The sequence below is a fragment of the Nicotiana tabacum genome, chromosome 9 (genome assembly GCF_000715075.1).
Source record: "Nicotiana tabacum cultivar K326 chromosome 9, ASM71507v2, whole genome shotgun sequence".
Taxonomy (NCBI): Eukaryota; Viridiplantae; Streptophyta; class Magnoliopsida; order Solanales; family Solanaceae; genus Nicotiana; species Nicotiana tabacum.
The window spans coordinates 117791982-117864070 of NC_134088.1; the positions used below are offsets into that span (position 1 = coordinate 117791982).

The following is a 72089-nucleotide window of genomic DNA, read 5'->3' on the forward strand; positions in this document are numbered from 1 at the left end:
CTTAAAACCTTCTTTTATTTGCATCCACTGTTTTTGCTAGGTTTTATTTATAATCTCTTTAGTTATTTTTTCTGGACACTCTTAGCCTTTACTAGCATCTTCATTTTCGTCATATATAAAGATTGGGTCGTAAATTTGGGTGATGTTTGCAGGATAAGGCTGCGTACAATAGACCCTTGTAATCCGGCCCTTTCCGAACTCCGCGCATAGCGGGAGCTTAGTGCATCATACTGCCCTTTATAAGCTAGCATGGATTTAGGAGGAGAAGTTTCTGTAAAAATTGCACAAATGTCTACTTTAGCAATGGCATACCTATAATTTTGTGCTATATAGCATGCGGTGTCGGGTTATTGTCACAATTCATCTTGTAAATGGGGGTTTAGGTTTGAGATTATGATGCTTCTAAAATTTTATTTCCTATCTCAAATTGATATTACGTTATATTATTCAGTATTTTAAAAGGCATTTTCGGGGCGAGGCGCACCAAAAACGCCCCCGGGCGATGGTGTAGGGCGAAAATCTCAAGAGGTGTACGCCCAACAATTCGTACGCCCCGAATTGGGGCGAGTTTTTTTAGTGAGACGTAAGCCCCAGAGATTTTTTCAAACTAAAACAAAATTTGTTGAGTAAGTCCTTCATATAATAGCTAAATTTTCAAAATTCAGCTTGGTAATTATTCAAAAGTTTTAAAAATGAACTGAAATGTATTAAATTTAAAATTCAAGACCTTTTTTATTGATTGAAACCCCAATTCATGGTCTTTCTCAATTCTTTATCTTGTCCGCTAGCCTGCTAATATCTCCCAAAAGAAACGAATATTCAAATTTGTTTTTACAAATACAAAGAGAACTCAATTCTCCTTCATGGGAGCAAGTTCAAAGTTCAAATTGAAGATTAGTCATCCTTTTTATTCCTCCATGTAGAAAAATTTATTCTTTTCGACTCAAGTTGCTTGAGCTTTTAAGTAGCATATAATAGATTGTTTTGACTAGTTTTTTGTGGGGATGAAGCACATTTATATATATATTTTCACATATTTATAGTTTTCTTTATTTTTATGCAATTTTACTTGTTTATAAATATTTACTGTAATTATATTATTTTATAAAATATTAAAAATTAAATACCTATGGGGCTTACGCCCCGTGCCTTGAGGCTTACGCCTCGCTGAGCCATATGTAAAACGCCTCGTCTTACGCCCACGCCTTTTAAAACACTGATATTATTTACCATCAATGTCAATCTATCGTACATATACATATTATTTTTTAGAAAAATATATTTTTACACATAGGAGAATTTTTGCGGAAAAATATCAACCCTCAATAAATTAAAATGTGTCTCCGCCATTTTGCAGTTTAGGTGCTCATCTATATAGTTATTTTCTTCCTTTTTCTTAATTTGTTAGTAGTTTTTTTAATTTCAAGATGCATGGATAATTCGAGTGTCTGAATCAAAGTGTATTGCATTATAATGGAGCATCATCTCAGGCTTTATTTCTCACTTATCAGTTTACCAATCAATTACAATTACAGCATTCAAACTCAACAAAATCATGACATAGGATCAAATTTAGAATTGCTTTTGATGAGCTAAAATGGCAAAGTTGTTCTTTTGTGCATGACTGGTATAAGATCTGCAAAAGGGACAATCATTGCCCTCCAAAATAAAAGATGAGATGATAAAAGGAAAAAATTAAGATGAAGGAGACAATAAGTGGACTAAAGCTTTAACTTTGGATATGTAAATTTACAAACGCCTTTTAAGAATTTATGATTGCAAACAGAATATATCAAGGAGGGATGGTACTCATTAATTTGAATAGCCCTTTCTTTTTAACTTATTTTTATGACAATGCTTGTGGGTAGGGGAAACTGCCACTAATACGTACATTATGATAGACTATCTACATTATAACCCTTAGGATGCGGTTCTTCCTCGAATCTTACGGGATGCTTTGTGCATCAGATTGTCCTTTAATGTTGTTCGGGTTAGTTTACACACAATTTAATTATTTCATCTGTTTTACCAATATAGATATCGAATAACTTTGTCCATTAAAGCTTTGGCAGATGAAAAAAATTACCTAGTATTTTTTATTTTTGTTAGAATTTGAACCTGAAATTATATGATTCTCATTCTATTTTATTAACCGAGAACACACCCTAGACATTCTACTTTTTGATTGATGTCCCTCTCTTATCTTTTCTTTCCACGTTATTGTGGACCCTAGATTTGTTGGACATATCCACTTCTTTTGTTGGTTTCTCATAGTTTTACTAAGTTCGTTAAAGATAGAATATTTTCGAAGTTTGATTTAGAATATCAGATTAATTGCAAGAAAGAATATCCTTCAAGTATATATAATAAGTTTACTGATATCATCCAACCAAGACGAATAACAAGCACTGAACTTATTACATTGCATTCACGATATAACATATATATTATTTAATAACTATAACTATTTATATTACAATTGTGCTTGATTAATGTGATTGGCTTCTTAAAAATAAAATAAAAAAACTAATTGTAACACTCTAGGCAAATTTCACATCTAAAAAACACATGACAGATGTTGTCAATTTAAGGAAATAAACCTAAGAAAATTATTTCATGACTTGTTTAAAACCGTGTGAATCTTTAGGTCCAAAAATGGATAGTATTACCTGTAGACTAAGTCGTTACATACTTACGTATGGCATATCAAAGTCATTTTCATGCAATATTGGGCAATAGGGCGCAAACCCAAACTAAACATAAAATCCTTAGGGTAATGTATGTGACACCCTAAGCAAATCATACTTAATACGATACGATAGATGATGTTATACTATTATGCAGAAGCATGCCGTAAGACTCTAGTGACGCGTTTTGAGATTGAGGTACTCACTAAAATCTATCATTCAAAATGCTCGTTTTAATTGTTCTAAGATATTGCTTCCGCAATGATAAAATGAATAAATTCTCGCTTATTGACCGGGGAATTTGATCTTACGATTCAGTAACTTTGAACACTCATTTTAACCTATTATTTATACCAAAAAAAAAGAGAGAAAGAGAAAGAAAGAAAGAAAAGTATAGCAAAAACCACATAAAGAAAAAAGGCAACCCGTTGTATAAAGTATCTTGCGTTCACTCAGGATTGATCCGCCGAACAAAGTGTGGTTCCAACTAGGGGTACTTATCGGGCGGATCGAGCAAATAATTACGCTTAACGGTTCGGCTTAACGGTTATCGGATTATAAATATAGTAATCCGCTAGCCATCCAATAAGACAACGGGCGGATTACGGATTAACAATTATCGGACGGTTATCGGGCGGCTTATTGGCTAAACCAAATAGAAATTTTTTGAACAATCATTCAATCAATACCAAACAGTTTCAAATTAATATCAAAACTTTAATACCATCTAAGATCTAACCAAACAGTATTTTTGAATTAAAGAGTTTTCAAGACTACTCATACTGTCATACACGTATTAACCAAATTTTTAATACCATCAAGACTACTCATACAAACATGCACGTATTAATGTAAACATTGCATGTGGCGCCCTCTTTTGTCGCCCCCTTTTAACTTATACCCGTTTTGTTTTTTCGTTTGCATCCGTACCTATTTTTTTGTTAAAAGCATTTTAAAAAGACGATTTTCCCCTTCAGGACTATTGAAAAAACTGTAGACTGCAGGACAACACTTCAGCATATTTTGGTATGAAGTTTTAGCAAATGAACTAAATAACTTAAGCATGTTTAGTCTGAAGTTTTAGCAAATGAACTAAATAACTTAAGCATGATAAGTCTGAAGTTTTAGCAAATGAACTAAATAACTTAAGCATGTTTAGTCTGAAGTTTTAGCAAATGAAATAAATAACTTCAGCATGCATTAGCAAAAACTCATTAGAAAATTATATATTGCAATACAAAAACTTAAGCATGTTTAGTCTGAAATTTTCGCAAATGAACTAAATAACTTCAGCATGTTTAGTCTGATGTTTTAGCAAATGAACTAAATAACTTAAGCATGTTTAGTCTGAAGTTTTAGCAAATGAACTAAATAACTTAAGCATATTTAGTCTGAAGTTTTAGCAAATAAACTAAATAACTTAAGCATGTTTAGTCTGAAGTTTTAGCAAATGAACTAAATAACTTCAGCATACATTAGCAAAAACTCATTAGAAAATTACATATTGCAAGACAAAAACTTAAGCATGTTTAGTCTGAAATTTTCGCAAATGAACTAAATAACTTCAGCATGTTTAAACTGAAATTTTAGTAAATGAACTAAATAACTTCAGCATATTTAGTCTGAAGTTTTAGCAAATGAACTAAATAACTTCAGCATGTTTAGACTGAAGTTTTGGATAAAACTCATGACAAAACTGTTGACTGCGGGATAAATAACTTCAGCATGCATTAGCATGAAGTTTTAGTTTCAATGTAAAACAACTTCAGCTGCTATTGTAATTGGCTGAAGTTTTACACCATCTCGCATGCTAATGAATAACCTCTGGTACTGTAAAACAACGTCATCTCCAAACGTTAGCATGCTGCTACATTTATCAGGGCTTGTTTTACAGTATGCTAATGCGAATGAGGTCATCTCCAAAGTAGCATGCTAATGCTAATACTATCAGGGGTGTAATTGTCATATTATTACGGATTTTTTGTCAACTGGCTACCAAATCAATAATTTTTAAAAATAGGGTACATGTTAAAAGGTGGCATAAATATAGGGTACGACTGCAAATCCCCCCGTATTAATCATTCAGATTTTGATTTTTCGACTTCTCAATTCTCAGTTCAAGAGAGAGACGAGACTGACGACTTCTCTACCTCTGGTGGGTGTAGATAATTGAGAATTAGAAAATAGAGATTAGGGATTTAGCTATTTAGGGTTTCAATGGTACTTTATATACATAGGGGTAAAAGTGTAAATATAAAAATTCTTAACAGGTTAACGGTTTATCCGATAAGAAAATTGAGTAATCCGTCCCCAAACCGTTAAGCCGTTAATTATAAAATCTCAATCCGTTCACCATCCATTACCCCGATAATCCGATACCAATAAGCCATCGGTTCGGTTCGGTTAACGATTTCGGTTCGATTTTGAACAACCCTAATTCCAACGAAACGGACCGGGAGAGAGAAAGAATTCACGGTGACCCTACCCTATAAAGTGAAACAACAGAAAAGCAGTAATTAGACTCTTCGCCTTTCGGTGAAGAGCGTACCCTAAGAGGTGTGATGTACACAGTCTACCCTAATGCAAGCATTAATAGTTACTTTCACGGCTCGAAACCGTTAACATATATATTACACGTAGATAACTTTTCCGTTGCTCCAAGGTACCCCTCCCGGAAATACCGCCAAGAAGGACAAAACAAAAGGTAAAAGCAAGAAGCTAAGAAACCAAAATATCTGAGTCAAAAAACTATACGCGTTTGTGATTGTTAAAATTTCTTGATTACATGAAGTTCAATAATTGATCGAGAAAAGTTGAATGATGGTAAGCAACTTGATCACTGTTTTTGATTGCCTAATTGCATATTACTAATATCTTTACTTTCGAATTTCCCAAGGTAAAGAAACTCACCCACCCCACCAAACCCCAAAACAAATATTGTGCTTTTGTTGGTTCTTCTCTTTTACCTTGTTGATTTAACAAAATTAATAACGGTATGAAATTTTTTATTTTTTCTTTCATAGTTGACAAGAAGTGAGAAATTAAATTCATAAAATAAAGGAATTAAGTTCATAAAATAAAAAATAAAAAAGGTGAATAATTCAAAAGAACATTTTCGGAATGTTGTTCAAGTGGCTAGGCGTTTCAACATCTTAATTCATTTTTAAAAAAAAATAGATAAAGAGTCGTTCTTGTATTACAAGTATAAAGCATTCATCAAGAACTTCTTTCTCTTTTTCGATTTTTTAATATGTAATTAAGGATATTTTTGCAGTAAATAGCTATAAGTTTTTGTTTTTCTTTAGCCATCTGCACTAGAAATTTATTGATAATATTAATATAAATTTTATGTCAAGGTGGGTTGCTCTGATGGTAAGCACCCTCCACTTCCAACCAAGAGGTTGTGAGTTCGAGTCACCCCAAGAGCAAGGTGGGGAGTTCTTGAAGGGAAGGATGCCGAGGGTCTATTGGAAATAGCCTCTCTATCCCAGGGTAGGGTAAGGTCTGTTGTTGTGGATAAGCCTACGAAGAAAGTAAAAGTGCTTCTTGTCAAGTAAAGTCCTAAATTACCACAACTCAAACTCGAGGCTTATATTACACTAACTTTATCTTTTATTTTTTCTTTTCTTAGGAGAGTTAGAAAGCAAAAAATGAAATAAGAATAGAGAAAGTCTTTCGCTTGCGCATAATCACCTAAATACGACATCACATGTATCCTGAGTGCGATTAAGGAATACATATTAAGGTGATCTTTTATAATTTTCTAATAATTTCTATAGGTAATTATTCCCAAATTTATAGAGTGTTTGGAATTAGAAGGGAAGGTTTAGAATTTTTTAAATATTACAGAGAAGGTTAATGTATTCAAGAACAAAACTGAAGGGGTACAATTGAAATTATCTTGTATACTAAATATAATTTAGAGTTTTCAGTTGGGAAGCGGGGAATTCTTGGAATGAGGTTTGGTGCAGTGAAATGAATGGTTTCTTTTGTCTATAAAGAGGCTGCATATGGATTGATGTCTTTTTCCTAAAGTTCTCACTCATTTTCCAATTCTAATTATGTCAAGAGGAATATTTCTATCCGGTATGGATTTAAGTTATATATTCACAATGTAAATTTTATTACACTGTTAATGTTGTTTTAACTTATAATAGTTGATTAGTTATTACACGAATTAGTAATCACGTAATTACTTTATACGTTTTCTAATACGTATCAGTTATCGTTTCTTTTGTTTTTGTTATCTTATTTTTCTAGTTGTGGCTACTGCTTCTCTTTACATAATTTTTTCTTTTTATATTTTTTTTTTGACCCGAGAATTTATCAGAAATAGCCCATATATTCATAAAGTAGGAGTAAGGTTTACGTACATATAGTCCTTCCTAGAGTCTACTTGCGATATGTACTGCAATAGATATGTTGTTCTTGTTATTGTTGTTGTATTTTATACGTTATTTTATTCTGTAAATATTTGTACATTATCGACATATAGAAATTAAGCTCATTCACATGATCTGATTGAATTTGGTTTTGGAAAAAAGGAAGACGAAAGAAAAATAAGTATTTTTTTTTTTTTTGGTTAAAAGAAATATTTTTCATTAAGCCAACAAGACACTTTTCTAGAATCCGAGGTTGCCTCTTCTTTCACAAAGCTTAAACTGTTTAATTACTTTAGCTTTTAGGTCAAACCATGAGACAACATCTTTATAGGTGCTTAATGAGTTCTTTTTATGTATTTATTTATAAAACTATAAGTAAGAAACTAAGTTTATTTAATAATTATTTTACCATCTCGATCATTTATTTGACATATTTAGTGGTTTTAGCAAGATTTTAGTAGACTTCTCGGGTATTTGTTACCCTTCTTTTAAAATCAGATCTCTGTAATAAATAACTTTTAGACTCAATTTGTTTATACTTTACTTACATTCAGGTAATTTATTTCACCTTATTTTTAACTTCCTTAATTAATAAGAGAAATTCATAATAATATTTTTCTTCTTACTTCCTCTTTTCACATAACCAAACATATTTCACTGTTTAATTTTTACCTGAACCAAATATAAGACTAAAAGTTGATCAAAAAGAAATTATTGTACACCTTTGGGGGCCATATTGAGATGTAAAAGTAAATGCATTAAAAGCATAATATTCGTTTGTTTGGTGTATTTTCGTAATTAAGAGATTTATCATCGAAAGTACAATATATTATGATCAGTCTTTTGAATAAAAATAATGTCTGGTTGTGTTCTTAGTGTCACAATTTAGCAATTAGCATGCAGTTTAGCATAATTAATCAGAAGAAAGGTTAACTGTTTGCTGTAGTCTTTTCCTCCTTTCTTTTCAACTTCATTTACGGTATCTTTTTCCTTTATTTCTAACAAAAAATTATTTGCACTCTTTCTTTTGTTTCTAAAACCTTATTTACTTCCTCCCCTTCTTTTGTGGGGGGAGAGGAGAGGGGGTGTGGACTCGCATTTAGATCAATCGCACGCAACTTACTGTAGAGGCTAAAATATGCTTGAGGAGTGGTTAAATTAGATATGTTGATAACTCTCATCTTGCAACAACAACAACGATCCCGTAAAATTTCACAAGTAAGGTCTGGGAGGGTAGTGTGTATGCAGACCTTACCCTTACCCGATGGAGTAGAGAAACTATTTCCAATAGACTCTCGGCTCAAGAAGACGGATAACTCCGATCTTAGCTGTTAAAAATTTTGAGTTAAATCCCATTAGCCCTAAGCTAACATGTTTAGGTTTTACATAGCGGTAGTGTAAAACAATTTAGACTATTCAGTAATTAAAAACTATTGATGAACCAGCTATCTCTTGTAAGTGTGAATTGGTAACCCGAAATTAGGTAAGAAACTTGCTAAATTAGTTAAATTACATCATTTGTGTAACAAATTGTATTCTATCTCAGTAGAATTACATAAGTGAAGTCTGGGGAGGCAAATATCTAGGAAAATCTTACCCCTATCCTGAGAAAGGTAGAGAGATTGTTTCCGATAGACTCTCGACTCAAGAAAGATGAAAAGAAACAATAAAAATAAGCAATATCAACAAAGAGGGCCAGAAAGATAGTAAGAATAATCACAGAGCCAAAAAATTGATGGAAGAAAACGGTAACAATAAGCAGTAATAACAACAAAACACTAAGAAATCAAAGCGAAAGATATAAATCTTTATATATCAGTGCATGTAATTTATATAAATCTGTATGAATAGGAAATATCCATTTGGTGGCGGAGGCGGAGCCAGGATTTGAAACTTATGGGTTCGGGATTCTAAATCTTTTAAGTTACTGGGTTCTAAATTAATAATTTATACATGTTTAATGAATTTCTTAAGACAAATACATAGTTTGAACGAAAGCTACTGGATTCGTCCGAACCCGTAAGTTATACTCTCCCTCCGACCCTGTTTGGTGGAAGTTACTCCAAGAAATACTTTGCCAATTCTTGGGGTGTAAAATTTTGGTCACATTTTTACAATTTAACTTGACCGGTCAATGTTTTGGGCTAAAATCAAATAGTACATAAGTTGATTCTCAATCCATTTGAAGCCTTAACCGAGGTACTCCATCTTCTATCAATTAATTTTTAAAAAAATATTTTTAAATAGAAAATAAGTTATAATTCTCTATTTAAAAAATTTTAAAATTTTAAATTAATGGATAGAAGAAAATTTGACATAATTGTAACAAGAAATTGTTATGCCATGGTTATAACAATTCAATTCTTTTGCATTTTCATTTTCCTATTGTGCTTCTTCGAGAGAATGTATTTTGATGAGCCCAATGCTAACTTGATATATGCCTAAATGAGTTTTTGGGCTTCTTACTTAATTGGGGCTAACAATTACTTCATCCAAGAATAATGAATGCGACAAGTTACACTTTTGGCCTATCCGTAGAAAATAATTAAACTTATTAAATTTCAGGAGCATTTCTCCATTCTTTTTTCTTTCTCTTGAATTATTCTAATTCATCATCTTTATTATAAAATAAAGACAGTAAAGTAAAGACAAGTATAGAGAGAAACTGATATATTATTCAAACTTTAAACTTATGTACATAATGAACTGATAACTCCTCTATTTATAGAAGAAAGGAAGCAGCTGCGGGGCTTTTCATGAAACAGCTGCAAGGCTTTTCTTTAGCTGCTTGTAAGTTGTCTGCATGAACTGCTTGCAACCTGCCTGTTTAATAGGAAGCTGCTGCAAATCATTTCATTGAGTTGCTTGCAACCTGCATGCATCAGCTGCTTGTAGATAAACTTCAACGGAGTACTAAATGGATAATCTTCTTTAGGAAGATTATCTATAGCGGAGTAATAAATGGACATCCACAATATAATTATTTTCATAACACTCCCCCTTGAATGTTCATTAAAAGGTATTGTGCCTCGTTAAAACCTTACTAGGATAAATCCAGTAGAAAAAATTCTAGTGAAGGAAAAAGAGTACACATATTTAGTAATACGCATTTCTAGCTGCCTCATTAAAAACCTTATAAGGAAAACCCTGTGGGAAAAAACCTTAGTAAGAAAAAAGAGTACATCGCGTATTTTACTCCCCCTAGTGAAAACCTTATTTCAAATATTTGAGTCTCCGCATTCCAATCTTATATTTTCTCAAAAGTTTAAGTTGGCAAAGGATTAGTGAATAAATCGGTCGGATTGTCACTTGAACGGATTTGCTACACATCAATGTTACCATTTTTTCAAAAATCGTGTGTGTAGAATAATTTTGGTGAAATGTGCTTCGTTCTATCTCCTTTTATAAATCCTCCCTTCAATTGGGCTATGCATGCAGCATTGTCTTCGTATAAAATTGTGGATCTTTTATCACACTCCAAACCATATTTTTCTTGAATAAAATGAATCACTGATCTCAACCATATGCATTACCTACCTGCTTCATGAATAGCTATTATCTCAGCATGATTTAAAGAAGTAGCAACAATTGACTGCTTTGTGGAGCGCCATGATATGTAAATACCTCCACATGTAAATACGTACCCGGTTTGAGATCGAGCTTTATGGGGATCAGATAAATAACCTGCATCTGCATAACCAACAAGATCTGCACTACCTTTGTTAGCATAAAACAAACTCATATCAAGAGTTCCCTTTAAATATCGCAAAATATGCTTAATCCCATTCCAATATCTCTGTGTAGGAGAAGAGCTATATCTTGCTAGTAAATTAACAGAAAATTCTATGTCATGCCTTATAGCATTAGCAAGATACATAAGTGCACCAATTGCATTGAGATAGGGTATTTTAGGACCAAGAAGTTCCTCATCCTCTTCTGGAGGTCGGAACAACTCCTTATTCACTTCAAGTGATCGAACAACCATTTGTGTACTCAATGGATGCGCTTTGTCCTTGTAGAATTATTTTAAGACCCTTTCTGTATAGGCAGATTGATGTATAAAGATCACATCTACTAAATGTTCAATTTGTAAACCAAGACAAAGTTTTGTCTTTCCAAGATCTTTCATCTCAAATTCTTTCTTAAGATATTCAATTGCCTTTTGGAGCTCTTCTGGAGTTCCAACAAGATTTATGTCATCAACATAAACAACAAGTATAACAAATTATGATGTCATTTTCTTTGTAAAAACGCATGCACAAATGTCATCATTTATATAACCTTCATTCATCAATTTAGTGAGACGATTATACCACATGCGCCCTGATTGTTTTAAATCATACAAAGATTTTTGTAATCCGATTGAGTACATTTATCGAGACTTTGAATTATATGCTTCAAGCATTTTAAATCCTTCAGGGATATTTATATAAATTTGATCAAATGAGTCATATAGGTTATGACTTGCATCTAAATAGCATGACTTCTTCAAGGTGTCTGGACTATAGGTCTGATCCTCATAATATTGTGCACTATATTGTGTCAAATATATCGTCGATAATCATTTTGTATCGGTTCCTACACGACATAACTTGTTGAGATCTCATCACTTTTTTTATTTTCAGGTACCTGAACTTCTTCTGGAGTTTCATGAAATATTATGTCGTAGGATCTTCTAGAGCTCATTTCCTCCTCATTATGATCATTTGCTCCTATCATTTTTCAAGGATTGTTACCTTTGGAACCGACCGGTTTACTACGCTTCATGCGTACAGTAAACTTTATCCTTCATGGACTTTAATTTTAATAGGAGCATTTACAGTTGAAATATGATATTGAATTTTGGATCAACAAATGCTTCTGGCATTTGACTTGAATTATCTTCTAAGTGAGGATCATATTAATGATAATTCGATTCATATAGCATATTTTTTACCTGTTTATTTCATCCTCCAAATGTTAGAAAAACTAACTCATATCCCCAATCTTCTTTGGAAAGCCTATCTTTGTGCATTGTGGTAGAGAAATTAATCATATACCATACATCAAAAGTTATTAGGTAGTAAAAATATTTGCTTTCTGATCCTAAACTAATTGTGAGGGGATGACTTATCATATTTTGTTGGTTTGATGCATACAAGTGTTGTTGTATGCAATTTAGAAAATCTTACACTAACACATGAGGCTTTGTTCTCATAAGCAATAGTTTAGCTATTAATAGGAGGTATTCAATGCTAAACAAGTTTGGATATAAACCAGCATTATCAAGATGAACTATCTTGATTTCATAATCTGAAAATTATGCTCTTACTTGAGAAAAGCAATGCCAAATTGCAGGTTGATAATAAACACACATGTAACCGTCTCATATATGCATCTATAGGTGAATGGGCCCATATTCACCTTTTATATATTCCATAATTCAGGGGTTTTAGTCCTAACTTTAGCTAGCATAATCAATTCATTATGAGAACAAGCAACACGAGAGAATTCTTGAAGAATCTTCTAGTTCTTCAGTATATGCTTATCTGAATTCTCAAATAGCTCATTTAAAAATGGCAAATGAAAACTTCAAGTTTATCATGACATGTGCTATCTCTAAGTAAACTTCTAGTTTACTATGGCATAAACTTTTGTATTAGTAAATTTTTGATTTACTGTAGCTACTTTTGTATCAGTAAATTTCTGGTTTACAGTAGCTACTTTTGTCTCAGTAAAACTTCTGGTTTACTGTGATACATGATATAGTACAAATTGAAGAATAAGGCGGGTCACTTCTCACACACATATTATTTTACCCCCTTTGATTGTGGAAACATGAAGATTTTCAATCTTCCACTCATTTGTAGTCTCAATATGGTAGCCATTTGTATTAGTTAACTTCAGATTTACTACAATATATGTTTTGACATAATCATATAATATGAATGACATATTTATATATAAGCTCTTCGAGAGCCTTAATTTATTATCCACAATCTAATATTATTTGGACACTACTGGTGTCACGTGTCTTCTAGACAAACAATTAATTTTTCAGGAGTTTTTGATACATTTTGTACTATCAAATATTGCTCAAACACTTCTGGTATCATGAGAGAAAATCATAATCAAACAAAAAATATAAAGACAATTGTTTAAGCACAAGAAAACACCTCTTCATAATATTTTCCTACTTCAGGAGGAAATTTCAATTGTGTTACTTCTTCAGGAGCAAATTTAAAATACGAAATATTGAGTATATATTCCATCAATCATATTAACTCTTCTGGAGGTGAATTGTAACATATTTACATCAAGAGCGCGTTCATATTTACGGCTTTATTAATATTATTACATTCACTTCAGGGAATGGATTAATATTTATAAAAAATTCTCATCCTTCAGAAAATCGAACATAATTATCTGAACGCGCATTAATCACATCAAATTGTGATGCTTCAACCTCTTTTAAAATATTTACTACTTCAGGAGCAAATCGAGGCGTGCATGTAATATAGAGAATGTTTCTCTAGCTTATCTTTAATTGTAACCATAGAAACCTAAATTATCACTTCTGGTGGTCATAGGCATATACCACTTCTGGTGGTTAATAAAATTTAGTTATAATGAGATATACGAAATATAACCACTTATGGTGGTTATATATTTCCTGCAAACTCTGCTAGAGTTTAAGTGGATCTAACAATGTTATCCATTTTTTAGTCCTTTATTAAGATAATTAGGATGAAAACAAATACCAAAATAGGTATTGTAAACGTAATATATAACCATGCAAACGATGACAAAGATATAAAAATATAAGCAAAAAGCTCAAATTAATTTACGCGAATTTGACCACTCCAGATTGTCAATCTTCAATGCCTCACTTGGTGACTTTGCAATCGATAGTTTGTAGAAGTGGTAAGAGTTTGTCTTTATTGTAAGTAATGGTGTCCTGGACAAACCTCTTCCGCCCAAAATCCCAACATTTGACAGTACAATCTCTGCCCTGGCTGATAACTTTATTATCCCCAAGAACAGGACTTGCAGCAACAAAAATAATCCCATGTGCTGCACTATGCACCCAAGCAGATGAAACTATACGATGCTCGTAGCACTGACACCGGGGCCGGCGCTGGTCTTTTGCTCATGCCTTGTTCTTGCTTCGTACCTTGGAGTATTTGTTCGAGATGTAAGAGTCTAGTGCTGATAACGTGTTATAAAATAAAGATAGTAAAGTAAAGACAAGTATAGAGATAAACTGGTATATTATTCAAACTTCAAACTTGTGTATATAATGAACTGAAAACTCCTCTATTTAGAAGAAAGGAAGCAGCTGCGAGGCTTTTCATGAAGCAACTGCAAGGCTTTTCTTTAACTGCTTGTAAGTTGTCTGTATGAGCTGCTTGCAACCTACCTGTTTAATAGGAAGCTGCTGCAAATCATTTTATTGAGCTGCTTGCAACCTGCCTGCATCATCTGCTTTTGTAGATAAACTTCAATAGAGTACTAAATAGATAATCTTCTTCAGGAAGATTATCTATAACGGAGTAATAAATGGATATCCACAATATAATTATTTTCATAACAATCTTTTAATTTTTACTCCTTAAAATACTCCACATTTTTTCATCAGCAAGACAGAACGATGCACAAAGTATTTCGTGTTTATGTAGGGTCAAAGTAAGGTTGTGTTCCAAGAAAGTGTGATGTAAACAATCGTTGCTCTAACACTTTAAATATAAATATTAGTGGCTAATTTAACGACTCAAACCGTGATCTATAAGCTACGTAAATATAATTCTAATGTTGCTCTAAGGTTCTCATTCACCTTTTTCCAACAAACCCAAAGAAAATGTAATGAGAAAACATTATTTTCCATTAAATCTCATACGGATTTAGTTAAAGGACTTTGTTTAGCATCAGATGAGAAGTGATTTCAATTAATTCAAAACAATTATTCAATCAGAAAAAGAATAAACAGAGATCTTATGGTTTTTTAAGGAGCATCGGATAAGCCTATCGGATACATCACATAATAACAATATTATATACATAGCAATTTATAAGAAATAGCAAGTCGAAATAATAAATATCTTTTTTTTTCTTCAGAATATTAGTATTCCACCAAATGGGCTACGTGGCAAGGAGCCAACCGTTAATTAGGTGTGGGGACCATTTAAGACATGTGGGAACCACCGACGTGCCACGCGTCAACGGCATCTTATGCATTTTGGTTGGGTGTCATGTGGATTAATTATTTTTTAATTTAATGTTTATATTGTTTCATTTAATTTAAAGGAGTGATAAGATCACCGCTGGTGACCGGAAAAGAAAACAGCACATCCACCGATTTTTAAGGAAGATTTAATCCAAATAGTCGTTCACCTAATTACATAAACTTAAAATAATAGTGAATATATAATATATATATTGATTAGAAAAAATAAATATTAAATCTGACGGTTATTAGTGCAACAATCCCATTTTTACCTTAAACCTGCAAGCCAGAATATTTTTTATTTTTTACTTGATTTTCGATATCTTATACTAAAAGAATATACTCTTTCCAAAATTTTATTTTATTCTCGCGATTCGAATCCCAAATCTAATTATAGGGATGGTAGGACATTTGTTACTGGAACTCAAGTACACCATATATTTTAATTGACAAATGATATTCTTTATTCAAGTATTTTCTTTGGTGTAAATAAACTAAGGGCTGGTTTGACTCCCGTAACAAAAATGTATGAATTGTATTGCAGCTATTTATATGGTGAATAATAATAATACTCATTCTTTATGTGAATTATTTTTTTTTTAGTTTGTACAAAAAAAAAAAATCTCTTTTCATATTTGAAAACAGTTTACTTTTCACACAAAATATATGTGTCTCATTTTACACTTCAAATTCAATTTTTTTTTCTTAACCTCCGTACTTAGTCAAATAAATTCATATAAATTAGCACGAAGGGAGTATAAAATTTGTTGTTAATTATTTTAAGAATTTCCCTTTAGTTACTCTTATTCAGATACGCAATACTTGTACTTATTTTACAATCCTATCATGCATCCGCGTACAATATAGATTCTTATATAATTTATGCGAATATTAGTAGGCGTTTGGATATAAAAATCGTAATTTTGGAAAAAAATAGTATTTTGAGTTAAGTTAAAAAATTGTATTTGAAATTAGAAATTATGTTTGGACATGCATATTACTTGAAAAAATATTGTAATTTTGTGAGTGAGAGAAAAACAATTCTAAAATTTTTGAAAAACTCATTTTCGATAAATTTTCAAAAATTTGTAAAATTTCACGGACAAACATATTTTTGAAAAAATTAAGAAAAAGAAAAAATTTGTATGGACAAACATTGCCTTAGCAATACAACGTTTAAAAGTCAACAAAATGCTATATTATTAAGAAATTATTATCAATTTGTATTACTATAATATAATATTACGAAACAGTAAATTTCTGTAACATAAAACAGAAATAAGGCAGAAACTGGATATTGTCAGAAATCAGAATTAGAAAATAATTTTCGAAATGAAATTGAACTCACTGAATGCACAGTATGTCCTTAAGGAAATTATCCCCTCAAGTACCCGAGGTGTTAGAATATTATCCTCCCAGGATAGAACGATTTAACTCACTAGAGTATCGGTACCAAAAACGCCGGTAAACAACGAACCACTTAATGGCTGTAAATCACACTGGAATTTATTTGTGCAGAAGAAGGAGAAGTGTCGCGTCGCGCGCGGATCTTGGGTTATTCCGGATTGACTTTTCGATAATTAATTAAATTAATTAATTAAACAATTGAAAAAAATTTTGTCCAAAAAAATTAATCAATCAAAAGATTGAAGCTGAAGCTGAAGCCGAGCCAAGCGACGACGACGACAACGCGATGCTTACCTTCTTTCCAACTCATTTAACACAAAGAAAGTGCTTTCTCAATATAAACACATTTTCCTTCTATTTTTTTCCATTATCAACGAGAAACAATTGATCTTTCCAAAATATTTTTCCTTTCACATTTCTTCTCTCCATTTTCCATTCGCCAACCTTCAATCCCAACATATATGTCGGGCTATTTCCTCTATAACTAACCAAACATGATGTTGCAAATAATGAAGTGACACTGTACCACATTCGACCTTAACGTAGGATCACATAATCAGTTAAAAAATGCCTTAATACCTTTTCTTTTAATTTATTTAGTTTTTTATTTATTTTGGTAATATGAAAACAGAAAAAATAGTAGGAAAAAGAAGCCTGGTACGGATTCTAGATCTTCCCACAGGTGACTCTATCCTCTCTTTTTTCTTTCTTTTTTTTCTTTTTCTTTTTCTTACATAGCTGACTCTATCCACTATTCAGAGTTCACATTCACTTTTTTTTTTTTTTTTTTTCCGGTTTACATCATCGGCTTAAGTATAGTAAATATATATTGTTACTTTAGTTGTACATTTTTATCCATAATAATTTTTGTCATACTAGGTAATAGAACTCAATTGACTGCTCTCAATTCTGCTTCCTTTTTTTCAACCCAAAATTCTAGGGCTTGTGTCTTTTACTAATTACTCCTCAGTTCTCTCTCTCTCTTTCTTCTCATATCCTCATACGGGTAAGTTTCTTTTTCCTTTTTCCGTTTATTTTTTTCATCTTCAATTCTCAAGATTTGAGCTTTTTCATGAAATATGGGTACTTTTTGTTTCGTTAGAAGGCACAATTTTTATGTTTTTTTATACTCATGTGTTTGTGTTGGAATCCGTGCTTCTTTTCTGTATTTTCTCTTTGGAGCTTTTTCTTAAAATGGGTAATTCTAATTTATTGAAAAAGGCACAATCTTTATGTGCTTTTGATATGTGTTTGTGTTGGAATTCATGGTTTCTTTTTGAATTTCTATTTGATCGAGCTTTTTGTTGAATTGGGTAATTCTAATTTATTGAAAAAAGGCACAATCTTTTTGTGGTTTTTGATATGTGTTTCTGTTGGAATCCATTTTTTTTTTCTGTTTTCTCTCTTTGATTTTGATTTCGGAGTTTTTTCTGAAATGAGTTGTTCTAATTTGTTGAAAAAGGCACAATCTTTTTTTATTTATTTATTTATTATATATATTTGCTTATGTTGGAATCTGTGGGTTCTCTGTATTCCCTCTTTGATTTTCATTCTGGAGCTTTTTATTTGAAATTGCTAATTCTATTTTTTTTTTTTTTTGAAGAAATCACAATATTTATGCGTGTTTGTTATGTGTTTTTGTGTGAATGTATGGTTTTTTTGTTTTCCCTCTTTGATTGTCATACTGGACTCTGGAGCTCTTTCTTTTGGGTGGGGGTTGGGGGAGCTGGGTAATTCTAATTTCACGAAAAAGGCGCTATTTTTATGCATTTGTATATGGGATTGTGTTAGAATTTGTCGGTTTAGGTTATGTTAATCCATTTCTGATCATGGTCTGTTAGGGATATTGGGTGCTTTAATCTTGTTCTTCTATGGATAACAACAACAACAATAACATACCCAGTATAATCGCACAAGTGGGGTCTGGGGAGGGTAGTGTGTACGCAGATCTTACCCCTACCTGGTGAGGTAGAGATGCTGTTTCCGATAATCATAATTTTGTTCTTCTATGGATTAAGAACAAAAATAATCATAACTGTACTTCGATAACTATTGTGCACGAAGAAGCTCTTTATGAAAGCTCCTAGGAGGTCATGAATTCTCATTTGATGAGTCCCTCTTAGGTAATAGACAGTTCTTGAATTTTGAGATGAGGTTGGTCGAAGGTGTGATTGTTGATACAAGTGAGATGTGTGATAATTCTATCAATAGGGGCGTCTCATTCTTTACCAGCTGAAACTTTGATCTTCTGCAAACAATGTTGTCAAAAGCTAAAAGCGCCGAGAGCCTGTTGGGGCTCTAATTGCAATTAATTAATTAAAGCGTGTTTACTAAAGAAATGCGCAATGAAGAAAAACAAAATCATAATGCACACGTATATATATGTAACGCAAGAAAAGAATCTACCAATACAAACAACTGTATGAACAAAGTAATCGAGAAAATTACTAATAAGTGAAATATATCAAATAAAACATGTAAAGTAAGGTAAAAACCACAGAAATTTTGATTTCGATTGTAAGATTCAGTTTGAATTTTCTAATTTGGGTTAAATGACTAGTCTTGTGTTAACTTTTTAAATTTCTTTTTCTGATAAACAATAAATTCATTCGTAACCTTTCTTTGACAATGAATATGTTTCTTTACCATGATATATTTTGTCTAGCGCCATTTTCGTTCCAAGGTAGGGTTCGTGGGTGATGGGGCACAAACCTTAGTGCATCTCACCTGCACTAAGATGCTGCTTAAGCGATGTGAAGCGCCCTAGCACAGATTCATGTCGCTTCAAGGTCTTAATGCCTCAAATGAGCTTCGGCGACATTGTTTTAGGAGCTGAAGCGGTGTTTTCCATCCGGGGTGGATTTTTTTTCCCTTTGGGTGATATTGCCATGAGTTAAGGCATCCAAGGATGTGGCCTAACGGTTAATCAAATGAGATGAAAGGTTTGGGAGACCTTGAACTCAGCAGAGACAACACGCTTGGTCATTTTTTCCTTTTTGCCTAAGCCTTGGTGGGTAGTGGGTTTACTAGGTAACTATATTGGTGGAAGGTAGAAGGTATACGATGCAATAATCAGCTGGTCCAGACACCAGCAGTTCAAAAAAAAAAGTGATGGTTGATATAAAACGATGTGTTTTCTCTTGCATGTCAATTGATTATAGTCTACTGAGGTTCCAGGTAGTTCTAGCAACCGAAATGCCTCATTTACTAGTGGAATCACTCTGCATTTTTTATGGGTTTTGTTCACCGTGGAAGTTCCTACAAATTTAAATAATATGGGTTGCTTTAGTTTTTGTGTGCAAGATTTAAGGGGGAAAAAGGATTTTGCATTGTGTCTATAAATTGAAGAAGTTGTTCTATCTTTACGTTTTCTTCCCTTTTTTTTTTTTTTTTTTGTGTGTGTGTGGGGGGTTATATCTTATGAGAAAGAGTATTGTTGGTATGAGAAGTCTTGACTAATCTCTGATCAAAAGGTTCATAATGTCACTTTACTTGGACAATCAAATAGTCTTAATTAATTACCCAAAAAAAAAATAGTCCTAATTCTGCAATTTGCTATAGAAATACCTCCACTCGGGAAAAATGTAAATTTGAAAAGTGCTTTAAGGGTTCTGCTTTAGCTTTTTGGCATTTTTGCCTACTTAGTTGCTAGCAACAAACAACAACAACATACCCAGTCTTATCCCACACCGTGGGGTCTGGGGAGGGTAGTGTATATGCAGACCTTACCCCTACCTTGCCTACTTAGTTGCTAGATTTGAGGTTATTTTAGACTGGCACTTTTGTGAAATTGATATATTGGAGAGTAAAGTTTCTTACCTTTTTTTTCTTTATTCCATTTAGCAAAAAGCTTTCGGTTCCTTATGATTGGGATTGAAGCACATTTGTTATTGTTGTACTTTCAGTTTTGAACTTACTAAAAGATGCACATATATCACTTAGACAAAAGACTTGAAAAGATCAAAGTGTTTTTCCAAGTGAAAATGAAGGCCATGATTGTTAAATGCTAGTCACTAGTCAGCAAATCCCACGTTTCCTCCATAAAAGTGTAGATCTAGAAGACATCTGAATGTGTTGTTTTCAGTAGCTGGACTTGGAACTGCATATGCAGTGCTTCTCTTTAAATGTAAACTCCCTGAACCCTATTTCCTGAACTCGTTTGTTGTCCTTACGATCAGGACACTCTATTGCGGAAATCTCTGAATAAAGCTACGGCAGTATGCCCTCAAATACCAAAAGCGCGAATCGGGAGGAACCCAATGCTTATAATGGTCCACGTTCCGCTGTGTATTCTGAACCTTGGTGGAATAGTACTGGTTATAATCCTGTTTCCCCTGGGTTGACGAGGGGAACTGCATCAGATTCGTCGTCATTGGAACAATCTATGGATGGCCAATCACAGTCTGATGGTGGAATCAATGAGGAGGAGGAGGATGCTCCTGAAAAATCACAAAGTATTATACCTTTGCATGCAGGTATCTCTTCAATTTTTAATGTTGTTAATGATAAAACAATCATGGTCATTAACGTATGGATAAGGTCTGGCTTTGGTGATTGGTTGGTTTTATAAATGTTCGGACCTTTTTTTAAAAAAAATGATAACAGAAAGAATAAAACAAATTAAAAACTAAAGGTTTCCTCCTTTTTTTTTAAAAAAAAAAAATCTTTTAATTGTCTTTACCTTTTCTGAGTTTTACTAAGTAATTGTCCTTTGTTGTCTGCCCGTAATTGTATCACTTAATTCATTTTCTGAAAAGCAATCTTATTGATATTGTTATACTAGTTAAATGTGTTGGTGTTAACGAAATCTTGTTTCAAGATTAGATGGGAGTTACGGGCAAGCGGATCAAAATTTTCAGCCAGCTGCGCCAACCATACCTCCAAAACTTGATGGCACCCTAACGCAGACCCAACAGCTTGAACTTGTTGGGCACTCTATAGTAAGTATGTTTGACTTTTCTATGGGTTTTGATATCTGTTGTAGTTATCTGTTTTATGGAGTTATTCAATTGATAATGTCATATGGCTAATGTGAGAGTTATTCTGTTTGATTGACATCCAGGCCTGTGCTCCTAATCCGTACGTTGATCCATACTATGGTGGGATGATGACAGCTTTTGGCCAGCCTTTGGTATGCACATTTTTAAATTTTCAAGTCAACTTCATGTTTTTAATTCCTTATTCAAATACTTCATCTAAGCTCTTCAAAGTGAAAGGTAACCTCACATTCTTAGACAATATTATTGATCATGCTGCTGATTTGAGTGACCGAGGGTATTGTCAGTGCTTTATACCTGCTTCTGTTCAGTTATTTATGGTGTTTCTGGAAAGTGTTAAATCATATATATGTGTTTGTCTGCTGCTGAGCCTCTACTAGCTTCTTGTCACTGACCGTTGTTTTAGAAACACTCACCTTCTCAGACACTACTTGCTGTCAAAAGCTTGTGCTTTACCGCCTTGGAATATATGTTGGAAGTGTATTACTTTCTCCGCTATTGTTCAGGAAGACTGGGATAGTCCATTCTTGTGGAAGTTTTAGGTCCGATTTGTACGTCTATGGATGCACTTCACCAGCGCCTTTATTAGGCATTGCAGGCACTGCGTTTAAGTGCTTCGTTAAATTTCCAACCAGAATGATTGAGAAAAACTCATTACTTAAAGAATGACAGAGAAAAATTTACCTAAGTTCAATCTTATAAATACAATAAATCTTAGAGTTTCTTGTAGCACTAGCAGGAAGCTTGTGCTTTTGCGCAAATGGGAAATCTAGAAACGAGGAGAGATGTTACAACTCATTGTCAGTAAAGGAGTTTGGATTCTTGATTTTGGGGCTGGGAGGTGGGGAGAGCATCTTTGGTTCCGTTTCTAAGTGAACCAGCACAGTCAAGTGTAAGCTATATAACACTTGTTTACAAGGTCGCCTTCCATCCTAATCAATATACATGGCGTTTTCCTATGAAAATTGTTGCTATATACGAGTTACTGTCTTCCGCAGAATGAGTAGTTTAAAGGACACTCTTCTCTGCTCGTTAAGTCATTAAGTTTATTTGGTATCATGCTAGTTCAAACATATGATGCTATGCATCTTCTTTGACATCTCCTTGAAGAATATTTCCTTGTTCGGTTCTACTTAATTTCAGGCGCTAGTGATCAGTCCTAAAAGATGAAGCTAAGCTGTCACTGATTCTGATATTCATTTTTAATGGTACATGATGCGTGTCTGTTTTTTCTTTAGGGTTGGGTACTGGCATATCATCTCTTTTTCTGGGGATACCTTTGGGTTGGAATTTTCTTTCTATCTATTTGTGCCCTTCTTCATGATGTCTTAATATGATCATTTTGCCAAAACAACACCCTTGACTTTGTATATTCTTTGAATCACAATTGACCAGAAAGCAGCAGTTGCACAACTCCTTAGCCTGTATCAGTAACATCTCTTTCTAACTGCCAGGATAGTAGCATTTTGAATTTGAATCACTTAGCACCTTGACATGCAAATGCTCCTCTTATTTTGCTGAGAATCCTCAGAGAGTTCCCTTTGGCCTCTTTTTTTTTTCAATAACCGTGGTGTCCGGCTAGCTTGCGCGCACCTCGACTAAATCCGTGGGATGCCTGCTACCTCTCACTATCAAGAGGTACGGTAACTCTATCCACCAAGGCTTGGGAAGAAATCACCTAATGGAAGTGAACCTGAGACCTCATGGTTATAACCCACTTCATTGACGATTAGACCATACCCCTGGGTGCTCCCTTTGCCCTCTTTTATCTTGAAAGCTGAAGATGTGAGCTCGTGCGCATTTCTGCATCTCTATTCTTTTCTCAACTTAGAAAGCTGAATCCCATAGAAATAAAGGCTCTTGCTCGATCTTCGCTTCATTAATGACTCGACTCCTATGACATATTGTTGAAAATTACCTGCAAAACTGTAGGTCCATATTGGAGCGTTTTGTGCCAAAAGAGCTCTAAGATGCATTTCGCATTTCACCTGTTTCTACATTCCACCTTTACAAGTTGGATTGGCTAAACGAATTCTCAAATTCATCTATTCTGTTCCATTTGATTAGAAAAACAAAATAAAACATATAAAACTAGTGAAAAATGACATGAAAAAATATCATTATGTTAGCTTAAGTCTGATCTGGTTGGTCCAATGAGCATTATTTAATCTTAGCTCTAATTTATGGCAAGATTTTTGTTTTTTGAGGTCCTTACATATTGTTGAACTATTTAGGTTCCTCCACATGTACTTGATATGCACTATGCAAGGATGCCCTTGCCACATGAAATGGCTCAAGAACCTGTTTATGTTAATGCCAAGCAGTATCGAAGGATCCTGCAGCGACGACAGTCACGTGCCAAAGCAGAACTTGAAAAGAAGCAGATAAAAGCTAGGAAGGTTAGTATGTGCTCCACCCACAGGCCGCTCTTTCCATTCTCTCTTTCCTCCCTTTCTGTCTGGAAATTGTTTGGCACCTTTTACGAGTACTTACCACACAGTATAAGTGTTCTGGAGATATATAATCTTTGACCAACTGCTTGTACCTATCCAATTGGTATGGAGGCAGATCTATCTTAGGCGCTGATTGGAATTCCATATTTTCTGACTGGTTAACAGTATGTAATGAAATTCTGCAGTATGAAGAATTTTATATTTCAATGGAGGAGGACAAAGAACTGATGTCCTTATCGGAAAAAAAGGACAAAGAACGGATGATATATTCTTTTTGAAGTAAGTAAAAAGTATATGGCATTAGTGCCGAACTGATGTCCTTATCGGAAAAAAAGGACAAAGAACGGATGATATATTCTTTTTGAAGTAAGTAAAAAGTATTATGGCATTAGTGCCCTCTAACTCAATACACCTTTTCTAAGAGGAAATAAAGGCCATCAACGCTAAATTTGGTCACTGTCCCTTTTGATAAATGTGGGACCAAATAGGTTTGTTTGCTTGTAACTGTTGTTTCCTTCCTACTTTTCCTATTCCAGCTTTTACAGGAGTTCGTAATTCATTGAAAAGGAAAACTTGTACCATTTTTATTTTTTTTATGAAAAAGGAAACCTTGTACCATTAGTTTTATAGTAAAACTATTCCCTCCATTTTATTTAATATGAAGATCTTTGAGTGGGTACAAAGTTAAAGAAAGAAAGAAAGACTTGGAACATGTGGTTTAAGCATGCCATTAAATTTCTGTGGCATAAGATCCTGTCATTAAGGATAAAACTGGGAGTATAGAGTTATATTGTTTCTAAAAATAGAGAGGTGCTGTTCTTTTTGGAACATCATTCATGTAAAATGGAATGGGGGAGAGTATTATTATTATTATCCATCCCTATAACTACATTGGCAAGATTATGGGATCAGGTGGAATGGGGTGGCACAACTTTCAGGCTTGATATATGAAATTTTTAGTAGTTGCACTATGTCGTCTATAATATTATGTCCTCTGCAGTCACTTCCGAATTTAATGATCTGGTGCATTTTCAAGGTAATGATACTGTATCCTTTCCTCATATTACAGCCATATCTTCATGAGTCTCGACATCAGCATGCACTGAGAAGGGCAAGGGCTTCCGGAGGACGTTTTGCCAAAAAGACAGATGCTGATGCTTCTAAGGGAACTGGTTCTGTGAGTTCATCGGGTTCTGAACCTTTGCAGTTCAATGCTGCTGATATTCAAAATAGGCACGAAAATGGAAGGTTGGCCGAGCTTCAGCATTCTTATTCAAATGGTAGCAGTTATGGAAATCAAAGTAGCTTTCAGGAATCAAAAGATGAGTACCAGTCTGCTGAAAGCAGGGAAGGAGGTTCCTCTGGCAAGTAATTGGGGATACGTTCGTGTCTAAACCAGCTTTTGCACTGCAACGAGGTTTGAGTATGGACAGAAAGTTTTACAGTTATTGTTTCATTTCTTGGCTTCTTCAAGCTGGGCGGCAAATCATTCTTGGCTTTTACTTTAGTGTTAACGGGAGCATAGAGACAACGAGCGTTGCAGCATTGCTTGGAAATCTACTTCTTCCCTTCTGTACAAATAGATGGAGTAGTTGTTTAGTAGGCTTATAGTTGGCCATTTACTGCAGTTTAGAAGACCATGTAAAGGGGTTGTTTGGTTTGTATACTTGTCTTATTTCCTTTCACTACTGTTGCAGAAATTTAGAATTTGGTTTGATTAGGGAGCTAGATATGGTAGGATACAATGGCAGATTTGAGGTTCATGGTCCAATGATGTTTTACTTTGTTTATTTTCCTGAGGTTTAATTTGACTTTTCAATGGTTAAGGTGTGCAAAACTCACAATTACAATGAAGCTCTACACAATTAAGATCATATTTGTTGAGCAGACGTTGGTTTTAGAAAGAATGTCTGACCAACAAGAATATGCTTGGGTGACTAATTACTCGAGAACATTGAACGTATGTAACAGATAAACATAACTATATATTATTCACCTTAAATAGGCATGATTGATCTTTTGGATGTCTGCTTATAAATCAACTAAATTTTTTCAGGGAAAAAAAAATGAATCTTTTCTAAAAATTTGTAAGACAAGGTCCTGATACTACTTCAGAAATGTTTCATTATTCTCCTATCGAGATAGTACAATGCAGTATGAAATTCTTTCCCAAAGTTGATGCTTCCCTTGAAGCTAATCACCAGTAATATTGAGATGGACTCAACTTACAGGATAATTGATCTCCTAAGTAGAATCTGACCCTTAGTTTACAACCATTAAGCATGTATTTACACAAAGTTATGATCCGTTTCCTGATGAGAGAGAGATTCTTCTCATAGATTTTACTAAACAAGGGTTCAATGAGGAACCATAAAACAACTCAAAACACTTGGTCTTCAAAATTTGCAGCTTGCAGCTCCCATGAGTTAAAAATAAAGTATCATATATGGAAGGAGAAATTCTACAACAATAAAATTATTCTTGTCGACTTTACTACAAACTTCTATACTGATACATATTGAACATATAAGTAAAAGTTGAGGAACGAAAGACATAAAAAATTGCAATCTGCTGCTTTCCTGAAAGCACATGTTCTAATAGTATAAATTATAAGTTTTTCTGATGATCACTATCTTCTACATTTTCAGTGACTTCCTCGACTTCTTCTTTGGGCGTGGATTCATCTACAACAGCTGGGGAAAATACCTTTTCATCACTACCCTTGCTATCAGTTACATTATCATAAGGCTCGGTAACGTTCATCACAGTTTGCTTTTCCATCATGCCTGACAAAGCCAGACTTGGAGACCACTCAAGTACATCGTCAATAATGTTAGAAACCCGCCTCTGATACCTGCAAGAAAGGAATTCTTTTTCAGGGACAAATCACAATTGTGCATAACATTCTCGTATCCTTGTAGAACAAATCAACATATATACGACAACATACCCAGTATAGTTTTACATGTGGGGTATGGGGAAGGTAGTGTGTACGCAGACCTTACAACAAGAATTACCAGCTTAAGCAAATTGAGTCTATAATTACAAAACTAAGTTCAACATTATTTATTGGTATTGTAAGGCCCCGCAAAATTTTGCCCAAAATCCGAGGTTTTGTGGTGCCGAGGTAAGCTAACGTGTTTGAGGATTGTAGAAGCGGTACGGACTTTTGGGATTGCTCAGTGCGTCGAGGAGTTGAAGGAAAAAGTTTGTAGAACATGGTAGTTTTGCGGTCCACTATGCGAAGAACCAATTTGCGGACCGCAGATCGGCTGCGGATTGAAGTAGATATATTTGCCAATTTTGAGGACCATTATGCGGCCGCATAAACGTTTTGCGGGCCACAGATCCCATCGCAGATCCAACATGAGAAATTTCGGAAGGAGGTTCTGCGGTCCATTATGCGACCGCAAAATTGGTCTGCAGACCGCAGACCGCAGACCTGTCGCAGAGTGAAACAGAAACGCCCAGTTCTGGAGGGCCATTATGAGGTCCATTTTGCGGACCGCAGATCTGCGTCGGGGCTCCATTTTTCCAATCTTATAACCCGACCCCCATTTCATTTATCTAGCCTAAGTGTTCATTTTTGGGGGACTACCTGATATTTTAGAAAGAGGAGAAGGCTATTCTAGAGAGAGGAAAAGAAGGATGATTTCACTACTCCACTTTGATCAAACCTTGGAATTCCATCAAAAGGAACTTGCTAGGACTTCAAAAAGGTAAGAATTTCTTCCCCTAATTCTTCAATTTCGAGTTTGGGTTGATTATGGGGGTAGATTTATCACATGCATGAGTTAATAGAGACTGCGGGGAAGTTGTTGAACCATTTTGGATGGTTTTGTTCTTGAATTAGTTGAGGAAAAGGTCGTCATAGTCGTAACAGCCCTTGCCATGCGAATTCCTCTAATCGTGCTTATAATTCTCTCCCCCTTGATAGATTAGCATCGTTAGGAGTGTTGGGACATTATTGTGGCACTACGAAAAGCTCTTTCGAGGTATGAAGGCTAAACTCTTTTTCTGGTATTGGAATTCCCGTGTTTTTACAAAACTCCATCGTGTGAAGTTCGAACATGGAACGCTATTGATGTGGGGTATTCAAACTAGTAAAATTGATTCCCGATTGGCATAACGTGTTAGAACCCGCGTGTGTTAATGATACTCTATTTTTGACTTAATTATGTTATACCCCTTTTGGGAAGAAAATCTTGTACGAAATCAATGTGATTAAACACTTATTTCTCATATGATGAAACCTCATAAACTTATACTTGTTAAGGCCAAAGGTGCCAAATGGTTGATTGGAAGGGAACTCTTTTGTACAAACTATTATCGTTTTGGGAATCCGAGGTGTGGCATTGTGAATACACCTCCACTCGCATACATAAGGGTGAGGCGACGGGGCCGCTTTATGTAGAGTTGTGGTATTGTGAATACACCTCCACCCGCATACATTGGGGTGAGGCGGCGAGCCGCTTTGTGTAGAGTTGTGGTATTGTGAATACACCTCCACCCGCATACATTGGGGTGAGGCGGCAGGGCCGCTTTGTGTAAAGGTAGCTAGCTGCATAGGATCCCCAACTTAGAAATTTGTAAATGTTATTGAAAGCTCTTAATAAACTTGCTATGGCTTTAACGGCTATCTAAGCCTTTTATTGTTACCATGATTCATCATATTCATGTTGTATTTCCAAGTCCTTGCATAGGTACTTGGTTTTCATACTAGTACTATTCGACATGTACTAACATCCCTTTTTCAGGGGCGCTGCATCTTTAATGGATGCAGGTGATTCCACAGCGGAAGACATTGACCAGTCATAGCGGTACACTCTCTTCCCAGTTGACTTGGTTGGCCCCACTTCATTTCGGGGTCGTGCATCTTTTGTTCTGTGTGTATTATGTTTTGAGGTATAGCCGGAGCCTTGTTGCCGGCACTATCATTGTACTATTTTATATCTATTAGAGGCTCCGTAGACATGGTGTGGGTTGTGTATTGGTATTGGGAAAGTCAAGATAGTAATGTCGTATGTGTATTACATGTTCCACTTCAAACTATGAAAGTGTATGTATTTTGGGACTTTATAAATGAAGTAACTAATGGTGATGGAATTAGTGTTGTTCATGAACCCCTTGGTGTTAATTAATGAAGTTTATCTTCTCTTTATTTATGGGTGAGTTGGGTAAAAGGCAATCCAACAGGCTTGCTCGACCGTGTTATCTCGGTTGAACGCCGGTCGCGCTCCCCGAGGTCGGGGCGTGACAAACACGGGACATGACAGGTATTATGGAATTGTCATGATACATAGGTTGATCATTCAGTCGTTTTCTTACTCTTGATTTAGTTTCCTAGTCTCATACTATGTTTGGAAAATTTAAGATCATGATAACATTTGATCCCATCTTATTCTAAATTTTAAAAAATTAAGCTAGATCTAGTTCAATCCAATTTGTGTTTGATCTTTTCTTCTTTTTTTATGTCAGAAAAGGTTCGGTGTTAGTAAGGATTTGCAAAGTTTCTTGGCAAATTTATGGATCTAGATTCAATTTCCAAAACTTGCAGTTAATGTTTAATATATACCAAAGTATAAAATACCGTAATACGTTACAAGTAATAAAATGCATCATATAAGGTAATAGAACATCTTTATAAAACAGATAAAGTTTGGTCCCACTGAATTAGGATTTTCATAAATCATCAAACAGGTATCGGAGTATAAGTGCAAGTAAGCAAACCTGGCTCTTGCAGCCTCATCAGGAGCATGATGCCTCAGGATCAAAATAGCCACCACAGCTATAATTGTATAGAAGAGCCTTGCAGTCCACTTAGGTCGCTCGCCCTCATCTTTCTGGGGCCAAAACTGGAACAATTCTTTGAGTGTTGCCTCCTCAGCAAGAATGTTGGGGAAAAACCAGACTCGTTTGCCAAGAAGAATCCAAAAAGCACCAAAGACCATGGCTCTCACTGCAAGCATCACCATATTCTTTTTCGGTAACCATCAATTTATTCTTTCAAATAGCAGTTAATTCAAATAGCATTGCGAAGATATACTATACAAAGCTAGATGAGCGTGATTTATATGTCAAAAAAAAACAAAGATTTTATGGGCAGGATGTTGGCTTGAGTATACTTAGGGGTCCTTTGCTATAAATTACATCCACTAGATAAAATAACATACGCTATTATTTCCAACTCTTGTGTTTTCATGACCGTGTCTGACATGAACCTAGTGACGTGTATATTTGCTACCTAGACGAATCAATACATTTTAACAGTGAGCTGAATCTATTAAATATAACCCACAAACAGCTGCTACGATAAGAATGCCAAAAGACACACCACAACTAGGTACTTTTCCTTTTTAATCTACTTATTATACAGTACTAATTAAGAAATTATCAACAGAGTCACTTCAGACCGCTTATATAAGCCACAACTTTCAAAAGGGTTGGTCAAAACAACTTGACGAGGACAATATCAACTGACCAAGCAACCAACAATACAATTCTTTTGTGCACCTCTTTACTAATTTCCGTACAACTTATTTTGGAATCTATGTATTATTTAACACGGAATAGAATGTGTAGTATGTATTATCACTATGTGGATACGATTATCTAAAGACAAAAATGCTCTTATGTTAGGCAATCCTTCCATAGCAATTCTTATATTATTATTCACAACATTAACAATCTCTGCATTATAATCCCCACATAACTAGCTATAATCCATACAACGCGAACATCCTGAACCTGTTGCTTTGGTCATTCGAATAAAGTATTTGGTTTGGATGTGATATATAAAACAGCTACTTGTTTGTACTTAATGAGAAACTGCCATAATTTCAAGTTTCATGACCACATTATCATACTTCCCTAAAATTGGAAGACAATGAGACAACAAACAAAAGATGAAACTGAAATAGGCACCAGAAACTTACACAAAAGCAGGCAAAGTATAAGGAGGAGGAGACCAGCGCAGGAGTAGAGTATAAGCAGTTTGACCTGATGGGGATACACAGGAAACAAGCAGATTGCTAATGTCAAAACTGGCCAGCAGAATGAGAGAAGTGTTTGCCACACGGGCCTTCTTTTGACGAATGTCCATGCGAAAAAGGCGTCATTTTCAGAAAATACTTGATCCTGCATACAGAGGTGAAGAAGCATAACCTCAAAAACTGCAAGAATACCATGTAAAATGCACAACTCTAGGGTTACAGAATGAAAAGGTCAGTATATCCAAGTCAAGAACGTTTAAAGAGGACAAGGATAAGCTTTCTATAGATAAATACACCATATATTTGACATCTAGCTTTTGATAGATTGTAGACTTGGTTTTGACAGAAATAGGAAATTGGGAATAGCTTACTTACAGAAAGAGGAAATCTAAGACAATGATATAAGCCATCAACAAATATGGTGATCATTCTTATCTTCCGATTTAAGAAAGGAGAAGATTTTAGCAACAGAGCAAGGAAAATTATGGGTGAAAGGATAGAGAATAAGACGTCCTCGGTTCCTTTTGGTTGTGGTGTTTATAAGAAAGTCTTTCTTAATCAGTGAATAGCATGACTTAATAAAATAAATCTGCAGAAAGATTACTTTTGCTTCTTACAGATTCTAAGGTAAGAAGTACTCCAGTAACTATCAGGAATTGCATGCATCAACTAATTTTTACTTAAGGGTTCTGGTATATATCCAGATGTAGGACATATGAATAACAAAGGATTTAAGAGTGCATCACTTGGCGCACGTCATGGATTCAACCCTGCTGCAGACAAAAGTCTGGTATAAGTGGAGAAGGGTAGATGGATCCACTGAGTCTTGAACCGTGTGCCACAGCCCCGGGGGATTTCCCGGTTATAGAAAAAATGACAAAGGATTTAAGATTTCTTGGAATGGATCCACAGTAAGGCATGTAAACTATACAAATGGATGTTCCACAGATTAGATACATGCCCTTTCAAGCAGAAGCATCAGCTGTATTGCAAATATATGATCGTTTTTTTTTTAAAATTGTGTGGATAAAGAATGGCAAATATATGTTCATGCTAAATTTATGATCACACTTCCGTTAAGCAAATACACAAAATTTCAAAGCCATTACTAATCCACGGAAAGAGTACAACAACAACAACACAGTGAGATCCCACAAGTGGGGTCTGGGGAGGGTAGTGTGTACGCAGACCTTACCCCTACTCCGGAGGAGTAGAGAGGCTGTTTCCGGTAGACCCTCGGCACAAGAAGGAAAGAGACAGTGTATCAGTAACAGCAACGGAATCCAGAAAGATAACACCAACAACACAATAACCAGAAAATAGAGAGCAAAGTAGTAACACTAAGCAGTAACAATCCATGGAAAGAGTAAAAACAAATATATTTATAACTGAATAGGACAAGGTTGACAGGAAGCCAGAAATTTCTCAAAATAACTAGTAATAGAATCAAGAAAGGAACTCACATGGTATATCTCCAAATGCGCAGGAAAAGTAGACAATTTCTTCTTGCCAGGCCGAACAGTTTTTACAACACGATCACATCGGACTAAAAGGTTCTTCTTAAGCAGAATGTTGGCAACATCTTCTGGTTCCAAACTTCTATCCAACTCGAGTATGTCTTTCAGTTCTAAATGATTTCTCACAAAACTAACAAAATCTTTTCCTCTGAAATACTCTACCCGTGTTTCCTGTAGAACAGCCCAACGAGACACCAAGTCCTTATGATCTCTAACTTTCTCGGCAAATAGCTGGAAGAAATCCTTTTTCGCAGCTTGCTTCTGAAACTCAAAGTAAACAGCATGAGTATGAGCATCATAAAATAAAAAGGGCAGAAATAGCAGCAGGAGGAGAGCGGACAAAGCTGAGCATGTCTCAGTATATTCGATGACAAGAACCTTTATTTTTTTATCTTGTTTTTCAAGGGTGCCAATATGGTTAAGTTATCTGTCCACTAATAGTGTAGTTCAGCAAGATGATCAAAAGTGAAACTACCCACAACCCAAAAAAAAAAAAACAGAAAAAGAGAAGGTACCCTATAGTGCTAGTCCTAATTAGTTCATTTCAAGGATTTAAGATAAATCCAATAGATTTAGCAAACTAAATAGAGGGGAACGAATCACGCATTAACTGCACAGGACAAAAATGAATCCCGACTACCCAGTTAGAAAAACAATTCAACATGTGCCAACTATCATTCAATACTTAGTCCAATGCAAGTTTAGCAAATACCTTTGCAAATTCCTCTCATCTCCCAAAAAAGGGCACAATATCGTCTACATTCAGTTGACTATATAAAGTTAATGATCCAAGAAAGCAAAAGTTTGTTTTCAATCCCTAGAAATATATTTGCAATGTTCACACTTCCAGCTAGAGGAAATGGATACCCTCTATCACACACTAGCCGAAATAATACCAAAATTTTAAGTTCAAAATCTCTTTGTCGCAATGACTTAACTACAACTACGTCTCAACCCCAAACAAGTTAAGGTCGGCTAGACGAATCCTCATAGACCATGTTACACCATTTATTTTAAACTCATCTCATGCCAATCAAAATCACTAACTCTCAATCAATTTCACAAATTCATCGAGGAAAATGCAAGAAAATATTCAATTAAAATTTTGATCGGATTATGATCTTTAAAACCTCCTTGTTATACAATTCAAATTACTTCCTAAAATAAAATATTTTTCACAAACTCTTTTGGGAAATGTAAGAAAACCATTTTTTTTGACTATTGTGTCTGGGCCAGCTTGTGCGCACCACTAATATTCTACCGGCTACCGGCTACCTCCCACCAACACACGTACCCCATAACTCTGCGCAAATTAAACAGACCCATTTTCCAAAAAGACCATATCTTTGTAAGGATTTGGAACCCTGAGACGTTTGGTCCTACTGCAAGCAATTCAAATTACCTCCTAAAAACAAGATTTTTTTTTTTCTCTCACAAATTCTTTGATGGAAATGCAAGAAAAATCCAAATTGAGAAATCCAGTTTCCATAAACCCGTCACTTGGACATGATTTTAAACCCTAGGAATTATGAGTCCCGTGCATACAATTCAAAATGACTCCGTAAAACAAGATCATGTACGCAAATTAATTCCAATTAAACAAACCCATTTCCCCCCAAAAAAAGAAATCAAACAAACAAAAAAAACTAAAAATTGGATATATTTATGCAATAAATTTGGATTAAATTAGAGTGGAATTACCCTAGAAGGAGAATAGGTGTTGGATGCGACAGCTTGTGATCTCCTTACCTTTTTCTTCTCTGCTCCCCCTGCTTTCTTCATCTCTGTCCCTCTCCCTCTGTCACTGTGTGTGTGTGTGTTTTTCCCTTCCTCTGATCCTCTTGTGAATGAGTGTGTGTGTGTGTGTGTGTGTGTTTCTCTTCCTCTTGTCTCTGCGGTTTCCTTAGATTTCTTCTCTTTGTTCAGGTGGTCGTTTGAGGGTATAGTAGAAATAAATAAAAGCATTTTTATCATGTTGTAACGCTTACTCTTGGGTTTGGGTCGATACTCGACAGATTTACAATTTGGACTGTGTGACTTTGTTTTTGGATTACACTTTAAATTCTGTCCCGTTAATAAAATTACTAAGAAAATATTTTACATGAATTAATTAATATAAAACAAATATTTAAAGTTAAGTGAAAAAGAATATTTAAAAGTTAACCATGTGTGAGCTTTCTTTCCTAAGTTTATGTTTTGAGTATAGTTTTAGCACAACTTTTTAACTTACTTTTGGAGGATATTTTTCATGATGAAAATTATTTATAAAATTTTATTGAAGAAATTTCTTTTCGATGTTTGATAACGTTGACTTGTAAAAGATAGTGTACTCAAGAAAAATATTTTACAAAAGAAAATCAACTATCATTGTTTGTAGGCATAAGTTATCCTTTACGACAAATCAAGATGTTCGATTAGAAAAGTCAGCCTCATACATGATGCTAGTGGAAGGTAATCGATACACCTATGAAGAATAACTAAGGTGTATTGTTTGTTCGGACACTATTATTATTCAAATAAAAAAGTCTTATCGATAGAGGACAAACTTAAAATGTATTTTGGTCATTTTAAGAATACAATAATGATCACCTGTTATTCTTTCTTAAATAAATAGCAATCGGTGCACAAAGTATTCCGCGTTCACGTCCGGGAAAAGGTCGCATCCTAAAGGGTATGATGTAGACAGTCAACCCCACAGGAACTCTATTTCGTAGTTGAGGTGAAACTTTGAAAACCACAGTATATCAACCTCATAATGTATGATGGCCATATGCAGTCTGTACATTCAAGATATTGTGGTCATATGTGAAATTGTGTGCTGAGCTCGTTAAATAATTCTGATTAAGTAGTTTAAGCAACTTTTAAGTACTACCTCAAAGTGTCTTGAATAAGTAGACAGAAGGTGTAGAGATTAATTGTGGGGAAGCACTGGGGAGAAGAGAAAGATAGCACTGGTATCATGGGAAAGAGTATGTGTTCCAAAGAAATATGGAGGGTTAAACATTAAAAGTTGCACAAAATAGAATGTGGCCTTTGTTGGCAAGCTTGTTTGGCAATTGGCAAGAAAGAAAGATATTCAGTGGGTTAAATGGGTTCATGGTATTTATATGAAAGACAATCAGAATTTCTGGACTCATGAACCATCACAAGATAGTAGCTCGTATTGGAGGAAATTACATGCACTTAAGGCTAGCATGACAGGATGGTACCAAAATGGCTCTTATTGTTTAACAACAATGGAAAATATTCAGTTACCAAGAGCTACAATGCTCTATTGGGAAATATGCAAAGACTGAAAGTGGCAGAATTGATACTGAGCTCATTATTGCTTCCACGACATAGGTTCATAATAACAACAACAACAAACCCAGTATAATCCCACTAGTGGGGTCTGGGGAGGGTAGTGTATACGCAGACCTTACCCATACCATGAGATAGAGAGGTTGTTTCCAATAAACGCTCGGCATCCTTCCCTCCAAGAACTCCCCACCTTGCTCTTGGGGTGACTCGAACTCACAAGCTCTTGGTTGGAAGTGGTTGGTTAATCAAGACAAATTACTCACAAAAGAAAAACTTAGTCGATTACAGGTTCCTATTAACTCCAAGATATGTGGTATATGTAAAGATGATAAAGAGGAGACTCAGAAACATCTTTTCTCGGAGTGTGAATAGTCATAAAAGTTGCAGGATCGACTGAAATTCGCATGGTAAAATAAAAATTCAGGTATATACTTACCGGTATGAGGTGCTTACACCAAATTATGTTACTACACCATGGTAAATTGCTTTAGTGAGATGAGAATGCATGTAATTCACCATAGTTAAGTGCTTGAAGTCCATGTGTAAAACATATGTCATGCATCTATTGATTTGGTGTGAATACCCAATACCAGATAAGTTTTTACCAATCATTAATAGGAAGCCCGTAATCTAAGTCTCAATCAGAGACGAGCTCGGGCTAAAGTGGGCCAAGTGTCACGTGGGCTGCAATACTCAAGTGGACTGATCCAGATACGGCCCAACACTGCAAGAAAAGAATTCATTTTCAGCTCAACTGTGTACAACGATCATGTATCCTTGGACAACAAATCACCACATATTCAGTGAGATAAATTATTAAACTATGTTCCACACTTTTTACTAATATAGCTGTGTAGATATTAAAAGGGCCGTCGGTGCACAAAGCATCTCGCGTTCATGCATGATTCGGGGAAGAGCCGCACTTCAGGGGTGTAATACAGGCATCCTACCCTAATGCAATAATCAGGATCAGGGTAGATATTGGTGTTATAAAATCAGTGCCAGCTTAACCATAAAGCAGTTAAAGCTGTTGCTTTAGGCCCCCAAATTTTGGGGCCCCATTTTCTATAATAATGGGCTTATATTTTATTTATTTTTTGGAAAATATTGAGTACTATTTAGAAGAAAATAAAAATTTTCCTATAAAAGAAAAGCCAACATTTTAGCTATGTGAATAAGTGACGGGTTTAAACCTTTACACTCTCTTTCTTGGTTTATGCAAGAGCTACAATATTTCATTTCACCTTTTCCATCAATTTACATACTTTGTTTTATATTCTTTCTTACTTTTTCTAAGATGAACTATTTGTTGTTCAAAACTTCCGATAATTTATATTGCTTCTTACAAACATAGTTAAAATTACTTTCCTTATACTAAATTGTGTCTCATTTTCTGTTATTTCTCACGTTTAAACCTTGCGAGAAATATTTGAAGCAACATTACGAAATTTGAAATTAAGTCTTCAAACTTCTTGAATCTAGTTCTTTCATTCTAACTTTTCAGTATCTTTTTTTATCTTAAATTTGTTATATTTGTTATTTTTACTTCATAGGTATATTTTTTAAATATTTATTAGAATTTGAATATGACAACTAGAAAATATAGATCTTGTTATTCTAAAAAAAAAAAAAAAAGAGTTGAAATATACAATCTAAAAAAGAGATCTTGATAAACTTTTCACAAACAATAGAAAAACTAAATTAGAAACTATAGGGGAGTATTTTTAGATGAACAAGTCACAAACCTATTAGAAGAAATCGATTATAGAAAACTAATTAATAATTTTGCATCTCAAAAAGTTATAAAATAAATCCTAAATAAAAATATCTATTAAAATTATTACTGAAGGGCCTCCAATTAAAATTTGGCCTTAGGCCCCAAGTGTTGTTGAGCCGCCTCTGATAAAATCTGTCAAGATGCTTAAGTTGACCTTTTAGTCTTTTTCTTTGCTCTTCATCTAGTTTCCTAGTTTCCAAATCTTACACTCTGGAAAAATTTTGATCATATGACTCTCTTCTGATCAACATTGATTGTTAAGATGATGGACCTTAGGGCTTCTCAATCCCAACGTTGACAACTCTCTGGTTTAAGGCGGTTCATGAGGAGAAGTTTGCCCAAGATTATATAAGGAGACAACATCTCATTCACTCAACCAATGCAAGATATTCTAGTAACCCCTCACGTGTTCAGGATTTGAGATTTCGAGGGTATGCAATAATATAAGAACCTAACATTGGGTAAACTAAGAATAGGAATATGTCTTGCTCGGATATCCTGGGATTTTCAACTCCAAAAGTTAGTTCACGAGGCGTGGACCGTCCTAGCCAATATAAGGAGGCAACAACCCATTCCCACAATCAATATGAGACATTCTAAAATTGATAAAGTTGCCTCCCATTCAAAGAGGCATTAGAATGTGAGTACAAGTTAGCAAACCTGGCTGTTGCAGCCTCATCAGAAGCATGATACCTTCTCAGGAGCAAAACAACAACCACAGCTACAATTTCATAGAAGATCCTTACTTTCCACTCAGGTTGCTTCCCATCATCTTTCTGCGGCCAAAACTGGAACAGCTCTTTGAGTGTTGCCTCCTCGGCAAGAATGTTTGGGAAAAACCAGACACAGCATCCAAGAAGAATCCAAATAGCACAAAAGACCATGGCTCTCACTGCAGGAATCAACGTATTCTTTTTCATAAGCATAAATATCTTCTTTGTAATTGCAATAACTCAAATAGTAGGATTGCGAAGATACACTAGACAAAACTAGATGAGCATGACATGAACAACTCAGGACAGGGGCGAAGCCAGAAATTTCCTCTATGGTGTTCAGACTTGAAAGAAGTAAAAAAAATTATGACAGAGGGTGTCCAATATATTTTATATATATATATATCTAAAATCTAATATTTTACTTATATACACAGTGTAATTTTTTATAATATTTCGGCGAAGGGTGCTAAATTGACCACCCTCAGCAAAAGGTAGCTTCACCCCTGGCTCAGGGACGCAATTGTACAACTGACACAAACACACATGGACAAATACTAAGAGAAAGACTTTAAGCAAGAGTGCTTCTATCCATCAGCTTAAGTTTCAACCTCCTATTTAAAACATTTCTTGCCTAGACTATTCAGAATCAGAAGTACCAGAACTATCTTAGTTATGCTTCTGTACTATCATGAAAAAAACTACGAGGACCTTCTAGTTGGTAAAAACTTCACCTGTGGTTATACTCAACTTCATTTATTTATCTAAAAAAGAACTATTTTTCATTGTTTGTCATAGAAAAAAGGCAAAGGAATGTAATTACCTTAAGCAGAAGAATGAAAAACATGATATAAGGAAAATTTCTTCATAAGGGAGCACATAGGGAGTACTAACTTAATATCCCCTTACCTCTTTTCCTATACATCTGATAATATTTCAAAGCTGATTTTGTAATCACAAAGTTCACTCAAGCCGACATCCTAAAACTATTGCTTTAGTCATTTTGATAAAGTATTTGGTTTTTGTGTGACATATAAAAGCAGCTAGCTCTTTTACTTTATGAGAAAAAATGGCAGTGGTGCACTAAGCTCCCACTATGCGCAGAGTCCGGGAAAGGGCTGGACCACAAGGGTCTATTGTGTACCTTGCATTTCTGCAAGAGGCTGTTTGCACGGCTCGAACCCGTGACCTCCTGGTCACATGGCAATAACTGTTAGGATCGGGAACTCGGGTAGTGCGGAATTTAGACAAACAACGGTATAATGACAATAACAAAGACAATAAAATTTGATAACAACGACAATTAAAGCATATAAAGAAGACACAAATTTAACGTGGTTCGGTCAAAGTGACCTACGTTCACAAGCGGAGAGGAGCAATTTCACTATACCAACAAGAGTACAAAAGAGAAGAGTACAAAATTAAAATAAATACTCTAATTAATCTCAAATGCCCTAAGAGAATAACCTCACAAGCTCATTCCAAAGAAAGGGTTCACACAAGTGTTTCTCAACACTTGACTCTCATACAAAACACTTTTAATAAAGGAGGAAAGGAAGAAACAAGAAATGAAGATTCAAATCTTGTTGGTGTATCTAAAATGAACTAATGACTTTCCCTTTTATAGGCAAAAAAGTTTTGGCCTCTTAGGTGTAAAAAGAAGAGATACAACTTGTGCAAATGATGTCCATCACACAATGCAATATTTTTGGGTCCCAAAGAATATTGCCAACAAAGTCTACACTTTGCAAAGATGTTTATGCTTATGTGAGATGAACTCCATTAGCCAAAATATTGACCATAATTACAGCAACTTTACCAGTTACGCCAAGGTTCCGCTTCGTAAATCTCTAACATCAGATTTTATGGTCACATCGTGTTGCATCATAAATCTCTAACATGAGAAGGAAATGCGGCTAATAACAACAGATCTGTGAATGAAACTGAAATAAGCACCAGAAACTTACACAGAAGTACGCAAAGTATAAGAAGGAGGACACCAGCACACGGGTAGAATATAAGCAGTTTGACCTGATGGGGGTACTGTCACGATCCAAAAATTCCACCACAGGCGTCATGATAACACATAGTCTCTAAAATTAGGTAAGCCAATTTCAATTACCTTTTGAAGCCATTTTTCTTTTTGAAACTAACAGCGAAAATAGTTACAATATACAATCTCCTAAGACTGGTAGTACTGAATCACGAACTCTAACTGAATACATGGAATGATCACGAAGACCCAATATACAATACTGTTTGATTACAAATTAACAGTACAATGAAATGAAAAGACTCCAAAGGATTGCGACGGCCAAGCAGCTCTACCTTGAATCCTTACGATCCTACTTTAACTCTGCTCAAGTCCGATATCTCCAATACCTGGTTCTGCACAAAAATATGCAAAAGTGTAGTATGAGTACACCACGATCGATACCCAGTAAGTATCAAGACTAACCTCAATGGAGTAGAGACGAGGTACAGTCAAGACACTCACTGGTCTAATAACCTGTGCAATATAATATACAAAATACTAGGAAACAGATAGCAACAAGGACAGGATAAAACAACCAGTGTTATGCGCAGCAAGACAACAAGAATACCATAAATATCACTCAACAATTAATAAATACATGTACGCACAATTAATTCAAGTTTTTCCAATAAATATCCTTCACATAAAATTCTTCCAAACAACTCTCTTTTAAAAGTAGTTTTCTCAAATAATTATTTTTCAAATATAATTCTTTTTGAATAAAAATCCTTCCAAATAAATATTTTGAATATAATTCTTTCAATTAAAAAGTCACCATGTGACACCTCATTTCATAATCATAAAAATACGGGTCTCAGCCTATTTTCATATTTTTCGTAAATACGGGTCTCAGCCCATTTTCATATTTTCACGGCACCTCGTGCCCATAATTAAATCATCATATTTTCCCGGCACCTCGTACCCTCATTTCATATCACAACTGAACGGACAATTCACATGCCAATTATCATTATCATTTCATCACAGCACCCCGTGCCCACATTTTATATCACAACTGCACGGACAATTCACGTGCCAAATATCCTCATTATTTACTCACGGCACCTCGTGCCCACATTTCATTTTATAATCCGCTTAGCCATAGGCCATAGGCTCTCAATTTCAACATAAATAAGATTGTTATCAATTTACCAACAACAAGACAAATTGCACAAGGTATAAAAATAAACACAAGAAAATCACAACATCACATAAAAATCATCAACACCATAACTCCACATCATCACATATCGTCACTGGCAATAGCCACCCTTATCGCTCCTATTGCCACCCTTATCGCTCCACCCAGACAATATCAATAGCCACTCTTATCGCTCCTATTGCCACCCTTGTCGCTCCTATTGCCACCCTTATTGCTCCGCCCAGACAATATTTTAACAACACAACAACAGTGGAATGCTACCCTTATACCTACATAATATCAACGGTGAAATGTCACCCTTATCTCCTCAAAATAATAATTCACACAACACAACAATTTACACTGCAACATAACAAAATCAATTCACATTACAGTTTGCTCAATGAACACAACAAATTTCAAGGATATAACAAAATTAATTAATTTTACAACAAATAGCCAAAGCTCCACACAATGTGTACAACACCCAGAAACAACCAATAGAGATAGAAATTACTCAACACAAAGCAAAGTCTTCATTAAATTCAAATTTTTAATAATTATATAAGCACCTCTTCTTAAGCTCATTTAATTAATTATTTGCAGAGAGAAAATCCATAATGAAATTAAATTAATATAATTATCAAACCAACAAATTCACAGAATTACATAAATAATCAAGTAACAATCACAACAAATTGTCATATAACAACAGATTCAACAACAACGAGGATTTAGGCACGACAAATAGATGATTAAATATATACCAACAATTACCCAATTTACCACACAATATGCTCAAGACTTTAACTCAATAAAAATTTACATATATAAGCCGAGTACGTACTCGTCACCTCGCGTACACGGCTTTTCACGTTTCATAAATGACACATAAGACTCGATGTCTAAGGGGTAATTCCCTCACTCGAGGTTAAACAAGACACTTACCTTTTTGAAGTTAGACCGATATTCCAAAATAGCCTTCTTGCTTGAATTGACCTCCGGACAGCTCAAATCTATCCAAATTAATTGTACAACCTTCATTAAAATTCATCAAAAATAATTCCGGATAATAATACGCCAACTTAAAATTTTATTCCAAAAAGTCAACAAAAGTCAACGCGGGACCCGCCTCTCGGAACCCGACATATTTTTCATAAAATCCGAACACCCATTATGATACGAGTTCAACCATACCAATTTTATCGAATTCTAATAACAAATCGACCTCCAAATCTTAAATTTAAACCAAGAGGGTTTTCTAAATTTTTCAACCCAATTCACTAATTTAGTGACAAAAATAATAATAGATTAATGTAATTTAACCAAAATCAAGTTAGGAATTCTTACCCCCAATGTTTTCCTTGAAAAACTCTCGAAAAATCGCCTCACCCGAGCTTCCTTAGTCCAAAAATGAAAGAATGACATGAATTTGGACTTTATTCTGGTGCCCAGAGGTTTGTTCTTCGCGTTCGCGAGACTCCCCTCGCGTTCGCGATGAACAAATTCTTCAAAAGTCATTTTCAAACTCTTCTCAGACAGCCTCTAGCATAATGGTCATAACCTTTTGTACAAAACTCCAAATGATGAATGGTTTGACTTTCTGAAAACTAAACTCCAAGGGCTATAACTATCATTTGTTGCTCATCTTCAAATTCCTTATAAATTACGAGATATAAGCTTCCAAAATCAGCCCTATGCAATAGAGATTTCCAAACTCTTCTCGGACAGCCTATAGTGTATAAACCATAACATTTTGTACACAACTCCAAATATCAAATGGTTTACCTTTCTAAAAACTAAACACAAAGGGCTACAACTTTTATTTTTGGATCATCTCCAAATTCCTTATAGATTGCGAGATATGAGCCTCAAAAATCAGACGACGAATAACAAAATTTCCTTCTTCGCGAACGCGAAGAACAAAGTCCCAACAGCAAAATCCTTCTTCGCGAACGCGAAGAACAACACCAGAACCAGCAACCAGCAGCATCAAAACATTCAAACTTGGTCCGGAACCACCCCAAATCAAACCCGAGACTCCCGGGACCCAGTCCAATCGTACCAACTTGTCCCAATACATAACACGAACCTGCTCGAGGTCTCAAATCACATCAAACAACATCAAAGCCACGAATCATACCCCAACTCAAGCCTAATGAACTTTGAAATTTCAAACTCTATATCTTGTGTTGAAACACATCAAATCAATCTGGAATGACTTCAAATTTTGTACACAAGTCATAATTGATATAACGAAACTATTTTAATTTCCAGAATCGGATTCCGACCCCGATATCAAAAAGTCACCCCCGGGTCAAACTTCCTAAAAATTCATCTTTCGCCATTTCAAGCCAAATTCCTCTACAAACCTTCAAATAATTTTTCGGACACGCTTCTAAGTCCATAATCACCATACGGAGGTATTGACATCATCAAAATTCCATTCCGGAGTCGTCTTCGTACAGTTCCGACTACGGTAAAAATTCTAAGACTTAAGCTTGCGTTTTGGGGACCAAGTATCCCAAATCACTCCAAATCATCCGGTAACTGAATTCAATCACACACGCAAGTCAATACACATAATAAGAAGCTGCTCAGGGCCTTATGCCGCTAAACGGGACTTAAATTCGTAAAATAACAAGTCGGATCGTTACAGGTACACAAGAAAGAAGCAGATTGCTAATGTCAAAAATGGCCAGAAGAATGAGAGAAGTGTTTGCCACAGGGTCCTTCTTTTGACAAATGTCCACGCGAAAAAGGCGTCATCTTCAGAAAATACTTGATACTGCATACATAAGTGAAGAAACATAAACTCAGAAACTGCAAGAAAACTATGTAAAATGCGTTACTCTAAGGGGTACAGAAATAGGAAATCGGCAATAGCTTATTAATCTTTACTACTCAAAAGTTTCATTGAAACACTCTCCAATTTGCTAATATCATTATTAATCTTTAGTGTATATTCTCTCCATAACATAATTTCCACTGACCAACCAAATACCAAGAAAATAGAATCATTTTCCAAGAATAAATATTTTCTATGGAAAATGACTTCCATCACACCAAACGCACTTTGAATTCCGAAAGGAACTCACATCATAAATCTCTAAATGTGAAGGAAAAGCGGACAATTTCTTCTTTCCAGGCCGGACAGATTTTACCACACGATCACACCGGACTAAAAGTTTCTTCTTAAGCAGAATGTTGGCAATATCTTCAGGTTCCAAACTTCTGTCTGACTCGAGTATGTCATTCAGTTCTGAATGATTCCTCATAAAACTAACAAAATCTTTTCCTCCGAAATACTCTACTCGTATTTGTTAGTCCCACCAATATTATTGTATTTGTAAATAATAATTCTGCAAAATATAAGTTATCATAATGAAACAGTAATTAATTCGAGCCCACTGAATTTACAGTATTTCCTTAAGGAATTTAATCCCCTCTTAGTACCCAAGGTAATGGATTATTTCCTCCCAGGATAGAACGAATCACACACTGGTGTAGCGGTATTTCAAACCCCAGTGTTTCAGCGAACACAAAGTTCGGTAGCAAATCACACTTACAGTTGCTTTGTTAGAAGTTAAAACAATGCAGAACGAAGGAGTAGATACTCAGAAAATCGTATGGAAATGCTGAGAAGAAGGAGTGCAATGTATAGCCAAATCTGTTGAGCGATTTCAGTTTATGTCTTGTGTGTTGTGTGTCTTTCTTCAACAGCTGCTGCACATATATATAGCAGTCAGTGTTGAAGAAGAACCATCGTCCACCCTTCATGGTGGAGCAAGCATTAGCTTGTTTGTGGAGCAAGCACATTCATGGTGGGAAGAGCATTAGGCGGCTGCCTTGTGGTCAATACACGGATTGGAAAATATCCGTTACAAATGCAGATAATCTTACGTTAATATTTACTATTAACAAATAAATTTGGTCCAAAAAATTAATCAATCAATCGATCATTTGAAAAAATCCAAATCCAAATCCAAATCCAAATCCAAATCCGAAGCCGAAGCTGAATCCGAAGCCGAAGCCGAAGCTGAATCCGAAGCCGAAGCCGTAGCCGAAGCCGAGCCGAGCGACGACGACGACGGCGCGAGGCTTGCTTTCTTCTTAACTCTTTAAGAGCTACAAGAAGAGCAATTATATATATACCCACCAAAAATCTCTTCCTCTTCCAATATGGGACAATGTCTCATTGTCAAGAGGGGGAAACTTAAAATTTTACTCAAAAATTTCATTTTTCCTCCATTTCCCATTCACCCTCATTTAAGACTATTTCATCTTAAAAATAAAACCTCAACAATCCCCCACATGAATGGGGAATGGCTATATCACGGAAGTATGCATGAAAAAAAAAATTGTGTGATTTACAAGCAAGGATTAATTGCATCTGGATAAGTAGGTTTTCCTTTGAACTTTCCGTAGTAAACTTATGTCGGATATACTCGGTCAATCGGTAAATTTGATATCTTTGAACCGTCGATCTTTGGTGTATATCTAGACAACCATAAGTCACACAATCAACCCTTAACCGTCTTTGGTTCTCATTGTTATGTTCGTTTCAGCCATGAACACCTTCTGGTTTCATAAGTGCGTAGAGAACTGGCCTTACAAAGTTCTCCTTGAAGCGGCTAACACTTCACACTTACATAGGTGATTTCTAAACGTGTTATCCTGTAGATACACTATTTGATATACCCCGTATCAAATTTAGAAATCATTAAAAAGCCTTAATGCTTTATCCTTGGTACTGAACATTGTCTCATCACGAGAACGGACTTAAATTTTATTTGACAATGTTGAACCGTCATTAATGACTTTGTTTGATCTCCTTGAACCTAGATCTTGGGATCTTCAGTCTTCTAGGTAGAGTTACCGCCACAATGACTTGTTCTCGGCCATAGCCCCATTCCCCTTGATAATTTCTCAACTACCTCTCTAGTTAAGCCTTTTGTAAGTGGATCCGACACATTATCACTTGACTTTACATAGTCAATCGTGATAATTCCTCTAGAGAGTAATTGCCTAACGGTTTTATGTCTTCGTCGTATATGACGAGATTTACCGTTATACATAACGCTCCCAGCCCTTCCAATTGCCGCTTGACTATCACAATATATGCATATTGGTGCCAACGGTTTGGGCCAAAATGGAATGTCTTCCAAGAAATTCCAGAGCTATTCAGCTTCTTCACCGACTTTATCTAAGGCTATGAATTGAGCCTCCATTGTAGAGCGGGCAATACATATTTGTTTGGACGACTTCCAAGATATCGCTCCTCCACCAATAGTGAATACATATCCACTCGTGGACTTAGAATCAGTTGAACCGGTGATCCAATTTGCATCACAGTATCCCTCAATCACCACAGAGAATTTACTGTAGTACATGTCAAAGTTCTGGGTATGTTCTAAATATCCCAAAACTCGTTTCATTGCCATCCAATGAGATTGGCCTGGATTGCTCGTATATCGACTCAGTTTACTTATAGCACAAGCTATATCTGGTCGTGTACAATTCATGATATACATTAAGCATCCCAACACACGAGCATAATCCAATTGTGATATGCTTTGGCCTTTGTTCTTTGCTAATGCAAGATTCACGTCAATTGGAGTCTTTGCAACTTTAAAGCCCAAGTGCTTGAATTTTTCAAGTACTGTCTTAATATAATGAGATTATGACAATGCCAGACCTTGAGGAGTCTTATGGATCTTAATTCCTAGAATTAAATCAGCAACTCTCAAGTCTTTCGTATCAAACTTACTATTGAGCATACGCTTAGTAGCATTTATGTTGGCAATGTCATTACTCATTATCAACATATCATCCACATATAGGCAAACAATGACTATGTGATTTGGAACATTTTTAATGTATACACATTTATCACATTTATTTATCTTAAAACCATTTGACAACATTGTTTGGTCAAATTTCGCATGCCATTGTTTGGGTGTTTGTTTTAGTCCGTAAAGAGACTTAACAAGTCTACATACCTTCTTTTCTTTACCTGGAACCACAAACACTTCAGGTTGTTCTATGTAAATTTCTTCCTCCAACTCTCCATTTAAGAAGGTCGTCTTAACATCCATTTGATGAATTTCAAGACCATACACTGCAGCTAATGTTACTAACATCCGTATGGACGTAATTCTTGTAACTGGAGAGTATGTATCAAAGTAGTCTAGACCTTCTCGTTGTCTATACCCTTTGACTACGAGCCTTGCCTTGAATTTATCAATAGTGCCATCATCTTTGATTTTTCTCTTAAAAATCCATTTAGAACCCAAAGGTTTATTTCTAGGAGGAAGATCAACCAATTCCCATGTATGGTTGTTCAATATGGATTCTATTTCACTATTGACTGCCTCTTTCCAAAACAATGATTCCGAAGAAGTCATAGCTTCTTTAAATGTTTGAGGCTCATTCTCCAATAAGAAAGTCACAAAATCTGGTCCAAATGAAGTAGACGTTCTTTGACGTTTACTACGTCTTGGATCCTCCTGATTACATGTACTTTCTTTTGTTTCTTCCCGAGGTTATTTAGATCCTTCACCAAACGACTCACATTCCTTTTTATACGGATATATATTTTCAAAGAACTCAGCATTATCTGATTCTATAACCGTATTATTATGAATGTCGGGATTTTCTAATTTATGAACCAGAAATCGATATGCTTTACTATTTGTCGCATATCCTATGAAAACACAATCAACGGTTTTCGGTCCTATCTTTACCCTTTTGGGTTTAGGAACTTGCACTTTTGCCAAACACCCTCACACTTTAAAATAATTCAAGTTGGGCTTCCTTTCTTTCCATTTTTCATATGGAATGGATTGTGTTTTGGGCACTCGATTTAATATTCGATTAGCCGTAAGAATAGCTTCCCCCCACAAGTTCTGTGGCAAACCAGAACTTATCAACAACGCATTCATCATCTCCTTTAATGTGCGATTCTTTCTTTCCGCAATCCCATTAGATTGGGGCGTGTAAGGGGCTGTTGTTTGATGAATAATTCTATATTCTAAACATATTTCTTCAAAAGGAGATTCATATTCACCACCCCTATCACTTCTTATCATTTTTACTTTCTTGTTAAGTTGCGTTTCAACTTCATTTTTGTATTGCATGAATGCGTCTATTGCTTCATCTTTACTACTCAGTAAGTAAACATAGCAATATTGAGTACCATCGTCAATAAAAGTTATGAAATACTTCTTTCCACCGCGAGATGGTATTGACTTCATGTCACAAATATCTGTGTGAATTAAGTCTAAAGGATTTGAATTCCTTTCAACTGACTTATAAGGATGTTTAACATACTTAGATTCCACACATGTTTGACATTTTGATTTTTCGCATTCAAACTTGGGCAGTACTTCCAAGTTAATCATTTTCCGTAAGGTTTTATAATTGACATGACCCAAACGTACATGCCATAAATCATTTGACTCAAGTAAGTAAGAAGAAGCTGAAATATTATTATTGTTTTCCACAACCATTACATTCAGATTGAAAAGGCCCTCGGTGAGGTCATCTTTTCCTACAAATATTTCATTCTTACTAATGACAACCTTGTTGGACACAAAAACGCACTTAAAACCGTGCTTAACAAGAAGTCCAGTAGAGACTAAATTCTTTCTCATTTCGGGAACATGAAGGACATTGTTCAAAGTCATGACCTTGCCAGAAGTCATTTTCAGAAATATCTTCCCATATCCTTCTACTTTTGCTGTTGAAGCATTTCCCATATAAACTGTCTCTCCGGGTCCAGCAGGAGCATAAGTAGAAAAAGCTTCTCTAACTGCACAAACATGGCGAGTGGCTCCTGAATCAAACTACCACAGTTTAGGATTTTCCACCAAGTTACATTCAGAAAGCATGGCACACAAGTTATCAACATCATCATGCTTTACTACCATGTTTGCTTGACCCCTTTTCTTTTCTTTCTTCGGAGCGCGACACTCTGTAGATTTGTGTCCGATTTTCCCACAGTTGTAGCAGTTTCCACTGAACCGCTTCTTGCTTGGGTTGTATTTTGGACCAGAAGCCTTCTTCCTCTTTTTGTTATCTTCAACAATATTTGCTCCCATTATTGTTGAATTTCCACGGCCTCTCCTTTCAGCAGCTTTATTGTCCTCTTTGATTCTCAACCGAACAATGAGATCTTCAAGGGACATTTCCTTTCGTTTGTGTTTCAAATAATTTTTACAACGGAGGCAACTTCTCAATCATTGCTGCTACTTGGAATGCTTCGTTGATGACAAGACCTTCAGCAAGTAGATCATGAATAATCACTTACAATTCCTGGACTTGGGTAATAACAGACTTGCTATCTACCATTTTATAGTCCAAAAATTTTTGCGGCAACGAATTTCTTCATCCCGGCATCTTCAGTTTTATATTTCTTTTCAAGCGCATTCCACAATTCTTTTGACGTCTCCACGCTACTGTATACATTATACAGATTATCATCCAGTCCGCTAAGAATATAATTCTTGCATTAAAAATCAGAATGCTTTCACGCTTCAATCACGAGAAAGCGTTCATTCTCTGGAGTTTTATCTGGCAGATCAGGAACATCTTCCTTGATGAACTTCTGTAGACATAACGTAGTTAAGTAGAAGAACATCTTCTGCTGCCAGCGCTTGAAATCAATCCCGAAAAATTTTCCGGGTTTTTCTACCGGTGCCAACGCCGGTGTTCGGCTTGTCGATGCGTTGGCAGTCACCATCGGAATAACTTGGTTTTCGCTTTCAGTCGTCATTTTTTCTGTAAAAGAATGACACAAACAAACGTTTAATACACGTTTTCAAACTGGAGTAAAAAATCACGTAGATTTTAATCTCTAATAAAACGCCACGAAGGCTTTACTCTCCAAAACGGGAGTACACAAAACCACAAAGGTTTTAGTTTGCAGAATAATAAGAATAACACAAATACAGAAATAAATATTAAATTCCTTAAGATTGTTAGTCCCGCCAATATTGTTGTATTTGTAAATAATAATTCTACAAAATATAAGTTATCATAATGAAACAGTAATTAATTCGAGCCCATTGAATTCACAGTGTTTTCTTAAGGAATTTAATCCCCTCCTAGTACCCAAGGTAATGGATTATTTCCTCCCAGGATAGAACGAATCACACACTGGTGTAGCGGTACTTCAAACCCCAGTGTTTCAGCGAACACAAAGTTCGGTAGCAAATCACACTTACAGTTGCTTTGTTTGAAGTTAAAACAATGCAGAACGAAGGAGTAGATACTCAGAAAATCGTATGGAAATGCTGAGAGGAAGGAGTGCAATGTATAGCCAAATCTGTTGAGCGATTTCAGTTTATGTCTTGTGTGTTGTGTGTCTTTCTTCAACAGCTGCTGCACATATATATAGCAGTCAGTATTGAAGAAGAACCATCGTCCACCCTCCATGGTGGAGCAAGCATTAGCTTGTTTGTGGAGCAAGCACATTCATGGTGGGAAGAGCATTAGGCGGCTGCCTTATGGTCAATACACGGATTAAAAAATATCCGTTACAAATGCGGATAATCTTACGTTAATATTTACCATTAACAAATAAATTTGGTCCAAAAAATTAATCAATCAATCGATCATTTGACCAAATCCAAATCCAAATCCGAATCCGAATCCGAATCCGAAGCCGAAGCCGAAGCCGTAGCCGAAGCCGAGCCGAGCGAGCGACGACGGCGCGAGGCTTGCTTTCTTCTTAACTCTTTAAGAGCTACAAGAAAAGCAATTATATATATACCCACCAAAAATCTCTTCCTCTTCCAATATGGGACAATGTCTCATTGTCAAGAGGGGGAAACTTAAAATTTTACTCAAAAAAATTATTTTCCCTCCATTTCCCATTCACCCTCATTTTAAGACTATTTCATCTTAAAAACAAAACTTCAATAGTATTTCCTTTAGCGCAGCCCAATGAGACACAAAGTCCTTATGATCTCTAACTTTCTCAGCAAATGGCTGGAATACATCCTTTTTGGCAACTTCATTCTGAAGTTCAAAAGAAAATAGCATGGATATGAGAAACGTCTCAATAAATTCAATGACAAGAGCCACAATATGGGAAATATACAGAAAAAATTATGTACGCCACAATTAACTCAAAGTGAATTTAAGTTCTATACATTGACGGTGTGAACAATATTTACACAACCAGATCACTTAATAGGTAGTGAATCTCTTAATAAGCATTTAATCTGAGAGTGGCTCAATAAATTTAATGACAAGAACCACACAATACGGAGAATACACAGCAAAAATAATTTAAGCCACAATTTAACTCTACATGAATTTAAGATTGCCTCGTGAAATAGCAATAGAACTTTTTCAGACATTTATAATCCGTGTTCTAATTAGATAACATCTTGCTTCGAACATAGTAGTTACTACCGAGAAAAAAACTGGTTGTGTGAAAATCCTTCAAGAAGTTATGCAGGGCTAGCACTGGCAGTGTAAACTGTGGAGTATTTTCAAAAAATAGACAAATGTCCTTCCATGTGGCACTCTTGCATGAGAAATTGAAGACAAGTGGTGAGAAATTGAAGACAAGTGGTGTACGCTTGTCATACTCTAAGCTTCACTTAAAGGCTATAAATAGACTTTCAAAATGGCCATCAATTATCAGCATCTTTTCCCTTTGCTTTTTCGTTCCTCTTCAGCTTCCTTTTCTTTCCTTCTCAAAAATTTTGTAGTCTACTTTCTTTATTCCCTCTTTTAATAGCTGGATTTATTATTAGTATTTTGTTGATTCCTGTATCCTCTAAATAAATAAAGAAGGGCTTGTTTAATCCTGAAAAATATTTCACAGTGCTGAAATAGTTTCTTAGGACAGTTTCCAATACGACTCAAGTCAATTCGTGTATTTTCGCTCATAAATATTATTACAGTATTATTATCGTTATTTTTTGGTGTCATTTCCCTACAATCTAATAAACTATGGCAAGTAATACTACTACAGAAATTTTTGATGGTGCTACTAATTTTGGCATTGTCTCCGTTGCTATTGTTCCAGCTGTCCTGCCAGATATCCACGGTGTTGCAAATACATTATTGCATCCACAACTTGAGCAGACACTGATATCAAAATACAAGGTATGTAAATAGATATGGTTATATATCCAATGCTAATATTAAAACCTTCAAGAAAGATGCACCTTAATGCAAGAGAAGAGTTAAGATAAATGACAATCTCGCTAAGTCAAAATTAAATTTGACTAAAGCGAATAATATAATTATTGCGGTCATTTTCCAAATAAATATTGTAACCATAGTTTATTTATGCTTAATGTTTCTGATACTAGCAATGAAAATGCATCTTCTTCTGCTTATATGGTTGAGTCTGTTTCTTTATGGCATGCTAGACTAGGACATGTTAATGTCGCGTATATAAAGAAAATGCAATCACTAGGATTAATATCTGGTTTAGACTCCAATAATATTGACAAGTATGAAATATGTGCTGAAGCTAAAAGTACTAGAAAGACTTATTTTTCTGTAAATAGAGAAACTGATTTGTTATTCTTGATTCACACTGATTTAGGCGATTTAAAGCAGACTATGACTAGAGGGGGTAAAAGATATTATGTGACTTTTATCGATGATTTTTCTAGAGAATATTTATCTTTGTATGAATTTTGTGAAAAGAATGGAATACTTCATGAAGTAACGCTGCCTTATTCATCTGAGTCAAATGGAGTAGCTGAAAGGAAAAATCGAACATTGAAAGAGATGATGAACTCTATGTTAGTTAGTTCTAATGCTCCTGATAATTTGTGGGGCGAAGCTATTTTATCTGCATTTCACTTATAAAATAGAATACCACATAAAAGAACTGACAAAACTCCGTATGAATTGTGGAGGGGTTATAAACCTAACTTGAAATATTTAAAAGTGTGGGGATACCTTGCTAAACTTCTTTTGCCTGAACCTAAAAAGAGAAAAATAGGTTCTAAAACTACCGATTGCATGCTTATTGGATATGCTGAACATAGTGTTGCAGATAGATTTCTTGTTATAAAAAGTGATGTGCTTGATTGCAATACTATAATTGAGACAAAAAATACTGAGTTCTTTAAATATATTTATCCATTGTCTGATAAAATTTTACACATGTTGAAATAAATAGTGAAATTACCTCTAATGAGGAACTGAGAAGGAGCAAATGACCTAGAAAAGAATATTTTTCTTATGGAAATAATTTTCAAACTTTTCTTGTTGATAATGAACAATAAAATTACTTTGAAGCTATATCTTCTTGAGATGCTAAATATTGGAAAGAGGCAATAAAAGTTGAAATTGATTCTATTTTGAAAAATAACGCATGGATTTTAACTGATTTAGCTCCTGGTGCAAAGCATATTGGTTGTAAATGGATTTTCAAAAAGAAATTTAATCCTAATGGATCTTTAGATAAATATAAAGCTCAGTTAGTAGCAAAAGGATTTTCTCAAAAACAAAATATAGATTATTTTGATACATTTGCACCAGTGACTAGAATTTCTTTTATTCGAGTTTTAATTGCCTTAGCTTCAATCCGTAAACTTTTTATCCACCAAATGGATGTCAAAACTGCTTTTCTAAATGGTGATTTAGAAGAAGAAATTTATATGGTTCAACCTGAAGGCTGTGTCATTCCTGGACAAGAAAATAAAGTTTGTAAATTAATTAAATCTCTTTATGGCCTTAAACAAGCTCTCAAGCAGTGGTATGAGAAATTTAAACAAGTCTTACTGAGAGATATTTTTTCTTCAGTGGAGGTGGATAAATGTGTTTATACTAAAGTGGTAGACAATGATTATGTAATAATATGTCTATATGTTGATGACATGCTTATATTTGGTACAAGTTTAAATATTGTGCAAAGTACTAAATTATTTTTGTCTGCTAATTTTGATATGAAAGATCTCGATGAAGTAAATACAATATTGGAAATTAAAGTTATAAGGAGTGAAGATGGAATAATGTTGTCACAAAAACATTATGTTGAGAGATTTCTTAAGAAGTTTGAATATTTTAATGTCACATCTGTGAGCACTCCTTTTGATGCTAACTCTTAGTTGAAAAAGAATAATGGTGACCCGATTGCTCAGTCTAAATATGCGCAGATTATTGGGAGTCTGATGCATTTAATGAATTTTACAAGGCCTGATATAGCCTACGTTGTGTGTAGACTGAGTAGATATACTCATAATCCCAACATAGATCATTGGTCTGCATTAGATAGACTAATAAAATATTTGAGAGGAACCATAAATTATGGTATCCTATATAGTAAATTTTCTTCTACCTTAGAAGGGTACAGTGATGCAAACTGGATCTCTGATTTAGATGAGACAAAATCCACTAATGGTTTATTCACCCTTGGTGGTGGTGCAATATCGTGAAAATCAGTTAAATAAACGATTATTGCTAGATCGACTATGGAATCAGAGTTTGTAGCTCTGGAATTAGCTAGTTCTGAGGCTGAGTGGCTAAGAAACATTTAGCTAATATCCCTTTAATAAAGGACGTATTGCCTTCTGTGTCTATACATTGTGATTGCCAAGCGGCAATAGCTATAGCAAAGAATAAATCTTATAATTATAAAAGTAGACACATGAAATTGAGACATGAAGTCATAAAATAGTTGTTGAGAGATGGAATAATTTTCATTGACTATGTGAAGTCAGAGATAAATTTGGCCGATCCTCTGACTAAACCTGTGGGAAGAAAATTAATTCTTCAAACCTCAAAAGAGATGGGGTTAAGATCGACATGTTGTCAATAGAGATGGTAACCAAACCCATGTGATTGGAGATCCCATGAAGTAGGTACATATGAGTAATAACAAGTCGATATTGGCACTGAAACACTAATCCCCGCATATTTTCAAAAAATGGACAAATGTCCTTTCATGTGGTATTCTTGCATGAGAAATTAAAGACAAGTGGTGTACACTTGTCATGCTCTAAGCTTCACTTAAAGGCTATAAATAAACCTTCAAAATGGCCATTAATTATCAGCATCTTTTTCCTTTGCTTTTTCGTTCCTCTTCAACTTCCTTTTCTTTCCTTCTAAAAAATTTTGTAGCCTACTTTCTTTGTTCCCCTCTTTTAATAGTTAGATTTATTATTAATATTTTGTAGATTCATGTATCCTCTAAATAAATAGAGAATGACTTGTTTAATCGTGAAAAAATATTTCACATTGCTGAAATAGGTTCTTAGGACAGTGCCCAGCACGACTTAAGTCAATTCGTGTATTTTCATTCACAAATATTATTGCAGTATTATTATTGTTATTTTTCGGTGTCATTTCCCTACATAAACAATCTTGGTACAATCAAGTAACTTAAATAGGTAATTATAGGTGTATTTCTTAATAATCATTAATTGGTAATCTGGTAACAATGATAACTAGCTTGTTATCACAAGTTAAAATTTACTAATAGTGTAAAAGAAAGTTTACTTTGTTAATGTACAACAACAACAACAAATCCAGTATAATCCCATAAGTGAGTCCTGGAAGGATAGAGTGTACGTAGAACTTACGCCTACCTGGTGAAGATAGAGAGGCTGTTTCCGATACTCTCGGCACAAGAAAAGTGAAAAAAGAAGAAAAGGAAGAATAAGAAGAAGAAGAAGGCGAAGAAGAAGGAGAAGAAGAAGAAGAAGAAGAAGAAGGAGGAGTACAAATAGTACCAACAGGAAAATAAGATAACGAACGAAACAACATGAAGTAAAAGCGATCTAGTAATAGGAAAATACAAAAGTGCTACTGATACTACTAGTAAGGAATGGGAAAACTCTCGACTACCTATTGATCTTTTATCCTAATTCTCGACGTCTACACACTTCTATCAATGGTCATATCCTCGGTAATATTTATTAGATGTTGAGAAAAACTGTAAGGAGAACATTGGCTTAAATTGGAACCAATTATGTCATGAAACCACTAAAAAGACAATTTTGCAGGCCGGAGGGACTACAAATTGCTCAAGAATGGAATTTGTTTCCACTAGAAGTGGAATCAGACTCCACTGAGGTAATACAATCTATACACCAAGGTAATCAAATGTATAATGATATTGTTAACACATGCAGGTTGTTAATCCACCAAAGGAAAGAAGTGATCCTCAGGCACGTGTTCCGGCAAGGAATGAAGTGGCCCATCAGCTAGCAAAGAAGACCGACGTGCAAACAAGGACAAAAAAATATTTTGTGCAACCCCCATCTTTTGTTGAATCTCTTGTAATCAAAGACAAGAAGGAACAATATGTTTTTGTAAAGCATCTATCAACTTATGCTTGTAATGTTCTAGCAACACTAGGAAATCAATGTGTCCTAAGTGACACAGACAATATCTGTAATGTTTTAAATCCGACGCAGTACTAATATAAATATCTTGTTTGCTCAACAAAAAAAAAGTATTTGAAGTGAAAACTCTATTTCTAAGTATAAACTAATGTAGAAAACTTAAGGATTCAATATGAGATAATTAAAGTGTTTTGGAGGTAAAACACAAACTACCAACACAATCTTGATTCACCTTTTTATTTTTATTTACATGAAAAACTAGGGTCAGATATATAAATTTTTATGTTATACAGGTACATCCAATAGTAATAAAAATAGTATATGTACTACTAATTCAAAAGTTATTAATTCTTGTAGTACAACCTATGTATTATATATAATTCTGAATAACTTTATCCACAGACCAAAGGATAAGTTTATTTGAAATATTAGCTTATTGGCTACTGCTAATAGACAAATGTTAAAGGCTTTATTTGTATGGTCATTTTAAGAGTAGAATAATCATTAGCTACATTTTCACACACTATTTTCCATAACCCCCCAAAAGAGTAGATTTTTTAATAAGCCAAACATTACTAGCAAAAAAACACAAGTGCAATATACCTCTTTATCCATATACCTTCTGCCCCTTGTGACGGTGAGTTTCAAATGCTGCATCTTCACCATTCTCTTTCAATTCCCACAAACAATTTGCAGAATCCCTCTATCTTTTTCCTCAGCCATTCAATTACCTCAGTTTCTTGTTCTGGTTTAAAGAGATGGGGTATAATCAAGAACAGCAGAAAAAGAAGAAAAAAGTTTCCTTTGGTTGAAGCTGTAGAAAAAGATTCTGAATTTGAAGTTGACCAAGATAAGGCCCGTGAAGCTTTGAGAAAACTTGATGAAAAACTTCAGTCCATTTCTCAGAAACAAATTGACCCTCCAAAAATTAGAGGTAATATTTCACTTAATTCCCCATCTGTTATATGTGTTTGTAGCCATAGGTGTATGGATATCAAATTATGAATATGTGTCATGTGCTATGCTTTAAATGTATGGTTTTTTAGTTTCTATGATAATTTCTAGTTTTCGAGCTTAGAGCCATTGTTTTCTTTATGTTCTAAGTTAGTGAGGAGGAGTTTGATATTCAACCCCTAACAACAACAACCACCCATCGTAATCTCACGCGTCTGAGGAGTGTAATATGTACGCATACCTTAACTCTACCCGAGGGAGTAGATAGGTTGTTTCCGATAGACCCTCGGCTCAAAAAGACCCTCTAACCAAAAATAGATCAGTAACAACAACAAATGCCAGAAAGATAATACCAGCATCGTAAGAACTAGAAAATAGATGAAAAAAGTAATATCAATAACCACTAACAATGGCAAGATACTATGAAAACAATAGTCAGTCACAGTCCACTGGCAGTCTATAGCATACATATATTGGGTGTGCGAATAGAGTGTCACTTTGGAAGTTGATAAAGAAAAAAAAAAGAATCTACGAGATATTCTTAATGCTAATGGCGTGTGACTTTTTGGGAAACCGTATGGCCTTGACCAAAAGCGTACTGTATGACAATGTTAAGAGTGATAAATTACTGAATGGTTTGAGACAAAAAATCTTCGTAATTATTAATTCTTTTCTAAGGAAGGGGTGGGTTGCTCTTCAGTGCTTGGGCTGGACTCTTTTTTTTTTTTTTAGAATTTTTAAAAAAAAATTGAATTCCCCTTTGTTGGAGTTACTACTCCTTTGGTGACTCGAACCCATGACCCTGGGATTGTAGGTGAAGGATGCTGACCATCTAAGCAACCCTTTTGTTTGAAGGTTTGTTTTTTTTATAAGAGGTGAAACTTTAAAACTCCACTAAAGACCAATGTCTATCTTTGACCATTTTTAGGCAGGATAACCTCAAAATGTATGAACACTGTCTGCAGCACATACAAGATATATCAGTAAGATTTGATTGTGAGCTTGTTTAGTGATTCTGCTTACAACGGTTCAAGAAACTTTAAGTGCATACTTCTACTGTTCTACAAGGTTGAGATACATACTTAGTCTTTCAAACTCATTAGTCTAACTTGTTTTCTTTACATAATGACAAATATAAACCTCATTGCCTTGGACAATTTTGGGAACTGTTGCTTAAGTAAATTCAGATCACGAGGCTTGGTTAAAGTTCTCTTCTGATTCATTATACATCAACTGTGATATTTTAACTCCTTTTTTAACCTTTCAACTATCATGTTGAAAAGAGTATACACGACATGTTTCTATGATGCGTGATGGGAATTAGGGCGAAGCCTGGGGCGGTCTCTGCCTTCTTAACACGCGGCACACCAACTTGAAGTCTGAATTGAAAATCTCTCTACCTTCACAAAACTTCTCGCGCCCTTCTCGTAGTTTTGACTTGCTCTTAGGCTTAGTTCTGTTTCCTGGGAATCTAAGTTGCTCCGACATGGCAGTTTAGGTGCCGCACCCGTGTTGACACGACACTAGTATGGGTGTGGGTATGGGATCCGTACCGGATCTGGTCAAACAATTTTGGATACTTTGACCACGACGGACGAAAAAATTCTAGGCGATATACAATTTAATTCCCGAAATCAAAACCAAAATTAGGTTAAATTTGAATAAAATAGCATACCTTATCTAGGAAATCAATCATTTTCTTATCTACAACTTGAGAGTAAAAAAAAAAAAATCACACTTTACAAGCTATACACAAGTATTCCCCAAAATTTATCATAATTTAGAAATATTTTTTATATTTTTATATTTTGAATTATTTTTAGCCGGATCCTTGCACCCGTATCCGTACTAGGATCCGTATCCACGAATCTTACAATTTACATCTCGAAAGATCCGACCTCTAGAACCGCACCCATGTCGGACACCTACACCCGTGTCCGAGTAACTTAGCTGGGAATCATCCCAAAAAACAACAAATAGACACACATAATCTATATGGAAAAAGATGTTGCGGAAGCCAAATGTATATAGTGTGAATGAGTCACAACTATTATACCAAAAATTATGACAACCACTAAATAATAAACAAGACAATAAGACAACAATAAAAGAACACCAGAATTTATGAGGTTCGCCCAATTTTGCCTACTTCCTCGGACACAATCAATATTTTATTCCACTCCAAAATTACAAGTGAAATAATACTAAAGAGAGAAGATGCAAATGCCTTAAGAAGATAAAAAAGGCAAATGAGAGGTGTGTTTAAATCCTAAACATTAGGCCTCCTTTTATAGGGTAAAATTCCCATTCAAAATTGTCATCCACCGATGTGGACTTTTGACAATTTCAACAAATCTCCACCTTGACAAAATTCCACATCTTCAATTTTCTCTCAATAACAAATTTTGGTTGTGTCTTCATCTTCAATCTTTAGTGTTCAACAATATTGATCAAATCCAAACAATGTTGAAACTTGACCGCAGTCACCACTTTTGTCAGCATATCAGCAGGGTTCTCCGTAGTATGAATTTTCTTCACCGTGACTCTACCTTCTTCTATGATTTCTCGTACGAAATGATACCGAACATCAATGTGTTTCGTCCTTGCATGATAAACTTGGTTTTTCGCTAATTGAATAGCACTTTGACTATCACAAAAAATTGTAATATTTTTTTGTTCAATACCAAGCTCCTTTAGCAACCCCTGAAGCCAAATTGCCTCCTTCACAGTCTCTGTAATAGCCATGTACTCTGCCTCTGTTGTAGACAAAGCAACTGTTGACTGCAAAGTAGACTTCCAACTAACTGGTGCCTTTGCAAAAGTAAACACATAACCAGTAGTTGACCTTCCTTTGTCCAGATCACCCGCAAAATCTGAGTCACAATATCCAACTATAGACCGATTGCCTTCCTGCTCAAAAACTAACCTAACATCTACAGTACTATGAATATACCATAGAATCCATTTCACAGCTTGCCAATGCTCCTTTCCTCGATTATGCATATATCTGCTAATAACTCCAACGGCTTGTGAAATGTCAGGTCTCGTACAAACCATTGCATACATCAAGCTACCAACAGCATTTGCGTATGGTACCCTTGACATATACTCCTGTTCAGTTTCATCCTTTGGCGACATAGTAGTACTTAGCTTAAAATGGGGAGTAAGTGGCGTACTAATTGGCTTAGTCTTCTTATCTATGCCAAAACGCTGTAGTACTCTCTTCAAATATTCTTTCTGAGATAAACAGAGTTTCTTTGAACGTCTATCTCTTATTATCTCCATGCCAAGAATTTTCTTTGCCTCACCCAGATCCTTCATCTCGAACTCCTCCTTCAGTTGAATCTTCAACTTATCAATTTCTTCCGAATTCTTGGAAGTTATCAACATATCATCAACATATAGGAGAAGATATACAAAGGAACCATCATTAAGTTTGCGCAAATACACACAATGATCGTATTTGCTTATCTTGTACCCTTGCCGCAACATAAACTTGTCAAATCGCTTGTACCATTGTCTAGAAGATTATTTCAATCCGTACAACGATTTTTCAAGTTTGCATACCATATTTTCTTTTCCAGCAACTTTGAATCCTTCTGGCTGATTCATGTAGATTTCCTCCTCCAAGTTTCTATGTAAAAATGCAGTTTTTACATCCATCTGAACTAGTTCCAAATCCAACTGTGTTACCAAAGCCAACATAATTCTAATGGAGGAATGTTTTACAACTGGAGAAAATACTTCATTGTAATCAATTCCCTCCTTTTGAGCATATCCTTTGGCCACCAATCTTGCTTTGTAGCGAACATCTTCTTGGTTAGGAAATACTTCTTTCTTTGCAAATACCCATTTGCACCCAATTGCTTTCTTTCCCTTCGGGAGATTGGCCAATTTCCATGTATGATTCTGATGAAGGAACTGCATTTCTTCATTCATGGCAATCCTCCACTTATCTTCTTCTGAACTTTGGATTGCGTATTTATAAGTGGTAGGAACACCATCAGCTACAATTGAGGTTGCACAAGCAACCGTCTCTATGAGACGAACAGGTTTCGTTATTGTCCTTTTTGGCCTGTTGGTTGCAATTGATTCAAGTTGTTGTCGAGGTTCCTGAGTTGGAATCTCTCTCTCTACTGGCTCTTCTTCCAGAGGGTAATCTTCATTTGTTTCCTCCTCTGCTTCTTGCGTAGGAAAAATAAATTTTCCCTCAAACTTCACCTGCTTTGATGCACCACCAGTTTGTTTGACATCTTCAACTGTCACCTTATCTGTTATGGCAGATTCATCAAAGGTAACATCTCTGCTGAATATAATATTCCTTGTCTCTGGACACCATAAGCGGTATCCTTTGACTCCAGAAGTAATCCCCATAAATATAGCCTTCTTTGCTTTCGGATCCAATTTTGACTCTTTCACATGATAGTATGCAATTGAGCCAAACACGTGCAAAGAGTCATAATCTACAACAGGTTTTCCATACCATTTTTCAAATGGTGTCTTGCCATCAATGGCAGCAGATGGTAGACGACTAATGAGGTGGCATGCATATGTAATTGCCTCAGCCCAAAATTCTTTGCCCAAGCCAGCATTGGACAACATACACGTACCTTCTCCAGTAAAGTTCGGTTCATACGTTCTGCCACTCCATTCTGTTGTGGTGTATGTCTGACAGTGAAGTGTCGGACGATGCCATCATTTTCACAGACCTTATTGAAATGATCATTTTTGTATTCACCTCCATTGTCTGTGCGAATACACTTGATCCTCCTGCCTGTTTGATTCTCCACCATCGTTTTCCATTTGAGAAAAATTCCCAACACTTCATCTTTCCTCTTCATTGTATACACCCACACTCTTCGGGAAAAATCATCAACAAAGGTTACAAAATAGTGCTTCCCACCCAATGAAGGTGTTTTGGAAGGACCCCAAACATCAGAGTGTACATAATCCAAAATGCCTTTAGTATTATGGATCGCTGTACCAAATTTAACCCTTGTCTGTTTCCCTTTGACACAATGCTCGCAAAACTCCAAGTTGCAAGTCTTTACGCCTTTTAACAATCATTGATTAGATAGAGCTTTCAAGGATTTTCCTCCAGCATGTCCCAAACGCATGTGCCATAGCCTGGTTGCTTCTGCCTCTTTGTCATCACTGGATGTCACTGTTGCTGTCCCAATAACTGTACTACCACGATAGCGGTACATGTTATTGTTCTTCCGATTGGCCTTCATTACCACTAGTGCACCGGAGCATATTCTCATCACTCCATTTTCTGCAATGATTTTGAACCCTTTTGATTCTAGGGCTCCCACAGAGATGAGATTCTTCTTCAAACCCGGTACATATCGAACATCTGTTAATGTTCTGATCATTCCATCATGGCTCCTTAATCTTATTGAACCAATGCCATATGAGGTAAGAGGGCTGTTATCCGCTGTGTGGATGACTCCATATTCTCCTTCTTGAAAATTCACGAACCAGTCCTTGTTAGGACACATATGATAGCTACAAGCCGAGTCCATCAACCATATGTCTGATGATGTTGATAACTCTGTTGCAACTAATGAGAAGTCTGAATCATCACAATCAGCTACATTTGAATCCATAATGGCCTTTCCATTGTTATGTCTGGCCTTATTCTTCAACTTCGGACAGTCTTTCTTCCAGTGCCCCTTTTCTCGACAAAAGGCACATTCATCTTTGCTGGGTCTAGATCTCGACTTGGATCTTCCCTTCTTAGTCCTCGTTTGATTTTGAGGACGACCCCTCACAATTAGTGCTTCTCCTTCTCCGCCCTTCTGTTTTTCTCCCTTTCTTTGTTCATAGCTGTACAAAGCCGAACAAACTTCTCTGAGAGAAATTTCGTCATTTCCATGGAGTAGAGTAGTTTCAAGGTGTTCGTACTCATTAGGAAGTGACCCCAACAACATCAAGGCCAAGTCACCATCATCAAAAGTTGCATCCATATTTTGCAAATCTGTGACCAACTTATTGAAACTGGTAATATGTTCATTCATTGTGGTACCAGGAACATAGGTGAAGCGAAACAGTCTCTTCTTCATGTACAATTTATTTTGACTGTTTTTCTTCAAAAATTTATCCTCCAGTGCTTTCCATAATTTACTTGCAGAAGTTTTCTTTGTGTATGGATATTTCTGCTCTCTAGCAAGGTAGGATCGAATGGTACCGCAAGCAACACGATTGATAATTTTCCAATCTTCTTCTCCAATAACATCTGGCTTCTTTTCTTCAATGGCAAGATCTAGCCCTTGTTGAAAAAGAACATCTAGAACCTCGCCTTGCCACATCCCAAAATGTCCTGACCCGTCAAAAATTTCTACCGCAAATTTCGCATTTGACACAATTCTTGTCATAAGCGAAGATGCCAACGATGACGTATTATTGACACTTGATGTAGATTCTTCTTGTTTATTGTCTTCCATTTTGACACAAATATTATTTAGTAGCTGACGACACAAATCAAGATTATTTCCTTTTTGGTGTGGAAGATCAAACTAAGCTGCAACCACAGAGCATACTCAGACAGAACCTTGACTCAGTTATCAAGATAGATCTTTTCTGATGTGGAAGATCAGACTATGCTGCAACCACAGAGCATACTTAGACAGTACCTTGGCTCTGATACCAATTGTTGCGGAAGCCAAATGTATATAGTGTGAATGAGTCACAACTACTATACCAAAAATTATGACAACCACTAAATAATAAACAAGACAATAAGACAACAATAAAAGAACACCAGAATTTACGAGGTTCGGCCAATTTTGCCTACTTCCTCGGACACAATCAATATTTTATTCCACTCCAAAATTACAAGTGAAATAATACTAAAGAGAGAAGATACAAATGTCTTAAGAAGATAAAAAAGGCAAATGAGAGGTGTACTTAAATCCTAAACATTAGGCCTCCTTTTATAGGGTGAAATTCCCATTCAAAATTGTCATCCACCGATGTGCGACTTTTGACAATTAACCTAAAAACCGTAGCTGCAGATGGAAGCCTTTAAACCACTAGTATGGGCTTAATCTCTACCTTTCTGATTCTGGCATTGGGATTTTTCTTCCATACTCATCTCAATTGCAGTCAACACTAGGTTCAAGCTCAACTATAGTCCATACTCATCTTAATAGCAGTCAACGATAGTTTTTCTGATTCTGGCATTGGGAGGTATATTAGGAGAAAGTCCAGTGCAATGTTTGGTTCCACGGTATACTATACACACATCATGGTCCAGATTTATACTCTTATGGATTTTAAGGGGTACACGATACGAAAGGAAAATAGAAAGAGAGGAGGCTGGTTGTTGGTCCTCCTTAAAATGCTTGTTACCTCTTTAACAAAATAGACAATTTTACTTAAGATTACATAAAAGCTGTAATTGCCCTTTCATATATTCTGTATTTGTTCCTGCAATTAACATATTATTCCTTGTGAAGCTATGTGGATCTCTATTGCTCCCAAATCTTTCTACCACCAGACAAACATCCAATTCTTAAGTCATTTCCTGTCACTGCTAAACAGTCATTAGTTTCAAATGACTGTTTGAAACTGTTATTTGAATCTGTGCATTGAAAGACAAATTACTTTCAATGTGTTTTGTAAAGAATCTGTGCATCCAATCCTAATTTAATCACTACTTGGGAGAATTAACAGGTTCTTTGTTGAGCACTTTCGGACTCTACTTCATTCATGTAGGATGATAACACTTGAAAATGCTAATGCACAAATAAGAATATTGCTTCAGATGGAAATTGGAATGAAGACAAGGTGGGTTGCTCTGATGGTAAGCACCCTCCACTTCCAACCAAGAGGTTGTGAGTTCGAGTCACCCCAAGAGCAAGGTGGGGAGTTCTTGGAGGGAAGGATGCCGAGGGTCTATTGGAAACAGCCTCTCTACCCCAGGGTAGGGGTAAGGTCTGCGTACACACTACCCTCCCCAGACCCCACTAGTGGGATTATACTGGGTTGTTGTTGTTGTTGTTGTTGTTGTTGTTATGGAAATTGGAATGAATTTGAAACTCTCAATTAAAGCAATAATTTAACTCATGAATAGCCTCATTTTTTCAGAGTCATGGAAAGAAGAAGATAAATGCAGAAAGAAAAACATAATCTTGCTTTGACTCAAGATATGAGATTCATTTCTGCAGGACGCCTTAATAGCTATCTGTTTTTTCTTTTCAGTCTAAGTTCATGGTACCTGTTGTCCCCTTTGGCCCAATAGAACTCACCAATTTGTCCCTTGAGTTATGATGCATCGAGCCCAAAAGCACATATACCATGTAAACTTGTACTTTGTCTTATATAGCGCGTCACTTTCCTCTCCCTTTCTGATGTGGCATTTGCCTCAGATATCATATGTATCCCTTCTTAGGAAGTTTGCTACCATAAAAGCCTATCAGTTCTTCTTCTTGACTCGCCACTATTAGTCTCCCTTTGTCATGGGCGTCACAAATTTTCATATGTAATATAGTTAACATAATTGGTACTAACATGATGAGTTTATTAGCATGTCTGTGATGCCAATTTTCCTGACCCAAATACTTCTTGAAACATTTGCAGCTTCGGATTTGAGCCGCGATAGCTTTCAAATGACAGAAGAGAGTAAAGATCTTTCAGGATCTTTCTTAAATTCATTAGCCTTTGGTCTCTTACTCTTCACTATTTTCTACAATATACTCTTCATTACTGTAATCAAACCAGCAGTCGATGGGCCAGAATCAATTCCAGAAATAGACTTAACGCTTGAAACTCTACAAGCAGCACCATTACAGCAGTTGTTATCGATACCTCGAGTTTCAAAATGATCTGTGAAATTACATTGTATTGAGGCAGAAAGGCTGAAGCAACTGTATATTTCTTGTTTCAAAATAGTATTATCTTGATTTAGTCTGTTTAATGATGTAATCTCAGGATAGTGAAACTGTGATGACCCAAAATGTCATCTTTAAAGTTAATAATTAATTCTATATTCTAAGACCTCGAAGAGCACTATTTATCATTACTCGACTTGCGTGCGTAGTCCGTAAAATTTTTCGTAAAGTTTTTATGTGAAAAATGGATTAAAATGTGAATTAGAGCTTTAAAACTCAACTGAGTTGATTTTGGTCAACATTTTGAGCAAACGGACTCGGATCAGTGTTTTAACAGTTTCGGTAGGTCCGTATCGTGATTTGGGGCTTGGGTGTATGCCCAGAATCAAATTCCGATGTCCCTAGCCCGAGATATGGAATTTTGATGAAAAATTAAAAGTTTAAGTTCAAATAGTGACCGGATGTCGAATTATGTGCAAACTATCCCAGAATAGAATTTCGATGATTTCAACAACTCTGTATGGTGATTTTGGATTTAGGAGCGTGATCGGAATTTTATTTGGAAGTCCGTAGTGAAATTAGGTTTGAAATGACTAAAATAGGAATTTAAAGTTTGGAAGTTTGACCGGGGAATTGACTTTTTGATATAGGGGTCGGAATCCAGTTCCGAAAATTTTCATAGCTTCGTTATGTCATTTATGACTTGTGTGCGAAATTTTAGGTCAATCGGACTTGATTTGATAGGTTTCGACATCGAATGTAGAAGTTGGAAATTCTAAGTTTCATTAAGCTTGAATTGGAGCATGATTCATGATTTTAGCATTGTTTGATATGATTTGAGGTTTCAAATAAGTTCGTATGATATTTTAGGACTTGTTGGTGTATTTGGTTGAGGTCCCGAGAGCCTCGGGTGAGTTTCGGATGGTTAACGGATAAAAAATGGGACTTAAACAACTGCTACAAAAGCTGCTGCAAATTTTCTTCTGCTGAGCAATCGAGCCCAGAAGTCGAGCCCAAAAATAATCGAAGGCCAGAAATCGAGATGAGGATCGAGGCAAGCTCGAAAGCCATAATCGAAGGCAGGCTCGAGAGCCATGATTGAAGGCAAGCTCGAAGGCCAGTGATCGAAGGCTCGGGATCGAGGGCTATGACCAAGGCCAGTGATCGAAGGCCATGACTGAGGTCCAGCCCGGACAGATTTGTAAGTTTATAAAACTGGGGATTTCGTCCCATTTGCCATTTTTGACGAACTTGAGCTTGAGTAGAAGCGATTTTTGACAGATTTTCAAGGAAAAATATTTGGGTAAGTGATTCTAACTCGGATTTGGTCAATATACACGAATATATCATTGTTTTCACCATTTAATTAGTGTATTGAGATGGAAATTTGGAAAATTTTTAGAAATCTCATAAAAACGATTTTTTGAGATTTCTGTGTCGATTCGGAGTCGGATTTGAGTGAAACTGGTATGGTTGGATTCGTAATTGAATGAGTTGTTGGATTTTATAAGTTCCGCCGGATTCTGAGACGTGGGCCCCACAGGCGATTTTTGAACTAATTTCGGATTTTATTGAAAAATGTAATATTTTCTTATGGAATTGATTTCTATAATTTTATTTGATTGTATCGAATTAATTATGACTAGATACGAGTCGATCAGAGTCGGAAAATTGAGGAAAAAACATACTACTTGGTTAAATTGGAGCAAGTCGAGGTAAGTGACTTATCTAACCTTGTGTGGGAGAAATTTTTTCTAGGATTGGTATTGATGTGATTATTGAAATGTGTTGAAAGTCGTGTACACGAGGTGACGAGTGTGTACACGGGCTAAATGTGAACGATTATATTTTTAAATTGTGTAGATCATTGTTGCGCATTTATTAAATTATTTTATCTTGTTATATTCTTCATCATTGATCTGAGATATATACTTTAAATTTGTTTGACTTTTTCCTGCTAATTGTTTTACCTGTTTAGTTGAAACTTGGTTTCTTTTATTCTGTGCATTATTTGAAGGTTGATTTTCTTTAAATTAAATATTATTAATATGAAGTATTTGACATTTTTAAACTTGATATTGAAGCAACGTATTAAAGAATTTGAAATATTATTTTCCTGAATTATTTATTCCTGAATATTTTTGTAAGATTTTCGTACTCATTGTGATGGAGCCGTGAGCTCTTTATTGTGGAAAAATATTATTGATGATTTATTTTGGCATGAGCCGTGAGCTCTTTATTGTGGAAAAATATTGTTGTTGAATTATTTTGGCAAGTTAAATTATTTGAGCACTTGAGGTACAAATTGTGATATATTGTGATATTGATACGCATGCGGTGGTATAAGGTCTGGGTATTGAAACGCATGCGATGAAATAAGAGTGGCTTGATACGCGTAGCTAGTAGGGGGAAACTACTAGAAGTCATGCGGTGTGATAAGGATGGCTAAAATGCGGGATGCTATTTCGGAAAAAATATTTTCTTTCAAATAAATTGTGAAGGCTCCCGCAATGAGATAAGGAAATGAGATATTGTGAATTTATTTATGATTTGGGACTACGAGGCGGTATCTCGTGAATGCCCTTGTTGATATTGATTTATGGCCATAGTTGCCTTTGATTATTTGTTGTGATTTTCATAAAGTTGAAAGGAAATTCTGTTTTGATTCCACGAGATATTAATTGCCATTATTTTGTTTAATTAAATGATGACATGCTACTTGATTCATTTCCATTGTCATTTTATTTTATTATATTGTTAAACATTTTACCATGCAATTATTATTTTCTAGTAGGGTCTGACCTGACCTCGTCACTACTCTACCGAGGTTAGGCTTGGCACTTACTGGGTACCGCTGTGGTGTACTCATACTACGCTTCTGCACATCTTTTTGTGCAGATCCAGGTACTCCTTACCGACATCAGTGAGTTACATGTACACGGAGACTTCGAAGTATATCTGTCAGCATCCGCATACTCCGGAGTCCCCTTCTATCATTATTGTGTTGCTTCCTTATTTTCTTTAGACCTTGATATATATAGAGACATTGATGATAAATTCTTAGAAGCTTGTGACTTATTTCTATCGGGTTGTGAGAGTTGAAATTGTTTGAATTGTAGCTTATTTATTTCAGATTTAAATTTTTATTCCGCATTGATAGGCTTACCATCACGACATCCTACAGAGGGAATTTGGAGTCGCGACAGAAACTGATGTATATCAATTTATTAGCACTAGCACAGTATCTTTCAAATTTGACTGTTAAAATTGCACATTCTGTTACTCATCTATACTATGTAATATGTTATGTTTTGATAGATGTCAATCAGTTGTATATACCTATAATATTCACTTCAAGCGTTTATATCGCCAGGACAACAATACAGTTAAAAGACAGATTCTTTTATGATTTTACACGTACTACCCAATGAATCATATGCTTTTTTAACCTGACTCGAACTCTTAACACATCGCTTCGAGGTAAAGGTGCTTTTTTCTATAGCTTCACCAACTGAAACCATCCTTGCTTGTCATATAACTATGGTTTGTGCTCTCAATAATTACTACGACTAATCTTTTTTTAAAAACATATTTTCTTATAAATTGTGCAAAATTAAGACGACAGTATATCATAACTAATAATTGTAATGCTGTCAGACTTTTTTTATAATAATACATGGTCGGTTTTTTTTTTTGAACCAATTTTTCATGTTATGTTATAATATATATTTTTTTATAGCAGTTAAAAAATATCGAACAAATGAAGGTTGTATAGAAAGATTTGACTATAATATCTAAAAGCCAAAGGAACTGTCCATTCATCACCAAATTGGCTTCTAGATTTTGTCTGCAGTTCTAGCTAACCATATGGCTGGCAGTTATACGAAAATCATTCTGATCTCATAAATAAGAAGTGTCAATTTCATTGACTTCTTTATACCTAATTTACCGACATGCTGCTACTCTTTATGATATATTTTGAGTTTTGATATAGGTTTAACAAAATGGTTTTACTTAGAAAAAAGAGTTACGTCGAGAAAATATGTCGAGAAATATTGTTCATGACATTTGTGCCCCTCGGCACAAAAAAGCATTAAAAGGCGCGTGATCCATCACTCTCTCATACGCATATTTTCCCTTCCAAAACTGTTACATCTAACTCTTATCGGGATCCTTTCCACCAAAAAAGAATCTTGGGATGTATTTTCTCACTCGCATCATATACCTTTCACGCGCAAATGGAGTTTCCAAGGGTATAATGGTCAAAAATATTTTTTCGACGTTTTCTCTACGAATTTTCTCGATGTTTAACCGCATTCTTTGACTTATATGTGTTGATAGTGTAATTAATTTTATCTATCAATGCAATTTAATAAGCTTTAATTAATTATCTGTCTTATTTTTCAAGTTACTGTATTACGCTTATTGCAACAATTACATATAGTTATCTTTTACACGATATGATAATGAAAAAATTCTCTTACATTATAAGTATAACAAAGTTAAACTCTTAAAAAAGTAATTAATTAATAACTACATAATTGTGTGATTTATATTACCAAACAACTTAAAAAATAAGAAAATCGTGTTATTGTATACTCACTTGTTTGAACTTTTTAAAATTGATAAAATTTGTCATACAAGAAAAGAGGGCATATCTTTGACGAACTAAAATAAAAAGTTTGGTCAATCATGACAAATAAGTATATATTATTTCAAAAGCTTTCTTTCTGGTGTGTTTCTAGAAGTTTTGACAAACTATAAATAGAAGTAGTTGGGACTCTATATTTTCAAGTTCCTTCATATTTGGACAATAAGTTTCACGATTATTTCTTTTTTTTTTTTTTAAAAACAATGAATTTGTTGCCAATCTTTTCAAACGATTATAATATTTGTAGATAATCTTTCCAAACTTGGTTGTCTACCCTATTAACTTAGAGCAAAGTCGTCTACCCTAATTCTATAGCAATTAAAATCTGGCGGCTCATTTGGTTATTTACATAAAAATTTGGTTATCCATTTTATTTTTAGTTCTACGTAGTTATGTAAATAAAAAAAGTAGTATAACACTTTCATGTGAGTTTGTTCTATTGCAAACAACCAATGAATACATGACACATGTTTTCAGATATACTCTTATCACTAAGTCATACTAACATACATCTCCTATTTAATGTAACCTTGCATTATAATAACTTGTGGTATAATTTTAAGTGATATTTAGTGGGAAGGATCTTATCTAATTTCCCTCCGCAATCTGTTTTTCTTTTCCTATTCCTATTAGTAAAACCATGTCACCTCTTGTGATTTTATTAAAAATTTTAGTGTAAAATTTGAAATGCCTGAAATACCCCAAGAATAATTTAGGCAC

The 72089-nt window shown here is 35.2% G+C and overlaps 3 protein-coding genes and 1 long non-coding RNA gene across 6 annotated transcripts; 2 read left to right on the plus strand and 2 right to left on the minus strand.

Moving 5' to 3' along the window:
• The first annotated feature begins 17532 nt into the window (after positions 1–17532).
• Positions 17533–25919, plus strand: LOC107832352 (nuclear transcription factor Y subunit A-1). Of its 2 annotated transcripts, none has more exons than XM_016660175.2 (6): positions 17533–17685; positions 20858–21154; positions 21504–21619; positions 21742–21810; positions 23911–24075; positions 25199–25919. In XM_016660175.2, the coding sequence occupies exons 2-6, from the start codon at positions 20899–20901 to the stop codon at positions 25499–25501; spliced, it is 909 nt and encodes a 302-aa protein (XP_016515661.1). In that variant the 5' UTR covers positions 17533–17685; positions 20858–20898; the 3' UTR covers positions 25502–25919. The 2 variants fall into 2 exon arrangements, with proteins under 2 accessions (XP_016515661.1, XP_016515662.1); XM_016660176.2 differs by lacking the exon at positions 17533–17685 and adding an exon at positions 17719–17762.
• A 635-nt stretch (positions 25920–26554) lies between these two features.
• LOC107832351 (uncharacterized) lies at positions 26555–34596 on the minus strand. 2 transcript variants are annotated; one of them, XM_016660174.2, is made up of 5 exons: positions 34340–34596; positions 32585–32899; positions 31065–31266; positions 29860–30088; positions 26555–26983 (listed from the first exon to the last, which is right to left on the minus strand). In XM_016660174.2, the coding sequence occupies exons 1-5, from the start codon at positions 34418–34420 to the stop codon at positions 26737–26739; spliced, it is 1074 nt and encodes a 357-aa protein (XP_016515660.1). In that variant the 5' UTR covers positions 34421–34596; the 3' UTR covers positions 26555–26736. The 2 variants fall into 2 exon arrangements, with proteins under 2 accessions (XP_016515660.1, XP_075078224.1); XM_075222123.1 differs by having other exon boundaries at positions 34388–34595.
• A 3715-nt stretch (positions 34597–38311) lies between these two features.
• On the minus strand, positions 38312–51651 carry LOC107832350 (uncharacterized). Its single transcript, XM_075221289.1, has 5 exons — positions 51537–51651; positions 44703–44926; positions 44270–44392; positions 40396–40471; positions 38312–38607 (listed from the first exon to the last, which is right to left on the minus strand). The coding sequence occupies exons 1-5, from the start codon at positions 51649–51651 to the stop codon at positions 38312–38314; spliced, it is 834 nt and encodes a 277-aa protein (XP_075077390.1).
• Positions 51652–57381: 5730 nt separating this feature from the next.
• Positions 57382–69969, plus strand: LOC107804946 (uncharacterized). Its single transcript, XR_012695047.1, has 3 exons — positions 57382–57864; positions 66468–68433; positions 69617–69969. It is a non-coding gene; the product is annotated as an uncharacterized LOC107804946 (long non-coding RNA).
• Positions 69970–72089: the final 2120 nt, after the last annotated feature.

Coding starts and splice junctions, on each gene's coding strand:
- LOC107832352 (XM_016660175.2), top strand. CDS start 20,899: ATGCCCTCAAATACCAAAAGCGCGAATCGGGAGGAACCCAATGCTTAT. Junction 21,811..23,910: donor CAGCTTTTGGCCAGCCTTTG/GTATGCACATTT, acceptor TGAACTATTTAG/GTTCCTCCACATGTACTTGA. Junction 24,076..25,198: donor AGCAGATAAAAGCTAGGAAG/GTTAGTATGTGC, acceptor CTCATATTACAG/CCATATCTTCATGAGTCTCG.
- LOC107832351 (XM_016660174.2), bottom strand. CDS start 34,420: ATGAAGAAAGCAGGGGGAGCAGAGAAGAAAAAGGTAAGGAGATCACAA. Junction 32,900..34,339: donor ACACCTATTCTCCTTCTAGG/GTAATTCCACTC, acceptor TTTGAGTTTCAG/AAGCAAGCTGCGAAAAAGGA. Junction 31,267..32,584: donor CGCATTTGGAGATATACCAT/GTGAGTTCCTTT, acceptor CTCTGTATGCAG/GATCAAGTATTTTCTGAAAA.
- LOC107832350 (XM_075221289.1), bottom strand. CDS start 51,651: ATGCTATTTTCTTTTGAACTTCAGAATGAAGTTGCCAAAAAGGATGTA. Junction 44,927..51,536: donor TCATTGGGCTGCGCTAAAGG/AAATACTATTGA, acceptor GGTGGGACTAAC/AAATACGAGTAGAGTATTTC. Junction 38,608..40,395: donor TATACTTTGCGTACTTCTGT/GTAAGTTTCTGG, acceptor TGATTCCTGCAG/TGAGAGCCATGGTCTTTTGT.